The following is a 72,089-nucleotide window of genomic DNA, read 5'->3' as shown; positions in this document are numbered from 1 at the left end:
GAAGGAGCTGCGAAGCTCCACAGCGGAGATTGGAGTGTCTGTCCATAGGACCACTTTAAGCCATACACTCCACAGAGCTGTGCTTTACAGAAGAGTGGCCAGAAAAAAGCCATTGCTTAAAGAAAAAAATTAGCAAACATGTTTGATGTTCGCCAGAAGGCATATGGGAGATTCCCCAAACATATGGAAGAAGATACTCTGGTCAGATGAGACAAAATGTAGCTTTTTGGCCATCAAGGAAAATGCTATGTCTGGTGCAAACCCAACACCTCTCATCACCCCGAGAACCCCGAGAACAACAACAGCATCATGCTGTGGGGATGTTTTTTTATCGGCACTGGTCCTGGATAACTGGTCAGAATTGATGGAAGGATGGATGGCGCTAAATACAGGGAAATTCTTGAGGGAAACCTGTTTCGGTCATCCAGAGTTTTGAGACTGGGACGGAGGTTCACCTTCCAGCAGGACAATGGCCCTAAGCATACTGCTATAGCAACACTTGAGTGGTTTAACGGGAAACATTTAAATGTCTTGGAATGGCTTTGTCAAAGCCCAGACCTCAATCCAATTGAGAATCTGTGGTATGACTTAAAATTGCTGTACATCAGAGGAACCCATCCAACTTGAAGGAGCTGGAGCAGTTTTGCCTTGAAGAATTGGCAAGAATCCCAGTGGCTAGACCTGCCAAGCTTATAGAGACATACCCTAAGAGTCTTGCAGCTGTATTTGCTGCAAAAGGTGGCTGTACAAAGTATTGACTTTGGAGGGTGAATAGTTATGCACGTTCAAGTTTTCTGTTTTTTTTTGTCTTATTTCTGGTTTGTTTTTTTTGCATCTTGAAAGTGGTAGGCATGTTGTGTAAATCAAATGATACTAACCCCCCTAAAGTCTATTTTCATTCCAGGTTGTGAGGCAAACAAATGGTAAAAATGCCAAGGGGGGTGAATACTTTCGCTAGCCACTGTATATGGTTCCTGTGTGTCTGTTACAGAGGCTGACCATCCCCACCAGTTGTCCGCCTAGCTTTGCTGACCTGATGAAGAGATGCTGGCAGGTTGAACCAAAGGTGAGAGGGCAAAGGTCAGGGCTACCACTCAGATTGCCTGATTGGACAATGCAGCAGCTGGTACTGAACTTAGTAACCTGGGCTCTGAAGTCTGGCATACTATGAACTGTTACAGAAGAGTGAACTATTGATACAGTCCTAATGTGCGTAAATACTACAGTAATGTCCCCCAAAACACTACAGTAAACACTACAGTAAAGTCTGCAAAAACACTACAGTAAATATTGCAGTAAACACTACAGTAAATATTATAGTAAACACTACAGTAAATACTGCAGTAAAGTCTGCAAAAACACTACAGTAAATATTACAGTAAACCTAACCATTTATATTGCAGTAAACACTACAGTACATTTTACAGTAAATGCTACAGTAAATATTACAGGAAAAGTCTGCAAAAACATGACAGTGTATACTATAGTATTTTCTTCATGTGCAGACTAGATGTTTTTAGGCTTAGCTGAAAAATAAAAAAAGCTGCAGTTGCAGTGTTGACTTGATATTGTGTGTGTATATGTGTGTGTGTGTGTGGGGGGGGGGACTCTGGAGACCATATCTAATGACAGCAGACTACAAGACCAGTGTAACTCTTTTCCTACACAACAAGGACCAGTGGAGGTACACAGCGTGCATGCATGTGTGTGTGTAATACAGGTGGTACAGTAAGCAGAGACTGGATTGTTTAAACTCTACTACTTGCCCAAGCCTCCCCAGCTTCTCCTTCACCCAAATCCAGATGGCAGATGTTCTGAAAGAGCTGCAAAACCTGGACCCGTACAAATCAACTGGGCTAGACAATCTGGACCCTCTCTTTCTAAAATGATCCGCCGCCATTGTTGCAACCCCTATTACCAGTCTGTTCAACCTCTTTCGTATCGTCTGAGATCCCTAAAGATTGGAAAGCTGCCACGGTCATCCCCCCTCTTCAAAGGGGGTGACACTCTAGACCCAAACTGTTATAGACCTTTATCCATCCTTCTCTGCCTTTCTAAAGTCTTCGAAAGCCAGGTTAATAAACAGATCACCGACCATTTAGAATCCCACCGTACATTCTCCGCTGTGCAATCCAGTTTCCGAGCTTGTCATGAGTGCACCTCAGACACCCTAAAGGTCCTAAACGATGTCATAACTGCCATCGATAAAAGACAGTCAAATGACTGCCTCGCCTGGTTCACCAACTACTTCGCAGACAGAGTTCAGTGTGTCAAATCGGAGGGCCTGTTGTCCGGACCTCTGGCAGTCTCTATGGGGGTATCACAGGGTTCAATTCTCGGGACAACTCTTTTCTCTGTATATATCAATGATGTCGCTCTTGCTGTGGGTGATTCCCTGATCCACCTATACGCAAGCGACACCATTCTGTATACTTCTGCCCCTTCTTTGGACACTGTGTTAACAAACATCAAAACAAGCTTCAATGCCATACAACACTCCTTCCGTGGCCTCCAACTTCTCTTAAATGCTAGTATTACCAAATGCATGCTTTTCAACCATTCGCTACCCGCCCACCTGACTAGCATCACTACTCTGGACGGTTCTGACCTAGAATACGTGGACAACTACAAATACCTAGGTGTCTGGCTAGACTGTAAACTCTCCTTCCAGACTCATATCCTGTTTGGCGCAGGCGTGCCGCTAGCGACCCACCTCGACAACATACTGTGAAATTGCAGAGCGCCAAATTCAAATGACAGAAATAGCAATAATAAACATTCATGAAAATACAAGTGTTATACATCGGTTAAAAGATTAACTTCTTGGTACTGAACTGGTTAATCCAGCCGCTTTGTCAGTTTTCAAAAGGCTTTACGGCGAAAGCATAACATGCGTTTATGTAAAGACATCTATCTCAGCAGACAAAACATTACAAACAGCTAGCTAGCTGAGGACAGTGCCCTGCACACAAAAGCATACAAACATTTTCCAACCAAGCAGAGGAGTCACAAGTCAGAAATAGCAATAAAACAAATCACTTACCTTGGAAGATCTTCATCTGGTTGCAATCACAAGGGTCCCAGGAACACAATAAATGGTTGTTTTATTCGATAAAGTCCTTCTTTATATCCCAAAAACCCTGTTTTGTTGGTGCGTTTTGTTCAGTAATCCACTGGCTCAAATGCGGTCAAAACATGCAGACAAATGCATCCTAATAGTATCGGTAAAGTTCGTCAACATGTCAAACAATGTTTATCACTAATCCTCAGGGTGTCAATTATATAAAAAATAGATCATATTTCAACCGGACAATAGCGTATTCAATAGCATTACTGCATGCTTCCCCAGTCCCCTAACCAAAAGGTATTTTTCTTCGTCTTTTTTCAGAAAACAAGCCTGAAACCATGTCTAAAGACTATTGACATCTATTGGAAGCCTTAGGAACTGCAATCGGGTCCCTAACCAATTACATAGTCAATAGGCATTCAATGGAAAACCACTCACATCAAAAAAAAATCCCACTTCCTGGATGGATTTTACTCTGGTTTTTGCCTGCTATATCAGTTCTGTTATACTCACATACATAATTTTAACAGTTTTAGGAGCTTCAGAGTGCTTTCTATCCAATGCTATATGCATATCCTAGCTTCTGGGCCTGAGTGACATGCAGTTTACTTTGAGCACGTCATTCATCCGAATTTACGAATGCTCCCCCCTGTCACTAAAAAGATATCAAATGTCTCCAATCCAAAATCAAATCTAGATTTGGCTTTCTATTTCACAACAAAGCCTCTTTCACTTACGCCGCCAAATTTACCCTAGTAAAACTGACTATCCTACCGATCCTCGACTTCGGCGATGTCATCTACAAAATAGCTTCCAGTACTCTACTCAGCAAACTGGATGCAGTCTATCACAGTGCCATCTGTTTTGTTACCAAATCACCTTATACCACCCACCACTGTGAACTGTATGTTCTAGTCGGCTGGCCCTCGCTACATATTCATCGCCAGACCCACTGGCTCCAGGTCATCTATAAGTCTATGTTAGGTAAAGCTCCGCCTTATCTCAGCTCACTGGTCATAATAACTACACCCACCCGTAGCACGCGCTCCAGCAGGTAAATCTCACTGGTCATCCCCAAAGCCAAGACCTGCTTTGGCCGCCTTTCCTTCCAGTTCTCTGTTGCCATTGACTGGAACGAATTGCAAAACTCGCTGAAGCTGGAGACTTACATTTCCCTCACTAACTTTAAACATCAGATATCCGAGCAGCTAACCGATCGCTGCAGCTGTGCATAGTTCATCTGTAAATAGCCCACCCAATCTACGTACCTCATCCCATATTGTTTTTATTTACTTTTCTGCTCTTTTGCACACCAGTTTCACTGCTTGCACATCATCATCTGGTCATCTATCACTCCAGTGTTAATCTGCTAAATTGTAATTACTTTGCTACTATGGCCTATTTATTGCCTTACCTCCTCACGCCATTTGCACACACTGTATATAGACTTTCTTTTTTCTATTGTGTTATTGTTATGTACGCTTTTTTTATTCCATGGGGAACAGGAAGAAGAAAGAGTTCACATAAGAAGTATATAGGGGGCAGCTAGAAGTCAAGTATGGGAAAAAGAGGGAAGGGGGGCACTATTTAAAGAGGAAACAAAATGTAGAGGGTGAAAAATAAAACACTGAAGAGAGGAGAGAAGAGAGACAAGAGGGAGGAGGAAGAGGGTGACAGATTCTGTTCGTGTTTGACATGGCAAGATCATCAAGATCATCAATTATGAGAGAAGAATAGAGAATGAGTGGAGAGATCTGGGGAGAGGTTGGAGGAGGGAGAGGGTGGAGGGAGAGTTGGGGAGAGAGAAGTGGGGGAGTGGAGGGGAGATAAGGGGGAGAGTTGGGGGAGGAGGGAGAAGTGGGGGGGGAAAGGGGGAGAGTTGGGGGAGAGTTGAGAGGAGAGAGGGGGAGAGAGAGGGAGAGCGAGAGAGCGGGGGAGGTAGAGGGTGGGGGAGAATAAGGGTGGGGGAGAGCGAGGGAGAGAGGGGGGGAGGTAGAGAGCAGGGGAAGGGAGAGAGTGGAGGAGACAAATGGAAAGGGAGGTATTTTATCAAATTTTAAAAACATTACAATACATTCACAGACTTCACAACACACTTTGTGCACTTAGGCCCCTACTCCACCACTACCACATATCTGTAGTACTAACTATGTGTGTGTATAGTGCGTATGTTACCGTGTGTGTGTGCATGTGTCTGTGCCTATGTTTGTGTTGCTTCAAAGTCCCGGCTCTTCTATAAGGTGTATTTTTATCTGTTTAATTATTTTTTTAAATCTAATTTTACTGCTTACATCAGTTACTTGATAGTAACTGATGTAAGCATGTAGTAATGGCTCTATGTAGTACTGTGCGTCTGTTCTGGACTTGAGGACTGTGAAGAGACCTTTTGTGGCATTTGGTATTTTGGAATTTTATTAGGATCCCCATTAGCTGTTGCAAAAGCAGCAGCTACTCTTCCTGGGGTCCACACAAAACATAAAACATAATACAGAACATCATTAGACAAGAACAGCTCAAGGACAGAACTACACACATGTATTTATGGCATGTCTTGTGGGGTATGCATGGGTGTCTGAGCTGTGTGCCAATAGTTTAGACAGACAGCTCGGTGCATTCAACATGTCAATGCCTCTCATAAATATTAGTAGTGATGAAGTCAATCTCTCCTCCACTTTGAGCCAGGAGAGATTGATATGCATATCATTCATATTAGCTCTCTGTGTACATCCAAGGACCAGCCGTGCTGCCCTGTTTTGAGCCATTGCAATTTTCCTAAGTCCTTTTTTGTGGCACCTGACCATACGACTGAACAGTGGGAAGGGAGGGAGTGGGGAAGGGAGGGGGAAGAGAGAGTGAGATGGGGCGGTAGGGAGTGGGGGTAGAGGGGAGGGAGAGAGTGGGGAGACAAATGAGAAGGGAGATTGGAGTTGAGAGGGAGAGTTGAGAGGGAGAGTGGGGGAGAGAAGAGGAGGGAGAGAGTGGGAGGGAGAGCTGGTGGGAGAGATGAGAGAGGGGGTGAGAGAGGGGTTGAGAGAGGGTTGGAGTGGGGGGAGAGGGAGGGAGACATGGGAAGGAAGAGAGTGGGGAAGAGAGAGGGGGAAGGAGAGAGATTGAGAGAGAGGGGGAGAGAGAGGAGAAACGAGTGGGGGAGAGAGGAGAAAAGAATGGGGGGGAGAGTGGTAGGAGGAAAGTGGGAGAGAGGGGGAGAGAGTTGGGTGGAGGGAGGGAGAGGAAGAGGGGGAGAAGAGTTGGAGACAGTGGGAGGGAGAGCTAGTGGGGGTTGTCATTGGAGGAAGGTTTACAGAGGGGAAATGTTGTGAGGAGGGCTTTAAGTGGCGGAGAGAAGTTGGATTAGGAGGCGAGCAGTGCGATTGGGGTTTGGAGAGAGGGAGAAGTTTGAATTGAGGGAGAAGTTTGAAGAGGGGGAGAGTTGGAGGAGTTTAGGGAGAGGGGGAGGGAGATATATCCGTGCATCAGATGTCTGTATATTTAGATGTTGTGTGTGTGTTCCATTATATCATTTCATATCACAGACTAAACATTGCCCCATAGTGGAATAAATCGCCAGCACTAGACAGATAGCGACCTAATGCCAGAACCGGACAAGAACCTGACACCCTCAGCACACAGGGGGACAAACACCTGCCTGGGGGTGATAGCATTCTCTCTCCCACATGCCCCCCTAGGCACAACTATGACAACATAACCAACAAAAACGGGTCACAACTCCTGTAGCTCTGTCGCACGCTGGGTATGTACATAGTCAAAGGTAGGCTTCGAGGGGACTCCTATGGTAGGTACACCTATAGCTCATCTCTTGGCAGTAGTACTGTAGGCTACTTTATCACTGACTTCAACCCAGTCTCTGAGCGCTCACAGTCAGCCCACTGTCACCCCTGTCAGATCACAGCAAAATCACAGTCTACTTGAACAGAGCAATACTCAATCATGAGGCAACAAAGCCAAAGGAACTGAGTAATACAAACAAATGCTATAGATCAAATCAAATCATATTTTTTTTGTCACATACACATGGTTAGCAGATGTTAATGCGAGTGTAGTGAAATGCTTGTGCTTCTAGTTCCGACAATGCAGTAATAACCAACAAGTAATCTAGCTAACAATTCCAAAACTACTACCTTATAGACACAAGTGTAAGGGGATAAAGAATATGTACATAAAGATATATGAATGAGTGATGGTACAGAGCGGCATAGGCAAGATACTGCAGATGGTATTGAGTGCAGTATATACATATGAGATGAGTATGTAAACAAAGTGGCATAGTTAAAGTGGCTAGTGATACATGTATTACATAAAGATGCAGTAGATGATATAGAGTACAGTATATACATATACATATGAGATGAATAATGTAGGGTATGTAAACATTATATTAGGTAGCATTGTTTAAAGTGGCTGGTGATATATTTTACATAATTTCCCATCAATTCCCATTATTAAAGTGGCTGGAGTTGAGTCAGTGTGTTGGCAGCAGCCACTCAATGTTAGTGGTGGCTGTTTAACAGTCTGATGGCCTTGAGATAGAAGCTGTTTTTCAGTCTCTCGGTCCCAGCTTTGATGCACCTGTACTGACCTCGCCTTCTGGATGATAGCGGGGTGAACAGGCAGTGGCTCAGGTGGTTGTTGTCCTTGATGATCTTTATGGCCTTCCTGTGACATCGGGTGGTGTAGGTGTCCTGGAGGGCAGGTAGTTTGCCCCCGGTGATGCGTTGTGCAGACCTCACTACCCTCTGGAGAGCCTTACGGTTGTGGGCGGAGCAGTTGCCGTACCAGGCGGTGATACAGCCCGCCAGGATGCTCTCGATTGTGCATCTGTAGAAGTTTGTGAGTGCTTTTGGTGACAAGCCGAATTTCTTCAGCCTGCGCCTTCTTCACGATGCTGTCTGTGTGGGTGGACCAATTCAGTTTGTCTGTGATGTGTACGCCAAGGAACTTAAAACTTACTACCCTCTCCACTACTGTTCCATCGATGTGGATAGGGGGGTGTTCCCTCTGCTGTTTCCTGAAGTCCATAATCATCTCCTTAGTTTTGTTGACGTTGAGTGTGAGGTTATTTTCCTGACACCACACTCCGAGGGCCCTCACCTCCTCCCTGTAGGCCGTCTCGTCGTTGTTGGTTATCAAGCCTACCACTGTTGTGTCGTCCGCAAACTTGATTATTGAGTTGGAGGTGTGCGTGGCCACGCAGTCGTGGGTGAACAGGGAGTACAGGAGAGGGCTCAGAACGCACCCTTGTGGGGCCCCAGTGTTGAGGATCAGCGGGGTGGAAATGTTGTTGCCTACCCTCACCACCTGGGGGTGGCCCGTCAGGAAGTCCAGTACCCAGTTGCACAGGGCGGGGTCGAGACCCAGGGTCTCGAGCTTGATGACGAGCTTGGAGGGCACTATGGTGTTAAATGCCGAGCTGTAGTCGATGAACAGCATTCTCACATAGGTATTCCTCTTGTCCAGATGGGTAGGGGAGTGTGCAATGTGGTTGAGATTGCATCGTCTGTGGACCTATTTGGGTGGTAAGCAAATTGGAGTGGGTCTAGGGTTTCAGGTAGGGTGGAGGTGATATGGTCCTTGACTAGTCTCTCAAAGCACTTCATGATGACGGAAGTGAGTGCTACTTCTGGGAAAATTGGGAAACACTAAAGAAACAACAACACGTAGAGTTATCTATTCAAAATGGAGATGTATGGGTAAGCCACTTCTCCTATCTTTTTGTCTCTATACCAAAGACAAACAGCAAAAACGGTAGTCGTTTAGCTCAGTTACCTTAGCTTACTTGGAAAGAATGCAGTGTGGAAACCTTCCAAAAAACAATTACAAATTGTTGCAACAAACAAATTCAATCACCTTTAGACAACTTCCTGGACAAAACATACTACTGTAATAGTGAAGGTATAAACTTGGAAGTAGAAATATGAAAAGTATATATCTGACCTCTCAGCTTCCCTATCAATTCAAAAAAATTCAAACAGAAAACCAAAGAAAATTAACAACAATGACAAATGGTTTGATGAAGAATTGCAAAAACCTGAGAAGGAAATTGAGAAGCCTGTCCAGCCAAAAACATAGAGACCCAGAAAACCTGAGTCTATGCCTTGAATATGGTGAATCACTAAAACAATAGAGAAATACAATATGGGAAAAAGAAGGAACAGCGCGTCAGAAATCAGCTCAATGTAATTGAAGAATCCATAGACTAACCACTTCTGGGAAAATTGGAAAACACTAAAGAAACAACAACACGTAGAGTTATCTTATCTTTCGATCCAAGATGGCGTAGCAGTAAGTCGTCCTGTCTCGTCGTGTCCCTTGTATATATCGTATATTTTTCGTTTTTTACATATTTTTCTTCGCATATCTCTTCAAAAACATTTTGCTAAACCTAAGCTTCCAAATACTCTCCTGCAACCCGCCTCACCCAATGTAGCTATTTTTCCTAAAGTATTTATATTTACTTCGGAACCGGAACCCCTCAACTGAAGCTAGCCAGCTAACCACCAGCTATGCTAGCGGTCTTCAGCTAACTGCTCATCAGCTAAGCTAACCTTTAGCTCGGAAAGCTCTCGCCAGCTCGAACAACGCGACTCTAACCAGAGCATAACGGACCTATTTATTTTTCATCCCTGGATTCCCACCGCAAACGGAACATTTTTCAGCTGGATCTTCACAACTAGCTATCTAGCTAAACCGCAACCCCGGATGATTACTCCTGGCTAGCGCTTCCACCCACTTAGCGTGAAGCTAGCCCGGCCAGCGCACCTGTACTACCACGTAGCATACTCCTGGGCTACAATACCCGGGCCCACGACCGGTCTATCGATGTCACCGCATGAAGAGGAATAAACAGACTCACCCCATCGCGACGTCCCCCAAAGGCTAACTCTCTAGCCCTCGCTATCTCCCTGCTTGCTAATTCGGCCTGCTAACTGCTAGCTTGTCTAGCCCCGGTCCGCTAACTGCTACCTTGTTTAGCCCGGGCCTACGAACTGTTAGCTTGTTAGCACAGGCCTGCTAACCGTCTGAATCGCCGCGTCCCAAACACGCACCGGACCCATACTCACTTTCTATCTCTTTTTGATTTTTAATCTGTTTATACCTTTCCGGAAACCTGCCTCACCCAATGTGACACGGAATCGCTATTATTTTTAATTTTTAGAACACACTCAAGAACCTCCAGAAGCCAACCAGCTAACTAGCTACAAGCTATTTAGTCATTGTTAACTTTTTTTCAACCTGGATAACACTCGCCAGTCCAGCTCCCCTGCCCCATCCACCGCTGCCCCCTGGGCACTGATCTCTTGGCTACATAGCTGATGCACGCTGGTCTGTCCATTAATCACGGTACTCCATTCTGCTTGTTTATGTTTTATCTGTCGGCCCCGTTGCCTAGTCAACGCCATTTTACCTGCTGTTGTTGTGCTAGCTGATTAGCTGTTGTCTCACCTACTGTTTTAGCTAGCTTTCCCAATTCAACACCTGTGATTACTGTATGCCTCGCTGTATGTCTCTCTCAAATGTCAATATGCCTTGTATACTGTTGCTCAGGTTAGTTATCATTGTTTTAGTTCACAATGGAGCCCCTAGTTCTACTCTTCATACCCCTGATACCTCCTTTGTCCCACCTCCCACACATGCGGTGACCTCACCCATTACAACCAGCATGTCCAGAGATACAACCTCTCTCATCATCACCCAGTGCCTGGGCTTACCTCCGCTGTACCCGCAACCCACCATACCCCTGTCTGCGCATTATGCCCTGAATATATTCTACCATGCCCAGAAACCTGCTCCTCTTATTCTCTGTCCCCAACGCTCTAGGCGACCAGTTTTGATAGCCTTTAGCCGCACCCTCATACTACTCCTTCTCTGTTCCGCGGGTGATGTGGAGGTAAACCCAGGCCCTGCATGTCCCCAGGCACCCTCATTTGTTGATTTCTGTGATCGTAAAAGCCTTGGTTTCATGCATGTCAACATCAGAAGCCTCCTCCCTAAGTTTGTTTTACTCACTGCTCTAGCACACTCTGCTAACCCTGATGTCCTTGCTGTGTCTGAATCCTGGCTCAGGAAGGCCACCAAAAATTCAGAGATTTCCATACCCAACTATAACATCTTCCGTCAAGATAGATCTGCCAAAGGGGGAGGAGTTGCAGTCTACTGCAGAGATAGCCTGCAAAGTAATGTCATACTTTCCAGGTCCATACCCAAACAGTTCGAACTACTAATTTTGAAAATTACTCTCTCCAGAAATAAGTCTCTCACTGTTGCCGCCTGCTACCGACCCCCTCAGCTCCCAGCTGTGCCCTGGACACCATTTGTGAATTGATCGCCCCCATCTAGCCTCAGAGTTTGTTCTGTTAGGTGACCTAAACTGGGATATGCTTAACACCCCGCCAGTCCTACAATCTAAGCTAGATGCCCTCAATCTCACACAAATCATCAAGGAACCCACCAGGTACAACCCTAACTCTGTAAACAAGGGCACCCTCATAGACGTCATCCTGACCAACTGGCCCTCCAAATACACCTCCGCTGTCTTCAACCAGGATCTCAGCGATCACTGCCTCATTGCCTGTATCCGCTACGGAGCCGCAGTCAAACGACCACCCCTCATCACGGTCAAACGCTCCCTAAAACACTTCTGTGAGCAGGCCTTTCTAATCGACCTGGCCCGGGTATCCTGGAAGGACATTGACCTCATCCCGTCAGTTGAGGATGCCTGGTCATTCTTTAAAAGTAACTTCCTCACCATTTTAGATAAGCATGCTCCGTTCAAAAAATGCAGAACTAAGAACAGATACAGTCCTTGGTTCACCCCAGACCTGACTGCCCTCGACCAGCACAAAAACATCCTGTGGCGGACTGCAATAGCATCGAATAGTCCCCGTGATATGCAACTGTTCAGGGAAGTCCGGAACCAATACACGCAGTCAGTCAGGAAAGCTAAGGCCAGCTTCTTCAGGCAGAAGTTTGCATCCTGTAGCTCCAACTCCAAAAAGTTCTGGGACACTGTGAAGTCCATGGAGAACAAGAGCACCTCCTCCCAGCTGCCCACTGCACTGAGGCTAGGTAACACGGTCACCACCGATAAATCCATGATTATCGAAAACTTCAATAAGCATTTCTCAACGGCTGGCCATGCCTTCCGCCTGGCTACTCCAACCTCGGCCAACAGCTCCTCCCCCCCGGCAGCTCCTCACCCAAGCCTCTCCAAGTTCTCCTTTACCCAAATCCAGATAGCAGATGTTCTGAAAGAGCTGCAAAACCTGGACCCGTACAAATCAGCTGGGCTTGACAATCTGGACCCCCTATTTCTGAAACTATCCGCCGCCATTGTCGCAACCCCTATTACCAGCCTGTTCAACCTCTCTTTCATATCGTCTGAGATCCCCAAGGATTGGAAAGCTGCCCTCATTCTTCAAAGGGGGAGACACCCTGGACCCAAACTGTTACAGACCTATATCCATCCTGCCCTGCCTATCTAAGGTCTTCGAAAGCCAAGTCAACAAACAGGTCACTGACCATCTCGAATCCCACCGTACCTTCTCCGCTGTGCAATCCGGCTTCCGAGCTGGTCACGGGTGCACCTCAGCCACACTCAAGGTACTAAACGATATCATAACCGCCATCGATAAAAGACAGTACTGTGCAGCCGTCTTCTTCGACCTTGCCAAGGCTTTCGACTCTGTCAATCACCATATTCTCATCGGCAGACTCAGTAGCCTCGGTTTTTCGGATGACTGCCTTGCCTGGTTCACCAATTACTTTGCAGACAGAGTTCAGTGTGTCAAATCGGAGGGCATGCTGTCCGGTCCTCTGGCAGTCTCTATGGGGGTGCCACAGGGTTCAATTCTCGGGCCGACTCTTTTCTCTGTGTATATCAATGATGTTGCTCTTGCTGCGGGCGATTCCCTGATCCACCTCTACGCAGACGACACCATTCTATATACTTTCGGCCCGTCATTGGACACTGTGCTATCTAACCTCCAAACAAGCTTCAATGCCATATAACACTCCTTCCGTGGCCTCCAACTGCTCTTAAACGCTAGTAAAACCAAATGCATGCTTTTCAATCGATCGCTGCCTGCACCCGCATGCCCGACTAGCATCACCACCCTGGATGGTTCCGACCTTGAATATGTGGACATCTATAAGTACCCAGGTGTCTGGCTAGACTGCAAACTCTCCTTCCAGACACATATCAAACATCTCCAATCAAAAATCAAATCGAGTCGGCTTTCTATTCCGCAACAAAGCCTCCTTCACTCACGCCGCCAAGCTTACCCTAGTAAAACTGACTATCCTACCAATCCTCGACATCGGCGATGTCATCTACAAAATGGCTTCCAACACTCTACTCAGCAAACTGGATGCAGTATATCACAGTGCCATCCGTTTTGTCACTAAAGCACCTTATACCACCCACCACTGCGACTTGTATGCTCTAGTCGGCTGGCCCTCGCTACATATTCGTCGCCAGACCCACTGGCTCCAGGTCATCTACAAGTCCATGCTAGGTAAAGCTCCGCCTTATCTCAGTTCACTGGTCACGATGGCAACACCCATCCGTAGCACGCGCTCCAGCAGGTGTATCTCACTGATCATCCCTAAAGCCAACACCTCATTTGGCCGCCTTTCGTTCCAGTACTCTGCTGCCTGTGACTGGAACGAATTGCAAAAATCGCTGAAGTTGGAGACTTATCTCCCTCACCAACTTCAAACATCAGCTATCTGAGCAGCTAACCGATCGCTGCAGCTGTACATAGTCTATTAGTAAATAGCCCACCCATTTTCACCTACCTCATCCCCATACTGTTTTTATTTATTTACTTTTCTGCTCTTTTGCACACCAATATCTCTACCTGTACATGTCCGTCTGATCATTTATCACTCCAGTGTTAATCTGCTAAATTGTAACTATTCGTCTACCTCCTCATGCCTTTTGCACACATTTACTGTGTTATTGACTTGTTAATTGTTTATTCCATGTGTAACTCTGTGTTGTCTGCTCACACTGCTATGCTTTATCTTGGCCAGGTCACAGTTGTAAATGAGAACTTGTTCTCAACTAGCCTACCTGGTTAAATAAAGGTGAAATAAAAAAATAAAAAATAAAAAAATCTATTCAAAATGGAGATGTATGGGTAAGCCACTTCTCCTATCTTTTTGTCTCTATACCAAAGACAAACAGCAAAAACATATACATGATCAAATACAAATCTTAAAATAAACCGGTAAAGACTAACATAACACACTCCAATTACCTTGAATGAGTTACAGGACAAAATAAAAACACTTCAACCCAAAAAGGCCTGTGGTGTTGATGGTATCCTAAATTAAATTATCAAATATACAGACCACAAATTCCAATTAGCTATACTTAAACTCTTAAACATCATCCTTAGCTCTGGCATCTTCCCCAATATTTGGAACCAAGAACTGATCACCCCAATCCACAAAAGTTGAGACAAATTTGACCCCAATTACTACTGTTGGATATGCGTCAACAGCAACCTTGGGAAACTCCTCTGCATTATCATTAACAGCAGACTTGTACATTTCCTCAGTGAAAACAATGTACTGCTGCTAATGACAAATTGGCTTTTTACCAAATTACTGTACGACAGACCACATTTTCACCCTGCACACCTTAATTGACAAACAAACAAACCGAAACAAAGGCAAAGTCTTCTCATGTTTTGTTGATTTAAAAAAAAGCCTTTGACTGAATTTGTCATGAAGGTCTGCTATACAAATTGATGGAAAGTGGTGTTGGAGGAAAAACATACAACATTATAAAATCCATGTACACAAACAACAAGTCTGAGGTTAAAATTGGCAAAAAACACACACATTTCTTTCCACAGGGCCGTGGGAGGAAAAAGGGATAAAGTCAAATCAAATTCAAATCAAATCAAATTTTATTTGTCACATACACATGGTTAGCAGATGTTAATGCGAGTGTAGCGAAATGCTTGTGCTTCTAGTTCCGACAATGCAGTAATAACCAACAAGTAATCTAACTAACAATTCCAAAACTACTGTCTTATACACAGTGTAAGGGGATAAAGAATATGTCCATAAGGATATATGAATGAGTGATGGTACAGAGCAGCATAGGCAAGATACAGTAGCTGATATCGAGTACAGTATATACATATGAGATGAGTATGTAAACAAAGTGGCATAGTTAAAGTGGCTAGTGATACATGTATTACATAAGGATGCAGTCGATGATATAGAGTACAGTATATACGTATGCATATGAGATGAATAATGTAGGGTATGTAAACATTATATAAGGTAGCATTGTTTAAAGTGGCTAGTGATATATTTACATCATTTCCCATCAATTCCCATTATTAAAGTGGCTGGAGTTGAGTCAGTGTCAGTGTCAGTGTGTTGGCAGCAGCCACTCAATGTTAGTGGTGGCTGTTTAACAGTCTGATGGCCTTGAGATAGAAGCTGTTTTTCAGTCTCTCGGTCCCAGCTTTGATGCATCTGTACTGACCTCGCCTTCTGGATGATAGCGGGGTGAACAGGCAGTGGCTCGGGTGGTTGATGTCCTTGATGACCTTTATGGCCTTCCCTCTTCAACATCCACGTATATCAACAAATTGGCGAGGGCACTAGAACAGTCTGCAGAACCCGGCCTCACCCTACTAGAATCTGAAGTCAAATTTCTACTGTTTTCTGATGATCTCATGCTACTGTCACCAACCAAGGAGGGCCTACAGCAGCACCTCGATCTTCTGCACAGATTCTGTCAGACCTGAGCCCTGACAGTAAATCTCAGTAAGACAAAAATAATGGCGTTCCAAAAAAGGTCCAGGACCACAAATACAAATTCCATCTAGATACCGTTGCCCTAGAGCACACAAACAATTATACATACCTTGGCCTAAACATCAGCGCCACAGGTAACTTCCACAAAGCTGTGAATGATCTGAGAGACACGGCAAGAAGGACATTCTATGCCATCAAAAGGAACATCAAATTTGACATACTGATTAGGTACTTGAATCAGTTATAGAACCCATTGCCCTCTATGGTTGTGAGGTCTGTGGTCCGCTCACCAACCATGAATTTACAAAATGTGACAAACACCAGATTGAGACACTGCATGCAGAATTCTTCAAAAATATGCCCTGTGTACAACCTAGAACACAAAATAATGCATGCAGAGCAGAATTAGGCCGATAGCCACGAAAAGCTAAAAGGAAGCGTATTCCAAACCTTCCATAACAAAGCCATCACATACAGAGAGATGAACCTCGAGAAGGGTCCCCTAAGCAATCTGTTCCTGGAGCTCTGTTCACAAACAGACCCCACAGAGCTCCAGGACATCATCACAATTAGACCCAACCAAATCATGAGAAAACAAAAAGATAATTACTTGACACGTTGGAAAGAATTCACAAAAAAACAGAGCAAACTAGAATGCTATTTGGCCCCAAACAGAGAGTACACATTGGCAGCATACCTGATCACTGTGATTGACCCAAACTTAAGGAAAGCTTTGACTATGTACAGACTCAGTGAGCATAGCCTTGCTATTGAGAAAGGCCGCCGTAGGCAGACCTGGCTCTCAAGAGAAGACAGGCTATGTGCACACTGCCCACAAAATGAGGTGGAAACTGAGCTGCACTTCCTAACCTTCTGCACAATGTATGACCATATTAGAGGTACATATTTCCCTCAGAATACACAGACCCTCAAAGAATTTGAAGACAAACCCAATTTTGATCAACTCCAATATCTATTGATTGAAATACTACAGTGTGCCATCACAGCAGCAATATTTGTGACCTGTTGCCACAAGAAAAGGGCAACCAGTGAAGAACAAACACCATTGTAAATACAACCCATATTTATGTTTATTTATTTTTCCTTTTGTACCCTAACTATTTGCACGTTGTTACAACACTGTAAATATACAGTTGAAGTCGGAAGTTTACATACACCTTAGCCAAATACATTTAAACTCAGTTTATCACAATTCATGACATTTAATCCTAGTAAAAATTCCCTGTTTTAGGTCACTTAGGATCACCACTTTATTTTAAGAATGTGAAATGTCAGAATAATAGCAGAGAGAGTGATTTATTTCAGCTTTTATTTCTTCCATCACATTCCCAGTGGGTCAGAAGTTTACATACACTCAATTAGTATTTGTTAGCATTGCCTTTAAAATGTTTAACTTGGGTCAAATGTTTTTGGGTAGCCTTCCACAAGCTTCCCACAATAAGTTGGGTGAATTTTGGTCATTCCTCCTGACAGAGCTGGTGTAACTGAGTCAGGTTTGTAGGCCTCCTTGATCACACACGCTTTTTCAGTTCTGCCCACAAATTCATCCCTGATTGAGGTCAGGGCTTTGTGATGGCCAGTCCAATACCTTGACTTTGCTGTCCTTAAGCCATTTTGCTACAACTATGGGAGTATGCTTGGGGTCATTGTCCATTTGGAAGACCCATTTACCACCAAGCTTTAACTTCCTTACTGATGTCTTGAGATGTTGCTTCAATATATCCACATCATTTTCCTCCCTCATGATTATATCTATTTTGTGAATTGCAACAGTCACTTCTGCAGCAAATCACCCCCTCAACATGATGCTGTCACCTCCGTGCTTCACGGTTGGGATGGTGTTCTTTGGCTTGCAAGTGTCCCCCTTTTTCCTCCAAACATAACGATGGTCATTATGGCCGAACAGTTCTATTTTTGTTTCATCAGACCAAAGGACATTTCTTAAAAAGTACCATCTTTGTCCCAATGTGCAGTTGCAAACCGTAGTCTGGCTTTTTTACGACGGTTTTGGAGCAGTGGCATCTTCCTTGCGAGCGGTTGATATAAGACTTGTTATATGTTGATATAGGACTTGTTTTACTGTGTATATAGACACTTTTATACCTGTTTCCTCCAGCATCTTCACAAGGTAATTTGCTGTTGTTCTGGGATTCATTTTCACTTTCGCACCAAAGTACGTTCATCTCTAGGAGACAGAACGTGTCTCCTTCCTGAGCGGTATGACGGCTGCGTGGTCCCATGGTGTTTATACTTGCGTACTATAGTTTGTACAGATGAACGTGGTACGTTCAGGCTTTTGGAAATTGCTCCCAAGGAGGAACCAGACCTGTGGAGGTCTACAATTATTTTCCTGATGTCTTGTCAAGCAAAGAAGCACTGAGTTTGGAGGTCGGCCTTGAAATACGTCATAAGGTCAGGAGTGAGTTAGGGGTCAGAGGTCAGGGGGTGAGGTCGGGAGTACAGATGAGCATGTGGACAACGTCCAATCAGAACTCTTCTAAGATTTGCAACGTGCAACAGGGAACCAAAATCAATATGGTCGCCACCGTTGTGGCGTTAGACATGAACGTGATGGAGCTGAGCTGGTCTGACCACGACAGTGACTAGGAGAACACACAAACACACAGGGATACTGGGAAGGTACACACACACACAGACACACAATTTTGTTTTTGTTACGTCATTATTATTTTTTTTCATTGAAGCCAAATTTATCCACCCCGTGTTGTGAGGACTTTAGGGGATAATAGTGAAGAATTGTCAGCAGTGTGGATTTCCTCCTGAAAACTATCATGTTGTTCTGGTGTATTGAAGCCTTTAAAGTGGTATGCAACTGATGTGCCATATTAACACGTGTTATATAGATCAGAGAGCAGTTTGTGGAGGCTAGGACAAGTCAGGGTACCATCCAATGTTCTATGCTTTTAGACCATTGATACAGTTCATTCGTTCAAAAACAAAACTTTGAATTCAATTAATGGATTCTTACTGTGATCAAATGGATCCTTACTGTGATCAAATGGATCCTTACTGTGATCAAATGGATCCTTACTGTGATCAAATGGATCCTTACTGTGATCAAATGGATCCTTACTGTGATCAAATGGATCCTTACTGTGATCATATGGATCCTTACTGTGATCAAATGGATCCTTACTGTGATCAAATGGATCCTTACTGTGATCAAATGGATCCTTACTGTGATCAAATGGATCCTTACTGTGATCAAATGGATCCTTACTGTGATCAAATGGATCCTTACTGTGATCAAATGGATCCTTACTGTGATCAAATGGATTCTTACTGTGATCAAATGGATCCTTACTGTGATCAAATGTGTAAAACTATTTTGCAGCTCCCTTCTCTTTATAAATTGTATTGTTTTTCAATAAATTCAGATAAATACTGATATTTTCATTTAAGTCACATGAAAAACATTTTTTTCTTATAGCTTTCAGGTGCTAAAACAATACCATACAAATGTCTTTATACTGTATGTCAAAAGCAGCATCAAACCTGGTTTGAGAGATGATGTAGTAACACTTTTTACCTAAAGTAACTTCTCTCACACTGAGCAACATAATGAGGAAAAGACACAGCACACGAACAACTAACGAAATAACTATCTCACTCCGTTCCAACCCCTCCAAAAATCCCTTAAACCAACAGAGGAGCAGGTCCTTCATCCTTCTTCACCTCATTTCTCCTGCCTACCCTGACAGCTGACTCACACAGTGAGCAGCATTGCTACCCCAGCTAGTACCAATTTGGCTTGTCTCTCTGCTGATCTCCCTCCCTCCTCACCCCCTAACCCCTAACCCCTACCTCTACACACTGACCAGCAGTGCCACCCTGGCCAGTACCAATTTAGCTGGTCTCTCTCTGGTCTTGAGGCGGAAGGTCCAGCCATAAGTGGTTCCTCTCAGCTTGGTCTTGTACAGAGGAAACTCATAGATATTATGCATTGTCTGTTGTTTGGTACAGCTTGTACTGAGATTACTGGCATAGAGGGGGTTAACTCCTTCAGATGGGCCTCAGTGATCACCCCACCCTGAGTGTGTAATCTCTCACCTGGGTGAGAAAGAGGGGAGGGAAAGGAGGGTGAAGTTAATTAAGATAAATGAACTAGGAAGTATGTGTTCATGAGAAGGGGAGAGAATGGCGTGTATACTGTACCTTCCATGTATGGTCTGTATTTATGCTCCCTCTCTGGCTGGATGGTTGAACTCCTTAAACTTCTTAGTCACATTCACAGTCAAGTTCATCTTATCCAACGCGTTCTTCGTTTGAGCCAGAGACTGCATTACCGCTGGAGGGAGAGGGGGTAGTCGAGGAGATCATTCCACTGAACAGAGAATACCAAGAGACAGTTACAACATAAGTTGGTGATGTAATTAGAAGTGGATTGTCATGTTGTTTATAAGTGTGTGTGTGTGTGTTTTACCTGTGAGGACAGCCAGACCACACTGAGCAGAGCCAGGTCCTGAGTCTCGCTGTCCAGCTCTCTACCGCCTAGCAACACAGAATTACACACACAGCGCATAGCAACACCGATAAACTGTTACACATGTCTCACAGACAGCACAACAGCGCATCACTATACCTGGTAAACACACACACAGAGCATAGCAAACATTTTAAGGCCCAGTGCAGTCAAAAACATGATTGTCATGGGTTTTATATACACTGAACAAAAATATAAATACAACATGTAAAGTTTTGGTCCCATATTTCATGAGCTGAAATCTCACAAATGTTCCATATGTACAAACAGCTTATTTCTCTTAAATGTTGTGCACAAATTTGTTTACATCCTTGTTAGTGAGCATTTCTCCTTTGCCAAGGTAATCCATACCCTTGACAGATGTGGCATATCAAGAAGATGATTAAACATCATGATCATTACACAGGTGAACCTTGTGATGGGGAAGGTAAAAGTCTACTCTAAAATGTGTCACCAACAAAATGGTTTGCTTATGTCAATGTTGTGAATAGAGTGCCCCATGGTGGGGCTATTATTTATGTAACCTTTATTTAACCAGGCAAGTCAGGGAAGAACAAATTCTTATTTACAATGACGGCCTAGGAACAGTGGGTTAACTGCCTTTATCAGGGGCAGAATGACAGATTTTTACCTTGTCAGCTCAGTGATTCGATCTAGCAACCTTTCAGTTACTGGCCCAAAGATCTAACCACTAGGCTATCTGCAGCCCCAGGATTATGGCATGGGCAGGCATAAGCTACGAACACAATTGCATTTTATTAATGGCAATTTGAATGCACAGAGATGCCGTCACGTGATCCTGAGGTCCATTGTCGTGCCAGTCATCCGACGTGATGCATATCTGTGTTCCCAGTCATGTGAAATCCATAGATTAGGGCCTTATGAATTTCTTTCAACTGACTGATTTCCTTATATGAACTGTACCTGAGCAAAATCTTTAAAATTGTCGCATGTTGCGTTTATATTTTTGTTCACTATAGATTTCCACACTGAGGTGTGAGTAATACTGTGAAATTTGATAAAGATGATGCCGTTTTAGAGGTGTAAGAGCTGTTGCCTTCTCTGGCCTGCCTTGATGACATCACCAGTATGGTAAATGAGTTAATAGACCATTAAGAAGGAAAGTTCCAAACATCTCTGCCAATCACAGTTGTCCCACTCAGACAACTCCCGACAGTACTAGAAAAGTGCTGTACAGAAACCCAGCCTAAAACCCCAAACAGCAAGCAATGCAGGTGTAGAAGCACGGTGGCTAGGAAAAACTCCCTAGAAAGGCCAAAACCTAGGAAGAAACCTAGAGAGGAACCAGGCTATGTGGGGTGGCCAGTCCTCTTCTGGCTGTGCCGCGTGGAGATTATAACAGAACATGGCCAAGATGTTCAAATGTTCATAAATGATCAGCATGTTCGAATAATAAGAAGGCAGAACAGTTGAAACTGGAGCAGCAGCACGGCCAGGTGGACTGGGGACAGCAAGGAGTCATCATGTCAGGTAATCCTGGGGCATGGTCCTAGGGCTCAGGTCCTCCGAGAGAGAGGAGAGAATTAGAGAACGCACACTTAGATTCACACAGGACACCGAATGGGACAGGAGAAGTACTCCAGATATAACAAACTGACCCTAGCCCCCCGACACATAAACTACTGCAGCATAAATACTGGAGGCTGAGACAGGAGGGGTCAGGAGACACTGTGGCCCCATCCGAGGACACCCCCGGACAGGGCCAAACAGGAAGGATATAACCCCACCCACTTTGCCAAAGCACAGCCCCCACACCACTAGAGGGATATCTTCAACCACCAACTTACCATCCTGAGACAGGGCCGAGTATAGCCCAACCCAAGGGGGGGGCCGAGTATAGCACAACCCAAGGGGGGGGGCGCCAACCCAGACAGGATGACCACATCAGTGAATCAACCCACTCAGGTGACGCACCCCTTCCAGGGACGGCATGAGAGAGCCCCAGTAAGCCAGTGACTCAGCCCCTGTAATAGGGTTAGAGGCGGAGAATCCCAGTGGAAAGAGGGGAACCGGCCAGGCAGAGACAGCAAGGGCGGTTCGTTGCTCCAGAGCCTTTCCGTTCACCTTCCCACTCCTGGGCCAGACTGCACTCAATCATATGACCCACTGAAGAGATGAGTCTTCAGTAAAGACTTAAAAGTTGAGACCGAGTTTGCGTCTCTGACATGGGTAGGCAGACCGTTCCATAAAAATTGAGCTCTATAGGAGAAAGCCCTTGATTGTTACCCAGAAATGATTTGATATTGCGAAAAAAACGGCTGCCTTGGACCTATAAGCTCTGCTTGGTTGAGCGCAAAGTATATGGCAGTGTTCTGTACCTACGAAGCTGAACGGTAAGGCGAAGGTAAATAAAATCTTCAAGACAAGACCTAGCGGAGTTCCACCATTTGAGAAACACAGCTATAGAGATGCACAATAGGAACCTCTCAAAGCTAAATACACTGCTCAAAAAAATAAAGGGAACACTTAAACAACACATTGTAACTCCAAGTCAATCACACTTCTGTGAAATCAAACTGTCCACTTAGGAAGCAACACTGATTGACAATAAATGCCACATGCTGTTGTGCAAATGGAATAGACAACAGGTGGAAATGATAGGCAATTAGCAAGACACCGCCAATAAAGGAGTGGTTCTACAGGTGAACCACAGACCACTTCTCAGTTCCTATGCTTCCTGGCTGATGTTTTGGTCACTTTTGAATGCTGGCGGTGCTTTCACTCTAGTAGTAGCATGAGACGGAGTCTACGACCCACACAAGTGGCTCAGGTAGTGCAGCTCATCCAGGATGGCACATCAATGCGAGCTGTGGCAAGAAGGTTTGCTGTGTCTGTCAGCGTAGTGTCCAGAGCATGGAGGCGCTACCAGGAGACAGGCCAGTACATCAGGAGACGTGGAGGAGGCCGTAGGAGGGCAACAACCCAGCAGCAGGACCGCTACCTCCGCCTTTGTGCAAGGAGGAGCAGGAGGAGCACTGCCAGAGCTCTGCAAAATGACCTCCAGCAGGCCACAAATGTGCATGTGTCTGCTCAAACGGTCAGAAACAGACTCCATGAGGGTGGTATGAGGGCCCGACATCCACAGGTGGGGGTTGTGCATACAGCCCAACACCGTGCAGGACGTTTGGCATTTGCCAGAGACCACCAAGATTGGCAAATTCGCCACTGGCGCCCTGTGCTCTTCACAGATGAAAGCAGGTTCACACTGAGCACGTGACAGACATGACAGAGTCTGGAGACGCCGCGGAGAATGTTCTGCTGCCTGCAACATCCTCCAGCATGACCGGTTTGGCGGTGGGTCAGTCATGGTGTGGGGTGGCATTTCTTTGGGGGGCCGCACAGCCCTCCATGTGCTCGCCAGAGGTAGCCTGACAGCCATTAGGTACCGAGATGAGATACTCAGACCCCTTGTGAGACCATATGCTGGTGTGGTTGGCCCTGGGTTCCTCCTAATGCAAGACAATGCTACACATGTGGCTGGAGTGTGTCAGCAGTTCCTGCAAGAGGAACGCATTGATGCTATGGACTGGCCCGCCCGTTTCCCAGACCTGAATCCAACTGAGCACATCTAGGACATCATGTCTCGCTCCATCCGCCAACGCCATGTTGCACCACAGACTGTCCAGGAGTTGGCAGATGCTTTAGTCCAGGTCTGGGAGGAGATCCCTCAGGAGACCATCCGCCACCTCATCAGGAGCATGCCCAGGCGTTGTAGGGAGGTCATACAGGCACATGGAGGCCACACACACACTACTGAGCCTCATTTTGACTTGTTTTAAGGACATTACATCACAGTTGGATCAGCCTGTAGTGTGGTTTTCCACTCTAATTTTGAGTGTGACTCTAAATCCAGACCTCCATGGGTTGATACATTTGATTTCCATTTATATTTTTTGTGTGATTTTGTTGTCAGCACATTCAACTATGTAAAGAAAAAAGTATTTAATAAGAATATTTCATTCATTCAGATCTAGGATGTTATTTTAGTGTTCCCTTTATTTTTTTGAGCAGTGTATATACTGTTTCTGTCTATGTAGACCTAGAATGCTGTAGCCGATATAAGGACAGGCGAGGAGGACAGGTGAGGAGGAGAGCTGACACCACACCTAGAGACAGTTACCTGACACCATGTCAACAGAAGGGGACAGATCTCAAAACATTGTCCACCTGTCACAGCCAGGTCATGTGAAAGATGAGCCTTCAGGTCCTGATAGTGACACCTACAACCACTAACAGATCCCCTCTCTCCCCACATGAGGGCAGTGTGGGATAGCATTTGGTAGAATGGACTTCAGCTCTAATCCAAAGTGATCCGAACCATGACATCCTATTAGACATGATACAGCATTTATGTATAAACATGGACAAATTTGACATTTTTATAACTGTGTTACATAAAATACCACATTTCTGATTAACCTTTTAAAGAATCCACATTTTGCCTCTAACTGTAATGCATAGTTGTAATAATGCCATATGAGATGGGAGGACTGGGGATGATGATGCTTTCAGTGATCATTGGCATTTTAGTCTAAATTGACCCTCTTCTTCTTATACACTACAGATAAATGTAGCTTATTGGTCCCACAGTAATGCTACACCAAATGACCAAAAGTATGCTCGTCAAATATCTCATTCCAAAATCATGGGCATTAATATGTAGTTGGTCCCCCTCTTGTTGCTATAACTCCACTTTTCTGGGAAGGCTTTCCACTAGATGTCGGAACATTGCTGCGGGGACTTGCTTCCATTCAGCCACAGGAGTATTAGTGAGGTCGGGCACTGATGTTGGGCGATTAGGCCTGGCTCGCAGTCGACATTCCAATTCATCCCAAAGGTGTTCGATGGAGTTGAGGTCAGGGCTCTGTGCAGGCCAGTCAAGTTCTTCCACACCAATCTCTACAAACTATATTTGTATGGACCTGGTTTGTGCATGGGGGCAATGACATGCTGAAACAGGAAAGGGCCTTGCCCAAACTGTTGTCACAAAGTTTGAAACACATAATTGTCTGTAGTGTTAAGATTTCCCTTCACTGGAACTAAGGGGCATAACCTAAACTATGATAAACAGTCCCAGACTATTATTCCTCCACCTAATTTTACGGTTGGCCCTATGCATTGGGGCAGGTACCCTGCTCCTGGCATCTGCCAAACCCATATTTGTCTGTCGGACTGCAGGATATGAAGCGTGATTCATCACTCCAAAGAACGAGTTTCCACTGCTCCAGAGTCCAATGGTGGCAAGCTTTACACCACGCCAGCCGATGCTTGGCATTGTGCATGGTGATCTTAGGCTTGTGTGCGGCAGCTCGGCCATGGAAACCCATTTCATGACGCTCCCAACTAACAGTTATTGTGCTGATGTTGCTTCCAGAGGTAGTTTGGAACTCTGTAGTGAGTGTTACAACCAAGGACATTTTTTTATTTGAACTCTCGCCGGTCCCGTTTTGTGAGCTTGTGTGGCCTACCACTTTGCGGCTGAGCTGTTTTTGCTCCTAGACGTTTCCACTTAACAGCACTTACAGTTGACCGGGGCAGCTCTATCAGGGCAGAAATCTGATGAACTGGCTTGTTGTAAAGGTGGCATCCTATGACTGTGCCACGTTGAAAGTGAGCTCTTCAGTAAGGTCGTTCTACTGCCAATGTGTGTCTATGGAGATTGGATGACTGTGTGCTCGATTTTATACACCTGTCAGCAACAGGTGTGGCTGAAATAGTGTCCAGATACAAAGTATGTTGGAGCCACTTCCGGTTCACCTCAGAAACACAGTATTTCTGGGTAAGTGGGAAATCATTTCTTTGGTGTACCTTGTTTGAACTCCCCTTCTAATGTGGAATGACCACGTTCTACTGGACCAGCTTAGTCTCTCAGTAATTCAGGTTAGGACAAACAAAAAGCATTTTGTGGTGGCCATATTTGATAAACCGTTTGAAATGTCCATTCATTGATGCTTTTGACATCAGAACCATGCACTTTTCTCTGGTAGCTGTGTTTAGTGCATTAACTTCATCCATTGTTGGTGTGCTAACCCAGAATCCTGGACTGAAAGACTTTGTGTGTTAAATTAAAATGATCTGTGTCTCTCTCTGTCTGGCAGTGTCTGTCCCCTGAGCTGTACTGTAGCTAAAGCCATTTCATAGAGCTGAGAGACAGACCACTGCTGCCCATCTCTCTGACCTCACACCCAATGTCACAGCCTGTCCGCCGGGAATACTGGAGAGAGGGAGAGGGGGGGGGGTAGCTAGCTATCTCTCAGCATACAGATGAGACAGGGTCCAGAGAAAGAGAGAGCAGGGAGATGGAGTGAGAGAGCTGAGAGAGGGGGAGCAGAGATGTCGACAGAGGGAGGAGAGAGATGGAGAGAGAGCAGAGAGATTTAAAGAGAGGGAGCAGGGGAGAGATATATGGAGCAGAAAAATCCAGAGAGAGGGAACCGAGAAACTCCAGAGGAGGGAAATGAAGGAACATAGAACTAGACAACTTTTTCTCTCAACAATTGTGACCATTGGTGTCAATATAGGAACTGCTAGCCCCATACATCACAAGTCCCTCAATGAATCATCATCATCATTAGCACCTCAAACACTCACACTATAGCACCACAATAGCCCTAATAACTCCTACAAAACCAGGACAGTGAGGCTGATGTTGACTGAGACCAAAATCAGTAGTTAGCTACTAGTCTGAGTACGGCAGACTAGTGGAGCCAAGCAACACATCATTTCTATGCAGATGTTAGTGTTAGCCTGTAACCTCGTTCTCTCCTCTTCTCTCCTCTTCTCTCTAACCCTCTCCAAGCTTTCTCTCCTCTCTTCTCTCCTCTTCTCTCCACCCCTCTCCAAGCTTGCTCTCTTCTTCTCTCTACCCCTCTCCATGCTTTCTCTCTCCTCCCCTCTTCTCTTCAACCCTCTCCAAGATTTTTCTTGGTAGTCGTGAGCGAACTGCTCCTATTTAGCCCTGGTCCCCCTCACACTCCCTGGCCTCACTCACACTCCCTGGCCTCCCTCACACTCCCTGGCCTCCCTCACTCTCCCTGGGCTCCCTCACTCTCCTCTCCTTCCCTCCTCTGCTCTTCAATCCTCCTCTCCTCCTTAAGGAGGAAATTATATGGAGATTGAGTTTTGGAGTTCTCACTCTGTCCCTTCACTCTGTTCCTTTACTCTGTCCCTTCACTCTGTCCCTTTATCCTGTCCCTTTATCCTGTCCCTTTATCCTGTCCCTTCATCCTGTCCCTTTACTCTGTTCCTTTACTCTGTTCCTTCACTCTGTTCCTTTATCCTGTTCCTTCACTCTGTCCCTTTACTCTGTTCCTTTACTCTGTTCCTTCACTCTGTCCCTTTACTCTGTCCCTTTCCTGTCCCTTCATCCTGTCCCTTTATCCTGTTCCTTTACTCTGTTCCTTTACTCTGTTCCTTCACTCTGTTCCTTTACTCTGTTCCTTCACTCTGTCCCTTTACTCTGTCCCTTCACTCTGTCCCTTCACTCTGTCCCTTTACTCTGTCCCTTCACTCTGTCCCTTTACTCTGTCCCTTTACTCTGTCCCTTTACTCTGTCCCTTCACTCTGTCCCTTTATCCTGTTCCTTTACTCTGTCCCTTTATCCTGTTTCTTTTTTTCTGTTCCTTCACTCTGTCCCTTTATCCTGTTTCTTTTTTTCTGTTCCTTCACTCTGTTCATTTATCCTGTTCCTTTACTCTGTCCCTTTACTCTGTCCCTTTACTCTGTCCCTTCACTCTGTTCCTTCACTCTGTCCCTTTACTCTGTCCCTTCACTCTGTCCCTTCACTCTGTCCCTTTACTCTGTCCCTTTACTCTGTCCCTTCACTCTGTTCCTTCACTCTGTCCCTTTACTCTGTCCCTTTACTCTGTCCCTTCACTCTGTCCCTTCATCCTGTCCCTTTACTCTGTTCCTTTACTCTGTTCCTTCACTCTGTTCCTTTATCCTGTTCCTTCACTCTGTCCCTTTACCCTGTTCCTTTACTCTGTCCCTTCACTCTGTCCCTTCACTCTGTCCCTTTACTCTGTCCCTTTACTCTGTCCCTTTACTCTGTTCCTTCACTCTGTCCCTTTACTCTGTCCCTTCACTCTGTCCCTTCATCCTGTCCCTTTACTCTGTTCCTTTACTCTGTTCCTTTACTCTGTTCCTTCACTCTGTTCCTTTATCCTGTTCCTTCACTCTGTCCCTTTACTCTGTCCCTTTACTCTGTCCCTTCACTCTGTCCCTTTATCCTGTTCCTTTACTCTGTCCCTTTATCCTGTTTCTTTTTTTCTGTTCCTTCACTCTGTTCATTTATCCTGTTCCTTTACTCTGTCCCTTTACTCTGTCCCTTTACTCTGTCCCTTTACTCTGTCCCTTCACTCTGTTCCTTCACTCTGTCCCTTTACTCTGTCCCTTCACTCTGTCCCTTCACTCTGTCCCTTTACTCTGTCCCTTTACTCTGTCCCTTTACTCTGTCCCTTCACTCTGTCCCTTCACTCTGTCCCTTCATCCTGTCCCTTTACTCTGTTCCTTTACTCTGTTCCTTCACTCTGTTCCTTTATCCTGTTCCTTCACTCTGTCCCTTTACTCTGTTCCTTTACTCTGTTCCTTCACTCTGTCCCTTTACTCTGTCCCTTTACTCTGTCCCTTCACTCTGTCCCTTTATCCTGTTCCTTTACTCTGTCCCTTTACTCTGTTCCTTTACTCTGTTCCTTTACTCTGTTCCTTCACTCTGTCCCTTTACTCTGTCCCTTTACTCTGTTCCTTTACTCTGTTCCTTCACTCTGTCCCTTCACTCTGTCCCTTTATCCTGTTTCTTTACTCTGTTCCTTCACTCTGTCCCTTCACTCTGTTCCTTTATCCTGTTCCTTTACTCTGTTCCTTTACTCTGTTCCTTCACTCTGTCCCTTTACTCTGTCCCTTCACTCTGTCCCTTCACTCTGTCCCTTTATCCTGTTTCTTTTTTTCTGTTCCTTCACTCTGTTCATTTATCCTGTTCCTTTACTCTGTCCCTTTACTCTGTCCCTTCACTCTGTCCCTTTATCCTGTTTCTTTTTTTCTGTTCCTTTACTCTGTCCCTTTACTCTGTCCCTTTACTCTGTTCCTTTACTCTGTTCCTTTACTCTGTCCCTTTACTCTGTTCCTTTACTCTGTTCCTTTACTCTGTTCCTTTACTCTGTTCCTTTACTCTGTTCCTTTACTCTGTTCCTTTACTCTGTCCCTTTACTCTGTTCCTTTACTCTGTTCCTTTACTCTGTTCCTTTACTCTGTCCCTTTACTCTGTCCCTTTACTCTGTCCCTTTATCCTGTTTCTTTTTTTCTGTTCCTTCACTCTGTCCCTTTACTCTGTTCCTTCACTCTGTCCCTTTACTCTGTTCCTTTACTCTGTCCCTTTACTCTGTCCCTTTACTCTGTCCCTTTACTCTGTTCCTTTACTCTGTTCCTTTACTCTGTTCCTTTACTCTGTCCTTTACTCTGTTCCTTTACTCTGTTCCTTTACTCTGTCCCTTTACTCTGTCCCTTTATCCTGTTTCTTTTTTCTGTTCCTTCACTCTGTCCCTTTACTCTGTTCCTTCACTCTGTCCCTTTACTCTGTCCCTTCACTCTGTCCCTTTATCCTGTTTCTTTTTTCTGTTCCTTCACTCTGTTCCTTTACTCTGTTCCTTTACTCTGTCCCTTTACTCTGTCCCTTCACTCTGTCCCTTCACTCTGTCCCTTCACTCTGTCCCTTCACTCTGTCCCTTCACTCTGTCCCTTTACTCTGTTCCTTCACTCTGTCCCTTTACTCTGTCCCTTCACTCTGTCCCTTTATCCTGTTTCTTTTTTTCTGTTCCTTCACTCTGTTCCTTTACTCTGTTCCTTTACTCTGTCCCTTTACTCTGTCCCTTGTCCTTCACCTGTCCCTTCACTCTGTCCCTTCACTCTGTCCCTTCACTCTGTTCCTTTACTCTGTTCCTTCACTCTGTCCCTTTACTCTGTCCCTTCACTCTGTCCCTTTATCCTGTTTCTTTTTTTCTGTCCCTTTACTCTGTTCCTTTACTCTGTTCCTTTACTCTGTCCCTTCACTCTGTCCCTTCACTCTGTCCCTTCACTCTGTCCCTTCATCCTGTTCCTTTATCCTGTTCCTTTACTCTGTTCCTTCACTCTGTCCACTCTGTCCCTTCACTCTGTTCCTTTACTCTGTTCCTTTACTCTGTCCCTTTACTCTGTTCCTTTACTCTGTTCCTTTACTCTGTTCCTTTACTCTGTCCCTTTACTCTGTCCCTTTACTCTGTCCCTTTATCCTGTTTCTTTTTTTCTGTTCCTTCACTCTGTCCCTTTACTCTGTTCCTTCACTCTGTCCCTTTACTCTGTTCCTTTACTCTGTCCCTTTACTCTGTCCCTTTACTCTGTCCCTTTACTCTGTTCCTTTACTCTGTTCCTTTACTCTGTTCCTTTACTCTGTCCCTTTACTCTGTTCCTTTACTCTGTTCCTTTACTCTGTCCCTTTACTCTGTCCCTTTATCCTGTTTCTTTTTTTCTGTTCCTTCACTCTGTCCCTTTACTCTGTTCCTTCACTCTGTCCCTTTACTCTGTCCCTTCACTCTGTCCCTTTATCCTGTTTCTTTTTTTCTGTTCCTTCACTCTGTTCCTTTACTCTGTTCCTTTACTCTGTCCCTTTACTCTGTCCCTTCACTCTGTTCCTTCACTCTGTCCCTTCACTCTGTCCCTTCACTCTGTCCCTTCACTCTGTCCCTTCACTCTGTCCCTTTACTCTGTTCCTTCACTCTGTCCCTTTACTCTGTCCCTTCACTCTGTCCCTTTATCCTGTTTCTTTTTTTCTGTTCCTTCACTCTGTTCCTTTACTCTGTTCCTTTACTCTGTCCTTTACTCTGTCCTTCACTCTGTCCCTTCACTCTGTCCCTTCACTCTGTCCCTTCACTCTGTCCTTCACTCTGTCCTTTACTCTGTTCCTTCACTTCTGTCCCTTTACTCTGTCCCTTCACTCTGTCCCTTTATCCTGTTTCTTTTTTTCTGTCCCTTTACTCTGTTCCTTTACTCTGTTCCTTTACTCTGTCCCTTCACTCTGTCCCTTCACTCTGTCCCTTCACTCTGTCCCTTCATCCTGTTCCTTTATCCTGTTCCTTTACTCTGTTCCTTCACTCTGTCCACTCTGTCCCTTCACTCTGTCCCTTTATCCTGTGCCTTTACTCTGTTCCTTTACTCTGTTCCTTTACTCTGTCCCTTCACTCTGTCCCTTCACTCTGTCCCTTCACTCTGTCCCTTCACTCTGTTCCTTCACTCTGTCCCTTCACTCTGTCCCTTCACTCTGTCCTAAACTCTGTCCCTTCACCCTGTCCCTTTACTCTGTCCCTTCACTCTATCCCTTCACTCTGTCCCTTTACTCTGTCCCTTCACTCTGTCCCTTTACTCTGTCCCTTTATCCTGTCCCTTCACTCTGTTCCTTCACTCTGTCCCTTCACTCTGTCCCTTCACTCTGTCCCTTCACTCTGTTCCTTTATCCTGTTCCTTTACTCTGTTCCTTCACTCTGTTCTTTTATCCTGTTCTTTTACTCTGTCCCTTCACTCTGTCCCTTCACCCTGTCCCTTCACTCTGTTCCTTTATCCTGTTCCTTTACTCTGTCCCTTTATCCTGTTCCTTCACTCTGTCCTTCACTACAGGGCCATATTTATCGCGGCTCCTTCGCACTCCAGGGAAAACTGTTACATTGGAGACGGAATAGGGAGAAAGTGCAAAATCACAATAATTGTGATGTGTTATACTCTGCTAGCCAGCACCTCTGCTAAACAGGTGTTCTACTCTGCTAGCCAGCACCTCTGCTAAACAGGTGTTCTACTCTGCTAGCCAGCACCTATCCTAAACAGGTGTTATACTCTGCTAGCCAGCACCTCTGCTAAACAGGTGTTATACTCTGCTAGCCAGCACCTCTGCTAAACAGGTGTTATACTCCGCTAGCCAGCACCTCTGCTAAACAGGTGTTATACTCTGCTAGCCAGCACCTCTCGTAAACAGGTGTTATACTCTGCTAGCCAGCACCTCTGCTAAACAGGTGTTCTACCCTGCTAGCCAGCACCTCTGCTAAACAGGTGTTCTACCCTGCTAGCCAGCACCTCTGCTAAACAGGTGTTCTACTCTGCTAGCCAGCACCTCTGCTAAACAGGTGTTCTACTCTGCTAGCCAGCACCTCTGCTAAACAGGTGTTCTACTCTGCTAGCCAGCACCTCTGATAAACAGGTGTTCTACTCTGCTAGCCAGCACCTCTGCTAAACAGGTGTTCTACTCTGCTAGCCAGCACTTATCCTAAACAGGTGTTCTACTCTGCTAGCCAGCACCTCTGCTAAACAGGTGTTCTACTCTGCTAGCCAGCACCTCTCCTAAACAGGTGTTCTACTCTGCTAGCCAGCACCTCTCCTAAACAGGTGTTATACTCTGCTAGCCAGCACCTCTCCTAAACAGGTGTTCTACTCTGCTAGCCAGCACCTCTCCTAAACAGGTGTTCTACTCTGCTAGCCAGCACCTCTGCTAAACAGGTGTTCTACTCTGCTAGCCAGCACCTCTCCTAAACAGGTGTTCTACTCTGCTAGCCAGCACCTCTCCTAAACAGGTGTTCTACTCTGCTAGCCAGCACCTCTCCTAAACAGGTGTTCTACTCTGCTAGCCAGCACCTCTCCTAAACAGGTGTGCTTTCCTCTTGAGGTGCCATGGTTTGGCTGGCCAGTTGCCTATCCGCAGATGGTTGGTTTGGAAAGTGTGTGTGAGAGTGTGTACATGTGTTTTACTGTTTGTGCGTGTGTGTGTGAGAGAGCGAGAGTTTGTTTGTGTGTTTGTCAAGATGGCGTTGACCAGCCGTCCTCACTGAGTGAACAGAGTAACCGGCGCCATTACAGTTATAACCGACACACACATCTGTCCCCATGCCACCTCATCATGCTTTTATGCATTCACACCCCAGTGCAATGTCCTCAGCTACAGCCAACCCCTCCATACGGGCATCGACAGGCCGGAGCCGTTTCCAGCCTTTTCAACTACTGTCACGGCTACTGGCACTCCATTGACCTTACACCACAGGGATGGTGCGGAGTGTAAATGTACACCACATCGTCTATGCATGTTTACATTTATCACCTATAGTGCTGAATTAATGTTGTTAGCGTTAATGTGTATTCTGTCATCTTGATACGATTCTTCCTATGAGTCACTTCCAGTGATAGACTTCCAGTTTAGTCATTGCAGGTTCAATCAGTTTAGGAAGCTGTCGGCAGCATTCTCTGTCTCTGTCTCCGTGTGCCTGTCTGTCTCTCCCCTTTGCTCTCTCATCCACTTTCTCTTTCTTCCCTTCCACCTCCTTATCAAACCAGTGCTTTGTGCCTGAAAAGATCTCCCTCCTGTATGGAGCCTAACTACAGGCAGATGTTAGAGAGCAGGGGCGATTGAACGGTGCGTGAGTGTGTGAGTGAGAGACTCGCCAGGATTGTGTCGAGATTCGCTCACCCGAGTTGCTGAGTTCCTGCTGACAACTTCCTGGATGTAGTTCTGCAAAGCAACAGGATCACGCTGCACCTTTTCCACTGACAAAGGTGCCATTAAACCAAATACTGATGTGAAAGGATGGTAACAGCTCCAGCTTGCCCTCTGGAATGCGTAAACCTTTCAAATCCTTTCAGATGTACGCAGCTGCCTATGGGCTGCAGGCTAGAGGTTGATTTGGAATTGGACTCGACACCACTTTGTCTGCTGGTGCTGGGAATACAATTCCACCACATTTTAGACATTGATTATAACAATGACTCCTGCACAATGGTCTACCCATTAGACAAATAGTTTTTCTGTGTCAGTGGTGTAATGTAAACACTAGAGTCATCTGTATCAGTGGTGTAATGTAAATGCTAGAGTCATCTGTATCAGTGGTGTAATGTAAACACTAGAGTCATCTGTATCAGTGGTGTAATGTAAACACTAGAGTCATCTGTATCAGTGGTGTAATGTCAACACTAGAGTCATCTGTATCAGTGGTGTAATGTAAACACTAGAGTCATCTGTATCAGTGGTGTAATGTAAACACTAGAGTCATCTGTATCAGTGGTGTAATGTCAACACTAGAGTCATCTGTATCAGTGGTGTAATGTAAACACGAGTCATCTGTATCAGTGGTGTAATGTAAACACTAGAGTCATCTGTATCAGTGGTGTAATGTAGAGTCATCTGTATCAGTGGTGTAATGTAAACACTAGAGTCATCTGTATCAGTGGTGTAATGTCAACACTAGAGTCATCTGTATCAGTGGTGTAATGTAAATGCTAGAGTCATCTGTATCAGTGGTGTAATGTAAACACTAGAGTCATCTGTATCAGTGGTGTAATGTAAACACTAGAGTCATCTGTATCAGTGGTGTAATGTAAACACTAGAGTCATCTGTATCAGTGGTGTAATGTAAACACTAGAGTCATCTGTATCAGTGGTGTAATGTAAACACTAGAGTCATCTGTATCAGTGGTGTAATGTCAACACTAGAGTCATCTGTATCAGTGGTGTAATGTAAACACTAGAGTCATCTGTATCAGTGGTGTAATGTAAACACTAGAGTCATCTGTATCAGTGGTGTAATGTCAACACTAGAGTCATCTGTATCAGTGGTGTAATGTAAATGCTAGAGTCATCTGTATCAGTGGTGTAATGTAAACACTAGAGTCATCTGTATCAGTGGTGTAATGTAAACACTAGAGTCATCTGTATCAGTGGTGTAATGTCAACACTAGAGTCATCTGTATCAGTGGTGTAATGTAAACACGAGTCATCTGTATCAGTGGTGTAATGTAAACACTAGAGTCATCTGTATCAGTGGTGTAATGTAAACACTAGAGTCATCTGTATCAGTGGTGTAATGTCAACACTAGAGTCATCTGTATCAGTGGTGTAATGTCAACACTAGAGTCATCTGTATCAGTGGTGTAATGTCAACACTAGAGTCATCGGTATCAGTGGTGTAATGTCAACACTAGAGTCATCTGTATCAGTGGTGTAATGTCAACACTAGAGTCATCTGTATCAGTGGTGTAATGTAAACACTAGAGTCATCTGTATCAGTGGTGTAATGTCAACACTAGAGTCATCTGTATCAGTGGTGTATTTGAGGAACCTGCAGTGGTATTACAGCAATAAAGCACCGTAGGCTGTGCTAGGGGAATAGAGCGTTGTGAGGAGTTTAATAAAGACACAGCTTGGGGCGAGGTGCCTGTGCTGGAAGTGACAGGTTGTGCTGACTCTATCACACTCTCACTTTTCTCTCCTGCAATGCTCATCCTAGGAGTCTTCAGCAGACTCAAGACAACACAGTCAAACAAAAGGTTGACATTTCATTTAGTACATATTTTAGTTGTAACCCTGGACAAACACACCTGATTCAACTCATTGAGGGCTTGATGATTAACTGATAAGTTGAATCAGGTGTGTTTGTCCAGGGTTACAACTAAAATGTGTACTGTTGGTGGTACTGGAGGACTAGAGTTGAGAAACTATATTACGTGATAAGTAACTACTCTGAACCCTGTAGTCTCTATGTTTCCTCATAAAAGTATCTAAAGATAACCTCTCATAGCTGTGGGAAGTCGAGGTGCTGAGGGTGCTGCAGCACCTGCTGATAAATCACAATAAAAATGATAATACAAAATATGGAAAAGGCCTGGACTGAAAGGCCTTTATTACCCCTGTATGAGTGGAGAGAAATACACCTCAGCAGAGCCAGCGGAGCCATGTGACTTTAAGAAATGGAACACTAGTCACTTTAATATTTTACGTGACTCATCTCATAACTGTATACTGTATTCTATTCTACTGTATCTTATTCTTTGCCGCTCTGACATTGCTCATCCATATGTTTATATATTCTTAATTCCAGTCCTTTACTTACGTTTGTGTGTATTGTGTGTATTTTTGTGAAATTGTTAGATATTACTTGTTAGATATCACTGCACTGTTGAAGCTAGAGAAACAAGCATTTTGCAACACCCACAATAACATCTGCTAAGCACGTGTATGTCACCAACAGAATTTGATTTGATTTGATTACGTGTTGCCCAGCCACAGGGGTCAGGCCTAATGACAAGCACACAACCACCCAAACAACAAACCTAGATGAAATATAGATTTTTCTCATGCCTTTGTCTCTAGTCTACCCTATACTGATTGGTGTGTGTGTGTGGGGGGGCAGAGGTAGTAATCTTGTTCTGTGTGATTGGTTGGTAAACAGTATGAATGGGGGAATGAAACAGGGAGATTGGATGGCTGGTTACTCTGCTTACTGTTAGACACATTATCCCTGGAGAAATGTGTGTGTGTGAAGGTTGTAAATGCAGAGAGGACATCTAATCACTTCTCTATTCAGCTCCATAATGGGCTGTTTTGTCCCATCCCCTCTACAATGTCTCAATTTCCCCCTTGTGTGTGTATGTGTCTGTGTGTCTGTGTGTGTTTGTGTTTGAGCGTCTGGAGGTAAGTGGCTGTCTGGTTTTGGCATCGCTGATTGCCTTTTTTTTTTGGGGGGGGTCCTCTTCGCAAGCACATACACATATATAATTTTTCTGTGCTAATGAACGGCATCAGCTTTCCTAACAGGCTATTAAAGGTGGATGATGGATGGATGGATGGATGGATGGATGGATGGATGGAGAGGGGGAGGATAAAGGGAGGAGAGAGGTGTCAATAAGCATATAAGCCTGAACACTTTCAGACTGCAGGGTGAGCTTCTGATAATTCAAACACACACACACACACACACATGAATCTTCAGTTGGAGCATAAAGCAACCCTCAGGAGACAGTACTCGGGGAGACAGATTGTAGGAGATGTCTCCACCTTGACCATTGCTTTGATGAAGTGTTTTTGTGTGTGGACTTGCACAGGGGCATTTTGTGTGGGAGAGTATATGTGTGTGTTTGTGTGTGTGTCAGTGGAGGCTGCTGAGGGGTGGATGGCTCATAATAATGGCCGGAATTTGATACCATTCCACTGATTGCACTCCAGTTATTACCATGAGCCCGTCCTCCCCAATTAAGGTGCCACCAACCTCCTGTGTGTGTGTGTGTGTGTGTGTGTGTGTGTGTGTGTGTGTGTGTGTGTGTGTGTGTGTGTGTGTGTGTGTGTGTGTGTGTGTGTGAGACCGTATCATGAAAAGTTATGTAAAAATATTTTTAATTGGCATTTTGGTTAGCCAGGTCACCCATGGTGCGAGTCAGTCTTCGACGTCCATCCATGTCTGGCCACTAAGGGTAACAGTGAGCGCTTTTACGTTCAAGTCGGTTTCAGCTTCATTAGGGCATTGTGGATGGTGGATTCGGTGTAAGCCTCTGCCTTCGGAATAAAAAGTTACATGTCGCAAATCCAGTGATAGAGAGTTGTTTTTACGACTTTTGTTTTGAAGCCTCTCCCATACCTTAATCCTTACCTTAACCTGAACCATTCAGAGTTAATGCCTAATCTTAAACACTTGGAGATAATGCCTAAGCTTAACCTTAAAATCCCGTTAACGGACAACATCCGGTGAAATGGCAGAGCGCCAAATTCAAATTAAATTACTGTAAATATTAAACTTTCATAAAATCACACATGCAATACACCAAATTAAAGCTACACTTGTTGTTAATCCAGCCAATGTGTCAGATTTGAAAAAGGCTTTAGAGCCAAAGCAAACCATGATATTATCTGAGGACAGCACCCCACCAAACAAACACAGACAATCATAATTCAACCCGCCAGGCTCGACACCAAACTCAGAAATAACAATATAATTCATGCCTTACCTTTGACGTGCTTCTTCTGTTGGCACTCCAATATGTCCCGTAAACATCACCAATGGTCCTTTGGTTCGATTAATTTCGTCGTTATATATCCAAAATGTCAATTTATTTGGCGCGTTTGATCCAGAAGAACACCGGTTCCAACTCGCGCAACATGACTACAAGATATCTAATAAGTTACCTCTAATCTTTGTCCAAACATTTCAAACAACTTTCCTAATACAACTTTAGGTATTTTTTTTACATAAATAATCGATAAAATTTAAGTCGGGATAAACTGCGCTCAATAGCGGATAAAAACAAAGTGGAGCGAGCTTTCAGGTCGCGCACCCCCTAACAAGCAGTACACTAGACTCGACCCTCGTTCTGAACAGCCCTACTTCTTCATTACACAAAGGAAAAACATCAACCAATTTCTAAAGACTGTTGACATCCAGTGGAATCGATAGGAACTGCAAGCAAGTGCCTTAGAAATCTAGATCCCCATAGAAAACTAATTGAAAAGAGAGCGACCTCAAAATGTTTTTTTCCTGGATGGTTTGTCCTCGGGGTTTCACCTGCCAAATAAGTTCTGTTATACTCACAGACATCATTCAAATAGTTTTAGAAACTTCAGAGTGTTTCTATCCATATCTACATATAATAAACATATCCTAGCTTCTGAGCCTGAGTAGCAGGCAGTTTACTTTGGGCACGCTTTTCATCCGGACGTGAAAATACCACCCCCTAGCCTATAGAGGTTAAACTCTTTGAAATTTGACATTTGAGAAACATGGATGATCGTTTAAGACTGTGAGTTCTAGTTGAATTTTGTAAATGCCAGAAAGAGTTGTACTGTATATATTTTTCAGTTTTAAGTTCAAAGGTATGACAGGTATGTCAACCCTCTATACTTAGGGTTGAGGCTCAATGGTCTACACTACATTTTTTTTCTCTCTCTCTCTCTCTCTCTCTCTCTCTCTCTCTCTCCCTCTCTCCTTTCTCTCTCTCTCTCTCCCTTTCTCTCTCTCTCTCTCCCTTTCTCTCTCTCCCTCTCTTTCTATCTATCTCTCTCCCTCTCTCTCCCTCTCTTTCTATCTATCTATCTCTCTCCCTCTCTCTCCCTCTCTTTCTATCTCGTTCTCTCCCTCCTATTACCTCTCTCTGCCCCTCTCTCTCCCTCTCTCTGTCTTCTATGTCAGTCAGTCTGAAACTCTTCTAGTTCCCAGGGCTCAAACTCTGCAGAGTCATTAGAAGATAATAATTTGTTTCCCATTTACATTTCTGTAATTAGTGAGGAAGGTAAACCATTAGAATATTATCAATAATTCATTGTTGACTCTCGTTCATTAGTTAGAGATGCTGCTTGATGAATGATGCTGCTTGATGAATGTTTCATAAGTTTGTGTGTGTGTGTGTGTGTGTGTGTGTGTGTGTGTGTGTGTGTGTGTGTGTGTGTGTGTGTGTGTGTGTGTGTGTGTGTGTGTGTGTGTGTGTGTGTGTGATTGATTGGGGCCGGACAGAAGGCAGGCAGGCGAGTGGTCCGGCCCAGGGGAGACGGGATAGTGTTGAGAGAGCAATACTTCAGTGTGTGTGTGTGTTTTATCTGTAACTTGGAGGGGAGTCAGGCTCCGATGGTTCGTTTGGGAATAATGAAACTCCCCAGCAGGATGTTTGTGGAAGAATTAGTGATGCAACTAGTCAACCTGAAAAGTATCTCTGTGTGTTTATGTGTGTGTGTCAAATTGGTTTACCACAAACTGATTGGTTTATATTATTTAATCAGTGTGTACGTGTTTGCTTCTGCATGAATGCCCCCTTATGTATGTGTGAATGTGTGTGCCAGTCCGTGTGTGTCCAAGTGTGTACATGGGACTGTGTTTGTGAGTGTGTATATGTGAATGTGTGTGTCTGAGTGTGTATATGGGACTGTGTGTGTGAGTGTGTATATGTGAATGTGTGTGTCTGTGTGTGTATATGGGACTGTGTGTGTATTTGTGAATGTGTGTGTCTGAGTGTGTATATGGGACTGTGTGTGTGAGTGTGTATATGGGACTATGTGTGTGAGGGTGTATATGTGAATGTGTGTGTCTGAGTGTGTAAATGGGACTGTGTGTGTGAGTGTGTATCTGTTCTTAGTTCTTAATTTTTTGAAAGGGGAATGCTTATTTAAGATTGTGTGGAAAGCACTTTTAAAGAATAACCAGGCATCCTCTACTGACGGGATGAGGTCAATATCCTTCCAGGATACACGGAACAGGTCGATTAGAAAGGCCTGCTCGCAGAAGTGTTTTAGGGAGCATTTGACAGTGATGAGGGGTGATTGTTTGACCGCGGACCCATAACAGAAGCAGGCAATGAGGCAGTGATTGCTGAGATGCTGGTTGAAAACAACAGAGGTATATTTAGAGGGCATGTTGGTCAGGATGATATCTATGATGGTGTCCATGTTTATGGATTTGGGGTTATACCTGGTAGGTTCTTTGATAATTTGTGTGAGATTGAGGGCATCTAGCTTAGATTGTAGGACGTCCGGGGTGTTAAGCATATCCCAATTTAGGTCACCTAGCAGTACAAACTCTGACGATAGATGGGGGGGCAATCAATTCACATATGGTGTTCAGGGCACAGCTGGGAGCTGAGGGGGGTCTATAACAAGCGGCAACAGTGAGGGACTTATTTCTGGAGAGATGGATCTTGAATTAAAAGTAGAAGCTCAAACTGAGCATAGACCTGGATAGTGTAACAGAACTCTGCAGGCTATCTCTACAGTAGATTGCAATTCCGCTCCATTTAGCAGTTCTGTCTTGAAGGAAAATGTTGTAATTGGGGATGGAAATTTCAGAAATTTTGGTGGCCTTCCTAAACCAGCATTCAGACAATGCAAGGACATCAGGGTTGGAGGAGTGTGCTAAAACAGTGAATAAAGCAAACTTAGGGAGGAGGCTTCTGATGTTAACATGAATGAACCCAAGGCTTTTACTGTTGCAGAAGTCAACAAATGAGAGTGCCTGGGGACACACAGGGCCTGGATTAACCTCTACATCACCAGAGGAACAGAGGGCTAGTAGGATGAGGGTACGGCTAAAGGCTAAAATAACTGGTTGTGTAGTGCTTTGGGAACAGAGAATAAAAGGAGCAGATTTCTGGGTGCGGTAGGTGTTACAGGAATTAAATTCCTCTGTTTTAATAACCAATTAAAATTAATCACTCTGTCAATTCATAAGAGGTTGTAAGACCCTTATTGGTATAAAATGGACAGAGACCAGCCTTTGAAATCAACCAGCTGCGTTTATTCTCGTGAGTACTGAACATGATACATTTTATCACAGTTTATAAACTGAAAATGACGTCAGCGTTTTCTAAATGTTCTGTCTCTTCTTGACACTGGTAGAAAGGCTCTATAGTTCTCAAGCCTTCCCACCTCGCCTAGAGTCAAGGTCAGCCTGTGTAGATAAACATTCTAGCCAGTCTGGCGATATAGTTCATTCATTTCTACCAAGGAACAGACAGTCATTGTTCTAATTCTTGATTATATTTACACACATTATATTCAGTACTAGGATTAAAAAGAAAATTCATACATATACAGTAACATAATAGTATTCTGATTAGTACATATACAGTAACATAATATTATTCTAATTAGTCAGTCCTGATTGAAATGTATACATAATTAGTCATTATTGATAAAAATTCCCTTAACAGTAGGATAGATTCAGGACATAGTGTACAGACAAGGGTATGGTAGGGTGCGAGTACAGTGGGGGTAAACCTAGGCATTGAGTGACGATGAGAGAGGTTGCATCTCTGGAGGCGCCAGTTAAGCTTGAGGCATGTTAAGCAGGACTAGGAGCTCTGGAGTAAAATAAAGCAATAAGAGCTGCCCTAAACAACAGTATACAGGGCATATTGACATTAAAGAGAGGCATAAAGCAATCACAGGTGTTGATTGGGAGAGCTAAGACAACGGGCAAGACAACAACTGGTAAATGCCGATAAATGGGCAGAGAGGGTCAGTTAGCTACACACAGGGCCTCAGTTCAAGGCTGAGGCCGACAGATAAACAAAATGAAGTACCGTGTTAATGAACAGTCCAGCAGGCATCAGCTGTGTAGATGGTTGAAATAGATGAAACAGGGAGCCGTTCGGTAGTCGATTACTACGCTAGGTGAGCGGGAGACACAGAGTCCAGGAAGCTAGCGGGCCGAGGCTAGCAGATGGATCTTCACCACATCCACGACGCAGAGGCTGGTTGAGAGCACATTGGCCGAATTACGTCAGCAGATCAGCAGACCAGTCGTGATGGATCGGCGGGGCTCCGTGTTGACAAAGGGTGCAGACAAAATTGGCAAGAGAGGTATTGTAGTTGTAGTCGTTTTCTAGCCGAGAGATGGGCCTAGCTCGAGGCTAACTGGTGCATGCTTCTGGGAGCGTGTATGTGTGTGTATATGTGTCTGAGTGTGTTTATGGGACTGTGTATATGGGAGTGTGTGTGTGTCACTACAAGTAAAGTGTGTGTTTATGCTCTCCTCTCCTCCAGTGAGTGAATAAGACAGCTGTTATCAGTTCCTCACAGAGTCCTCCCATCAATACACCCCTCCTACTGCCAATCACTCTGCATTGTGTCCTAGACCTCATTTAAATATCAAATTCTCCTGTGTGTGTGTGTGTGTGTGTGTGTGTGTGTGTGTTTGAGAGGGAAGTACACCTGGATGCATCCTACCCCCCAGAGTATTGCGGAGACTTGGGGCTGGGTGAAGAGTCAATCAATCAATACAATTTATTTATAAAGCCCTTTTTACATCAGCAGATGTCACAAAGTGCTTATACAGAAACCTAGCCTAAAACCCCAAAGAGCAAGCAATGCAGATGTAGAAGCACAGTGGCTACTGTACGATGATGTCCTCCTCTCCTCTCCTGGCCTCCAATTTCATAGAAAACCCAATTCCCCCACTTTTTTCAATAAAAGACTGCACTGCTTGCTACCAGGGTTGGGGAGTAATCTGTTTTAAACAAATGTAATGAGTTAAGTTACCAGCTAAAATATTGTAATCAGATTACAGATGCTTTTGAAAAAGTGGATGATTACTGCTAAGATTATAAATTAAAATCAGATGTTTGCGGAAAAAGGACATTACTTTGAAAAAACGCCCAAGTTTCAGTTGTTCCACCTCCGTCTGACCACAAGTCAGAGACCACTAAGACGACAAATCAAATGTGTTTGATGGATCCTTTTTGTCTTCTTCTAATGCTCCATAAGGGGGAAGTAGCTGAAAGTAATCAGATTATGTTACTGTGTTTGGGTAATCCAAAAGCTACGTTACTGATTACAATTTTGGACAGGTAACTAGAAACTGTAACGGATTACATGTACAAAGTAACTTACCCAACCCTGCTTGCTTCTACTAAGCAACAAATAACAATATACAGTGCCTTGCGAAAGTATTCGGCCCCCTTGAACTTTGCGACCTTTTGCCACATTTCAGGCTTCAAACATAAAGATATAAAACTGTATTTTTTGTGAAGAATCAACAACAAGTGGGACACAATCATGAAGTGGAATGACATTTATTGGATATTTCAAACTTTTTTAACAAATCAAAAACTGAAAAATTGGGCGTGCAAAATTATTCAGCCCCCTTAAGTTAATACTTTGTAGCGCCACCTTTTGCTGCGATTACAGCTGTAAGTCGCTTGGGGTATGTCTCTATCAGTTTTGCACATCGAGAGACTGAAATGTTTTCCCATTCCTCCTTGCAAAACAGCTCGAGCTCAGTGAGGTTGGATGGAGAGCATTTGTGAACAGCAGTTTTCAGTTCTTTCCACAGATTCTCGATTGGATTCAGGTCTGGACTTTGACTTGGCCATTCTAACACCTGGATATGTTTATTTTTGAACCATTCCATTGTAGATTTTGCTTTATGTTTTGGATCATTGTCTTGTTGGAAGACAAATCTCCGTCCCAGTCTCAGGTCTTTTGCAGACTCCATCAGGTTTTCTTCCAGAATGGTCCTGTATTTGGCTCCATCCATCTTCCCATCAATTTTAACCATCTTCCCTGTCCCTGCTGAAGAAAAGCAGGCCCAAACCATGATGCTGCCACCACCATGTTTGACAGTGGGGATGGTGTGTTCAGGGTGATGAGCTGTGTTGCTTTTATGCCAAACATAACGTTTTGCATTGTTGCCAAAAAGTTCAATTTTGGTTTCATCTGACCAGAGCACCTTCTTCCACATGTTTGGTGTATCTCCCAGGTGGCTTGTGGCAAACTTTAAACAACACTTTTTATGGATATCTTTAAGAAATGGCTTTCTTCTTGCCACTCTTCCATAAAGGCCAGATTTGTGCAATATACGACTGATTGTTGTCCTATGGACAGAGTCTCCCACCTCAGCTGTAGATCTCTGCAGTTCATCCAGAGTGATCATGGGCCTCTTGGCTGCATCTCTGATCAGTCTTCTCCTTGTATGGGCTGAAAGTTTAGAGGGACGGCCAGGTCTTGGTAGATTTGCAGTGGTCTGATACTCCTTCCATTTCAATATTATCGCTTGCACAGTGCTCCTTGGGATGTTTAAAGCTTGGGAAATATTTTTGTATCCAAATCCGGCTTTAAACTTCTTCACAACAGTATCTCGGACCTGCCTGGTGTGTTCCTTGTTCTTCATGATGCTCTCTGCGCTTTTAACGGACCTCTGAGACTATCACAGTGCAGGTGCATTTATACGGAGACTTGATTACACACAGGTGGATTGTATTTATCATCATTAGTCATTTAGGTCAACATTGGATCATTCAGAGATCCTCACTGAACTTCTGGAGAGAGTTTGCTGCACTGAAAGTAAAGGGGCTGAATAATTTTGCACGCCCAATTTTTCAGTTTTTGATTTGTTAAAAAGTTTGAAATATCCAATAAATGTCGTTCCACTTCATGATTGTGTCCCACTTGTTGTTGATTCTTCACAAAAAAATACAGTTTTATATCTTTATGTTTGAAGCCTGAAATGTGGCAAAAGGTCGCAAAGTTCAAGGGGGCCGAATACTTTCGCAAGGCACTGTAAGGACTCCTGTAACACCTTAATAAAGACGTCCCTCCCAGAAAATGGTTATATGATTCAGCAGGAAGCTGGTCAATTCCTGGCACACGGGCTAGAGAGTGAATAAGCCCCAGAGTATTGTCCAGCCCTGTAAGTTACACTACCAGGCTGTGTGTGAAGAAACAATAGCCATGAATAACATCCTAATGAGGAGCCAATGTTTCCTCCATTAGTGCTTTATTAGACACTGTGGAGTAGAGGGGCTGTAGCTCAGTGTGTGGGGTCACTGAGACACCCAGTAAAACACAATGAGACTAATTTGGCGTACACAGCAAGTAAGTGGAGGATAGAAAGAGAGGGAGAGAGAGAGAGAGTAATAGAGAGAAAGAGAGAAACAGAGAGAGAGAAAGATAATGAAAGAGAGGGATAGTCTAGAAGTCTGGACTCGCTTGCTGCAATGATGTTATCCCTACCAAGGATATCTTAAACAGATACATCCCTTTTAACAATAGCCATTTCAACATACTACCTGATACCCATTTAATCACTCTCACCAGCAGGCTTTTATATGCAAACCACACGCTGGCCAGCATATACATGACTGCAGTAAGTGAGTGGCCACCTCTGCCTCTCTTCTCTTCTCTTTAGAGAGGAATAATAAATGTGTGGAGCAAGACAACAGACAGCTCTTATATCACACTAGGCAGGGAAAGGGACTCAGCATGTCTGAAGGGGTAGAGGAGAGGAGAGGAGAGGAGAGGAGAGGAGAGGAGAGGAGAGGAGAGGAGAGGAGAGGAGAGGAGAGGAGAGGAGAGGAGAGGAGAGGAGAGGAGAGGAGAGGAGAGGAGAGGGAGATGGATGGAAGACATGATGAATGGGGAGTGTTGCAGGCTTATAGGTAAGAGAAGGGGATTTGTGATAGCCTTCAGAACCATCAATCCTTTTTGTCTTCTGCTCACACACACACACACACACACACACACACACACACACACACACACACACACACACACACACACACACACACACACACACACACACACACACACACACACACACTGGCGTGAGGATAGTTGTTCAGACATAGGGTGTGTTTGTAAATTCACTTTGGAGTGCCAGAGTGCGCTCTGGGCGTTCATAAATTCAGAGTATTGTCAGAGTGTTTCGCTTTTGGAGCGTTTGGAGTGCACACTGGACTCTCTGGCCGAGAGTAGAGTTGATCCGAGCGTTCTGACCACACAACGGCAGTCAAGCACCCAAGCTAACTGGCTAGCTACTTCCAGAAACAAATGAGAGAACACCTCACTCTCACCATTTTATGGCACTAGCAGAGCTGGTTAGGCTGTTTTCATATTATCCAGAGCGGTGGTGACTGTAACTGCTACTGGCAACAATTTAATTACGTTTTTTGCCAATGATTACTGACACCGGCCATATTTAGCGGGTGTTGAGCATTTGTAAATTCATTAGTTATTCTGCCCTCTGGCACACTCAGAAGAGAATGCTCTGAAATCAGAGTAGATAGCCAGAGCGAAATTATGAACACATCCATAATTTACGCTGTTGTTGCTCTTTCTCTCCAGAACTGTGTTTGTGTTGTGGATTTAACAACATTTGTGGATTATTTCCACTAAGTCATCCCTTCTCTCTTTCTCTATCTCTCTCCCTATCTTTCTCTATCTCTTTCTCTCTCCCTCTTTCTCTCTCTTTCTCTATCTCTTTCTCTCTCCCTATCTTTCTCTATCTCTTTCTCTCTCCCTATCTTTCTCTATCTCTATCTCTCTCCCTATCTTTCTCTATCTCTTTCTCTCTCCCTATCTTTCTCTATCTCTTTCTCTCTCCCTATCTCTTTCTCTCTCCCTATCTTTCTCTATCTCTTTCTCTCTCCCTATCTTTCTCTATCTCTTTCTCTCTCCCTCTCTTTCTCTATCTCTTTCTCTCTCCCTATCTTTCTCTATCTCTTTCTCTCTCCCTATCTTTCTCTATCTCTTTCTCTCTCCCTATCTATCTCTATCTCTCTCCCTATCTTTCTCTATCTCTTTCACTCTCCCTATCTTTCTCTATCTTTCTCTATCTCTTTCTCTATCTCTTTCTCTCTCCCTATCTTTCTCTGTCTCTTTCTCTATCTCTTTCTCTCTCCCCATCTTTCTCTATCTCTTTCTCTCTCCCTATCTTTCTCTCTCTTTCTCTCTCCCTATCTTTCTCTATCTCTTTCTCTCTCCCTATCTTTCTCTATCTCTTTCTCTCTCCCTATCTTTCTCTATCTCTATCTCTCTCCCTATCTCTTTCTCTCTCCCTATCTTTCTCTATCTCTTTCTCTCTCCCTATCTTTCTCTATCTCTTTCTCTCTCCCTATCTTTCTCTCTCTTTTTCTATCTCTTTCTCTCTCCCTATCTTTCTCTATCTCTTTCTCTCTCCCTATCTTTCTCTATCTCTTTCTCTCTCCCTATCTTTCTCTATCTCTTTCTCTCTCCCTATCTTTCTCTATCTCTCTCTCTCTCCCTCTCTCTCTCTATCTCTTTCTCTCTCCCTATCTTTCTCTATCTCTTTCTCTCTCCCTATCTTTCTCTATCTCTTTCTCTCTCTCTTTCTCTCTCCCTATCTTTCTCTATCTCTTTCTCTCTCCCTATCTTTCTCTATCTCTTTCTCTATCTCTTTCTCTCTCCCCATCTTTCTCTATCTCTTTCTCTCTCCCTATCTTTCTCTATCTCTATCTCTTTCTCTCTCCCTATCTTTCTCTCTCTTTCTCTATCTCTTTCTCTCTCCCTATCTTTCTCTATCTCTTTCTCTCTCCCTATCTCTTTCTCTCTCCCTATCTTTCTCTATCTCTTTCTCTCTCCCTCTCTTTCTCTATCTCTTTCTCTCTCCCTATCTTTCTCTATCTCTTTCTCTCTCCCTATCTTTCTCTATCACTTTCTCTCTCCCTATCTTTCTCTATCTCTTTCTCTCTCCCTATCTTTCTCTATCTCTTTCTCTCTCCCTATCTTTCTCTATCTCTTTCTCTCTCCCTATCTTTCTCTATCTCTTTCTCTCTCACTTTCTCTCTCCCTATCTTTCTCTATCTCTTTCTCTCTCCCTATCTTTCTCTATCTCTTTCTCTCTCCCTCTCTCTCTCTATCTCTTTCTCTCTCCCTATCTTTCTCTATCTCTTTCTCTCTCCCTATCTTTCTCTATCTCTTTCTCTCTCTCTTTCTCTCTCCCTATCTTTCTCTATCTCTTTCTCTCTCCTATCTTTCTCTATCTCTTTCTCTATCTCTTTCTCTCTCCCCATCTTTCTCTATCTCTTTCTCTCTCCCTATCTTTCTCTATCTCTTTCTCTCTCCCTATCTTTCTCTCTCTTTCTCTATCTCTTTCTCTCTCCCTATCTTTCTCTATCTCTTTCTCTCTCCCTATCTCTTTCTCTCTCCCTATCTTTCTCTATCTCTTTCTCTCTCCCTCTCTTTCTCTATCTCTTTCTCTCTCCCTATCTTTCTCTATCTCTTTCTCTCTCCCTATCTTTCTCTATCACTTTCTCTCTCCCTATCTTTCTCTATCTCTTTCTCTCTCCCTATCTTTCTCTATCTCTCTCTCTCTCCCTATCTTTCTCTATCTCTTTCTCTCTCCCTCTCTTTCTCTATCTCTTTCTCTCTCCCTATCTTTCTCTATCTCTTTCTCTCTCTCTTTCTCTCTCCCTATCTTTCTCTATCTCTTTCTCTCTCCCTATCTTTCTCTATCTCTTTCCCTCTCCCTATCTTTCTCTATCTCTATCTCTTTCTCTCTCCCTATCTTTCTCTATCTCTTTCTCTATCTCTTTCTCTCTCCCCATCTTTCTCTATCTCTTTCTCTCTCCCTATCTTTCTCTATCTCTTTCTCTATCTCTTTCTCTCTCCCTATCTTTCTCTCTCTTTCTCTATCTCTTTCTCTCTCCCTATCTTTCTCTTTCTCTATCTCTTTCTCTCTCCCTATCTTTCTCTATCTCTATCTATCTCTCTCCCTATCTTTCTCTATCTCTTTCTCTCTCCCTATCTCTTTCTCTCTCCCTATCTTTCTCTATCTCTCTCCCTATCTTTCTCTCTCTTTCTCTCTCCCTATCTTTCTCTATCTCTTTCTCTCTCCCTATCTTTCTCTATCTCTTTCTCTCTCCCTATCTCTTTCTCTCTCCCTATCTTTCTCTATCTCTTTCTCTCTCTCTTTCTCTCTCCCTATCTTTCTCTATCTCTTTCTCTCTCCCTATCTTTCTCTACCTCTTTCCCTCTCCCTATCTTTCTCTACCTCTTTCTTTCTCTATCTCTTTCTCTATCTCTTTCTCTCTCCCCATCTTTCTCTATCTCTTTCTCTCTCCCTATCTTTCTCTATCTCTTTCTCTATCTCTTTCTCTCTCCCTATCTTTCTCTCTCTTTCTCTATCTCTTTCTCTCTCCCTATCTTTCTCTTTCTCTATCTCTTTCTCTCTCCCTATCTTTCTCTCTCTCTCTCTCTCCCTATCTTTCTCTATCTCTTTCTCTCTCCCTATCTCTTTTCTCTCCCTATCTTTCTCTATCTCTATCTCTCTCCCTATCTTTCTCTCTCTTTCTCTCTCCCTATCTTTCTCTATCTCTTTCTCTCTCCCTATCTTTCTCTATCTCTTTCTCTCTCCCTATCTCTTTCTCTCTCCCTATCTTTCTCTATCTCTATCTCTCTCCCTATCTTTCTCTATCTCTTTCTCTCTCCCTATCTTTCTCTATCTTTCTCTATCTCTTTCTCTCTCCCTATCTTTCTCTCTCTTTTTCTATCTCTTTCTCTCTCCCTATCTTTCTCTATCTCTTTCTCTCTCCCTATCTTTCTCTATTCTTTCTCTCTCCCTATCTCTTTCTCTCTCCCTATCTCTATCTCTCTCCCTATCTTTCTCTATCTCTTTCTCTCTCCCTATCTTTCTCTATCTCTTTCTCTCTCCCTATCTTTCTCTATCTCTCTCTATCGCTTTCTCTCTCCCTATCTCTTTCTCTCATGCCAAAAGGCATGACCAGATATTCGTTGTGGCCGCTGGCCATGATGAAGGCTGTCTTCCACTCGTTCCCCTCTCGTATCCACACCAGGTGGTAGGCGTTCCGTAGATCCAGCTTGGAAAACACAGTGGCCCCCTGGAGTGGCTCGAAGGCAGAGGAAATGAGAGGTAGTGGGTAACGGTTCTTAACGGTAATGTCATTGAGTCTCCTGTAGTCAATGCACGGGCGCAGGGTCTTATCCTTTTTCTCCACTAAGAAGAACACTGCGCCGGTGGGAGAGAAAGAGGGATGGATAAATCCTGTTGTTAGGGAGTCCCCAATGTAGGTCTCCATAGCCTTGGTCTCTGGTCTCGACAGAGAGTACACCCGCGGGGATTGCATAGAGGTCCGGAGCACCTTCCGAACCCCCAGGAAGACGTCCTGGGGCAGGTTGAGCTGACTTCAGACAATGATTGTGGCAAAACGATGGCACCCATAGACTAGTTGATGATGGCATTGTGTCGCCAGAGCCAGGAGAATCCCAAATGAGTGACCAGGCCTATAGAGCGACTGTCCAGCACTCTAACATGAGTGGGGATGTTCAGCTTAGAAGCCAGGGTAGCGTCCAAAAAGCTCTCATTGGCCCCAGAGTCAATGAGGACCTGGAGAGGTTTAGACTGGTTTCCCCACAGCAGAATGAAATGAAAAGGGGTGCGAGCAAGGGAAGCAGAAAGGTTATCCATATGGCCCACCAGATTACTCGCTCCTACCGGTGAACTTGTTTTTTTTAAAGGACAAGAGGACACCAAATGACCAAGAGTCCCGCAATACAGACATTTCTTTGTGTTGAGCCTGTATTGCCGTTCCTCTTGCGAGCGCCCAGCTCTGCCTGGTTGCATAGGCTCGGGAACGGTGACTCGGCCATCTTTGGCGACTCGCGGGGGAGGACAGGAAGCCTCGGGTTCTCTCGGCAATGGGACCGTCGGGGACTTCCTGGTTGACTCGGAGGCCAGGTGGAATCCCTGGATGTGCGACCGAAATAGAATTTCCTCTCCATCCGTCGTTCCCGTAATTGCCATTCGATGCGGATGGTCAACGCGATCAGGGAATCGACATCTGTATGTAACTCCCGAATAGCAAGCTCGTCCTTAACCTCCAAGACGCCATGCAGGAACATATCGAACAGCGCTTCCTGGTTCCAAGCACTCTCCGCTGCCAAAGTACGGAAATCCACCCCATAGTCTGCCACACTGCGCGACTCCTACCGAAGCTGGATTAGCTTCCGGGCAGCTTCTCTCCCGGAGAATGGGGCATCAAAAACCTTCTTCACCCACGAACCCTTTCAAACTAATGCATATGGCCGGCTGTTTCCATACAGCAGTAGCCCAGGTGAGAGCCCTCCCGGACATCAGCGTGATGAGGTAGGCTATCTATGAGCAATCTGAGGGGAAGGAGGATGGCTGAAGCTCAAAGATGAGGGCACACTGAGTTAGAAATGCCCAACAGGTACTCAGCTCTCCATTGAAGCGTTCCGGGTGAGGTAAGCGAGGCTCCTGAGAAGGTGGAGTGACCGATGAGACGGCGCTGCTAGCAGCTGAGTTACTGAGGGGCGGTGGGGTTACCACTGTGGTAGGCTGCCTCCCAGACAACCCGTGGAATTGCTCCTGCCAAATGTCCAAAACCCGGTCATGGCTTTCAGCCAATGTTTGGACCCCCTTCATAAGGCCACGAAGCAATTCCTCGTGCCTAATAATGGTGGCTCCTTGGGAGGAGATGGCGTTGGGCAGCTAGCCCGGGTCTGCTTGGTCAGTCATGGCCAGTTCTTACTATCACGTTTCAAGGTAAGACCCAGATGCAGACAATGTTGAATTAACAACAGTTCAACTTCTTGAGGGCCGGTGGCAGTATTTAGTATTTCGGATGACTGACGTGCCCAAAGTAAACTACCTGTTACTCAGGCCCAGAAGCTAGGATATGCATATAATTGATAGAATTCAACAGAAAACACTCTAGTTTCCAAAACTGTTAAAATTATGTCTGTGAGTATAACAGAACGGATAGAGCCCGAGGAGAATCTGAGGAGAATAATAAACCCGAGGAGAATCCATCTGGAAATGTTTGCTTAGGCTGGAGAGAGGGGAGAGGTCAAGCGTGTATATCTTGACTCCACAATGTCTGTGTGCCAGTCAGTGTGTCTCTGTGATCTTGTCAAGATAGGATGGATGCGTGCGATTAATACCATGCATGCGATTAATACCATTTGATTTGATTTCTAATTATCAATATACACTGAACAAAAATGTAAACTCAACATGCAACAATTTCTAAGATTTTACTGAGTTACAGTTCGTATAAAGATAGCCAATATAAATTAATTAATTAGGCCTTTATCTATGGATTTCACATGACTGGGAATACAGATATGCATCTATTGGTCACAGATATCTTTAAAAAAAAGGTAGGGGCGTGGATCAGAAGACCAGTCACTATCTTGTGTGTCCACCACTTGCCTTATGCAGCGCCAAACTTCTCCTTTGCATAGAGTTGATTAGGCTGTTGATTGTGGCATGTGGAATGTTGTCCCACATGTTTGGCCATGGAAGAACAGGGAAATGTTCAGCTTCCAGGAATTGTGTACAGATCCTTGCGACATGGGGCCGCAAACATGAGGTGATGGTGGAGGATGATTGGCACGATAATGGGCCTCAGGATCTTGTCACGGTATCTCTGTGCATTCAAATTGCCGTCGATAAAATGCAATTGTGTTCATTGTCCTTAGCTTATGTCTACCCATACCATAAACCCACCGCACTCTGTTCCCAACGTTGACATGAGCAAACCGTTCGTCCCCACGACGCCGCCATCCGTTCGTCCCCACGACATCCCCATCCGTGTAGAGCACACTTCTCCAGCGTGCCAGTGGCTATCAAAGATGAGCGTTTGCCAACTGAAGTCGGTTATGATGCCGATATGCCGTCAGGTTTCCTGAGACAGTTTCTTACAGTTTATGGAAAAATTATTTGGTTGTGCAAACCCACAGTTTCATCAGCTGTCCGGGTGGCTGATCTCAGAAGATCCTGCAGGTGAAGAAGCCGGATGTGGAGGTCCTGGGCTGGCGTGGTTACATGTGGTCTGGGGTTGTGAGGCTGGTTGGACATTTTGCCAAAATTCACTAAAACGACGTTGGACGCGGCTCTGGAGGACATTCTTGCAGTCAGCATGCCAATTGAACACTCCCTCAGAAGTTGAGACATCTGTGGCACTGCACATCTTAGAGTGCCTTTTTATTGTCCCCAGCACAAGGTGCACCTGTTTAATTATTATGCTGTTTAATCAGCTTGTTTATATGCTACACCTATCAGGTGGATGGAATATCTTGGCAAAGGAGAAATACTCACTGACAGGGATGTAACCAAATTTGCGCACAACATATGAGAGAAATAAGCTTTTTGTGCCTATGGAACAATTATGGGATCTTTTATTTCAGCTCTTGAAAAATGGGCCTTTACATGTTGCGTTTACATATATATATATATATATTTTTTTTTTCTTCTAAATAAATAGCCTCTAATATATATGTAAACAGACCATAAATGTTATTTTTTTTAATTTTCTTGGAAAACTGTAATTATTGCTATTACATGATACAATATCAGTACTTGTTGCATTTAACTTGTCTAAGTCGTATCATCAATTGATTTCAGTGAGTGTGGATTGACTGCATTGTTTGAATGGAAAGGTGGCATGTACTCCTGAGTCTGTATTCATGTCATAAGAAGGAATTTCCCTCAAACACGATTATCTTTTCATTTACCCCCATTGTAAAAGAGCCAACATCATTATCTATTTTTTTGTTATTAAACAGAAACAACAAAACATGCCGAAAGGCTGCTGTTGTTCAATGTATATGTAATCAGGTCAAAAATCCCAAACTACAGTTTGCAATGCTCCCAAATAGGGAAATAGAGCCTGCGAGAAAAGTCCTGTTGCTTCAGACTATTTGGTGTGAAATTGGCCCAGTAGGCAACAGATAGCTACACAGAGTTTACAAAACATTAGTAACACCTTTCTAATATTGAGTTGTATCCCCTTTTGCCCTCAGAACAACCTCAATTCGTGACGAATTGATAGATTTAACAGGTGACATCAATAAGGCATCATAGCTTCACTTGGATTCACCTGGTCAGTCTATGTCATGGAAAGAGCAGGTGTTCCTAAAGTTTTGTACACTCAGTGAGAAGTGTTTTCGGAAAGTATTCAGACCCCTTGACTTTTTCTACGTTTTTATTTTTCAGCCTTATTCTAAAATGTATTATATTTGTTTTTTTCCCTCATCAATCTACACACAATACCACATAATGACAAAGAATAGACAGTTTTTTAAAAACATTTTTGTAAATGTATTAAAAATAAAAACAATATTATATTGACATAAGTATTCAGAACCTTTAATCAGTAATTTGTTGAAGCACCTTTGTTAGCGATTATAGCCTCAAGTCTTCTTGGGTATGACACTACAAGCTTAGCACACCTATATTCGGGAAGATTCTCCCATTCTTCTCTGCAGATCCTCTCAAGTTGTGTCAGGTTAGATGGGGAGTGTCACTGCACAGCTATTTTCAAGTCTCTCAAGAGATGTTAGATCAGGCCCAGGCTCTGGCTGGGCCACTCAAGGACGTTCAGAGACTTGTCCTGAAGCCACTCCTGCTTTGTCTTGGCTGTGTGCTTAGGGTTGTTGGAAGTTGGAAGGTGAACCTTCGCCCCAGTCTGAGGTCCTGAATGCTCTAGTCTCCCATTCCATGTCGCTGAAAAACATCCTCACAGCATGATGCTACCACCACCGTGCTTCACCATAGGGACAGTGCCAGGTTTCCTCCAGACGTGATGATTGGCAATCAGGCCAAAGAGTTCAATCTTGGTTTCATCAGACCAGAGAATCTTGTTTCTCATGGTCTAAGAGTCCTTTAGGTGCCTTTTGGCAAACTCCAAGCTGGCTGTCATACCTATGTAAATAAGGTATTTGTGTTTTTAATAGTTTTTGTAAATAAGGTATTTTGTGTTAATAAATTTGCAAAAATGTCAACCTGTTTTTTTGCTTTGTCATTATGGGCTATTGGATGTAGATTGATGATGAAACATTTTTCTTTAATCAATTTTATAATAAGGCTGTAACATAACAAAACTTGGAAAAGGAAGGGGTCTGAATACTTTCCCAATGCACTGTATATGAATCTATATTTCGTTTCCTGACTCTGACATTGCTCATTCTGGTGTTTCTTAATTTCTTTGTTTTTATTTTTGGGATTTGTGTGTATTGTTTTATATTCTTAGGTACACATTACTGTTGGAGAAACATAAGCATTACCTGCAATAACATATGCAAAGTAAGTATATGCAATCAATACAATTGAATTTGATTTGACCAACTCCCTGACCAAACTTGCTGACCTTTATCCCATCATAAGGTTCATAGGCCCAGCGTCGTCTGGGTTTTGCCGGAGTAGGCTGTCATTGTGAAGAATCATTTGTTCTTAACTGACTTGCCTCGTTAAAATAAGGTTAAATGAAATAAATGCATCAGTTTACATTGTGTTTGCGCTGTTGGTACATAACATCCAAAATGTACACACTGTATGCTGTTTCTATGCAATGCTTAAAGAAGCAGTCCAGACACACCACAGCTAGTTTATGGAAAATATCTGGTTGCTACTGGAACTCTTATTTTCTCAACGGACTTGTAAAGACACTATAGCGTTACACATACTGGTAAAGTAATAATGGGAGGCTTACAGAGATCTCAACATGCTTCCGTCCTCGTCCTCGTCCTCAAGTGACAGATTCACAATGCCTATCTCGACCTCTGTCACACACACACATTTAAACACACAGTTTATGATACCTCTGTAAGTGACAGATAGACTCATTTTCACAGTTGCTCTGATGACCATTCCTGTCAATGGTCAAACTATCAGTTGGATTTAGAGGAGAACTGCTGAAAAAAAGGAGAGAAAGAGAGAGAGAGAGAAGAGAGATGGAGAGAGAGAGAGGGGGACAGAGAGAGAGGGAGAGGGGGACAGAGAGAGAGAGGGGGGGACACAGAGAGAGGGGGACAGAGAGAGAGAGGGGGATAGAGAGAGAGAGGGGGGCACAGAGAGAGAGGGAGAGGGGGACAGAGACGGAGAGGGTCACAGGAGGTTGGTGGTACCTTAATTGGGGAGGACGGGCTCATGGAAATGGCTGGAGTGGAATGAGTGGAATGGTATCAAATACATCAAACACATGGTGCCATTCCATTTGCTTTCTTCCAGCCATTATTATGAGCTGTCTTCCAATCAGCAGCCTACACTGGAGAAGGGAGAGGGAAAGAGATGGACAGGGAGAGACAGGGAGAGAGGGGGAGAGGGAGAGACAGGGAGAGGGAGAGACAGGGAGAGGGAGAGACAGAGAGAGGGAGAGACAGGGAGAGAGGGGGAGAGGGAGAGACGGAGAGAGAGAGTCCTTCCACTACTTTCCAGTGTACCATTAAATGGCTCTGTCTATCCAATATGATACTGTGACCTAGTGAGTGTGTGTGTGTGTGTGTTTGTGTGTGTGTGTGACATTATCTAAGCAGATGAAAGTGTGTTTGAAAGGGTTAATTTGCAGTACAATGCTGTCTACACATGGTGCATTACTATTATTATTCATTTCCTTGGTTGGATCGGGAAGCAGACATCCTTATTTTAGCTGTCTAGACAAGAGAAAGCAGAAAAGCTCCGAAATAAAGACATTATAGATATTTGTCTGCACCGAGCCAGATCCAGGGAGACACATTGACATTATTAAAGCCGGGTTGCGATAGAGCCATCTATGCCACAGATCTATTAAACCCAGTTAAACTAGTGGGTGTGTGTGTGTGTGTCAGATACCTAGCCCTACTCCTCGCTGCAGAAGAAACACCACAATATGACTCCTGTGTCCTTGGGGATCTTATATTGTCTTCAGGCAGAGAATGGTTTTAGTGTACATGTCCAGGGACATGACTGACCAACCCATTATAGAGAGAATGAAGGAGACAGAGCAGCTACTTGCATTCGTTATAAACTGCGTATGCTAAACCATGATATTGACACATGCAGGCTTTTATGGTTGTTCAGGGTGAAAAGTGTAATGTCGTTTCTGGTGATCTCATATTGATCAAGAGCTCTCTGCACTTTGGTGGGAAGGAGGGAAGACTGAGGAGAAGGAGGGTGAGGATTGGTGGTTACATCCATCCTTTCAGGGAAAAGAGTGGTTAAACGGCAGTGAAAGTGATGAGTGTTTATGCCTTGAGTTGAGTTTATCACTGACAGACGGGCTTTCAGCATCTTCCCATCTTTCTCCTCCCTCCATCTCATTGCGCTCTCCTGCCTCTTCTCTGTCATCATCTTGTTTGGTCTGGAAGTCCAGAGACAGCCTCTGCCCCTAGATACTCCCCCTAGGCCCTACCCCTCAGGACGTCCCCTATCGTCTTCCCTTACTCCTTGCCCTGCTTCAAAACTGGCCTGCCTCCCTGCACTCCATTGAATTAGCACTAACATGCTTTCTTTGAAGGGAAAAGGAGACATTGATCGGAACACCAGGGAGTGAGATTGAAAAAGAGAGAGAAAGACAAATGATAGAGAGAGACAGAGCGAGATAAAGTACTCCTGAAGGAAAGCATTGACTTTCTGACACCCATCAAAGCTCCGCTCATGAAACTAACTGAAACTTCCGTCCCACCCTCCCTCTCTCCCGCAGGTTAGCGTTTTTCATGATGAATCTTGTTCCGAAGGTAGCTCTACAGAGTGGTCACTACAGTGGTTCCTCCTTTAAAAGTTGCATCATACTGCAGCACACATTGCGGGCTGCTGCAGCATTCTATGGCACATTATTTAATTGTCAGCCATTTTTCTGTTAATGCAAGTTAGGTCTAGTTTGACCACCAGAGGGCAACTTTGAGAAGCATTTGATAGTCTCCCATATTTGGTATTTTATTAGGATTCCATTAGCTGTTGCAAACGCAGCAGCTACTATTCATGGGGTCCACACAAAACATGAAACATAATACAGAATGACATAAGACAGAACATCATTAGACAAGAACAGCTCAAAGACAGAACTACGTACATATTTAAAAAGGTACACGTAGCCTACATATCAGTGCAAACACACAAAACCAACTAGGTGTTGGTTTATCTGTTTTTTGAAACCAGGATTTCTGTTTATTTGAGCAATATGAGATGGAAGAAAGTTTCAATAATACTGTACGTTTTCTTGAATTTGTTCTGGATTTGGGGACTATGAAAAGACCCCTGGTGGCATGTCTGGTGGGATACGTGTGTGTGTCAGAGCTGTGTGTAAGTTTACTACGCAAGCAATTTGGGATTTTTAACACATTAATGTTTCTTATAAAAAGAACTGATGCAGTCAGTCTCTCTTCAACCCTATAGCCAAGCAAAACTGGCATGCATAGTATTTACAGGGTTTCGCCTGCAATATCAGTTCTGTTATACTCAGAGACAATATTTATATCCAATACTAATAATAATATACATATATTAGCAACTGAGAATGAGGAGCTGGCCATTTACAATGGGCACCTTTTCATCCAAGCTACTTACAGTAATACTGCCCCTGCAGCCATATGAAGTTAAAGGCACAGTCAACTTAGTGTATGTACACTTCTGACCCACTGGAATTGTGATACATTGAATTGTAAGTGAAATAATCTGTCTGTAAACAATTTTTGGAAAAATGACTGGTGTCATGCACAAAGTAGATGTCCTAACCGACTTGGCAAAAATATAGTTTGTTAACAAGAAATATGTGGAGTGGTTGAAAAATGTGTTTTAATGACTGTTTATCAGCCCTCTGATTACAATTAAGAGCTAAATGTGCCACTCTGTTCTGGGCCAGCCGCAGCTTAAAGAAAACCCTTTGATTTCTATTAGATAGATAGCTCTGAATCCACATATGTCAGAGGTTGAAAAGCCATAGCGCTTATGTTTTTTCAACCACAGGTAATGGTCAATAATGTCAAAGGCTGCACTGAAATCTAACAGTACAGCTCCCACAACCTTCTTATTATCAATTTCTTTCAACCAATTTTCAGTCATTTGTGTCAATGCAGGACATGTAGAGTGCCCTTCTCTATAAGCACGCTGAAAGTCTGTTGTTAATTTGTTTACAGAGAAATAGCTTTGTATTTGGTCAAACATGTTTTTTCAGTTTGCTAAGAGCTGGCAGCAAGCTTGTAGGTCTACTGTTAGAACCAGTAAAGGCCACTTTACCACTCTTGGGTAGCAGAATTATTTTGGCTTCCCTCCTGGCCTGAGGACAAATACTTTCCTCTAGGGTCAGATTAAAAATGTGACAGATAGGAGTGGCTATTGAGTCAGCCACCATCTTCAGTAGCTTTCCATCTAAGTTGTCAATGCCGGGAGGTTTGTCATTATTGATCCACCTCTCCCACACTAAATTTACAAAATTCAAACTTGCACTGCTTTCCTTTCATTATTTGTTTTTTTATGCATGAATATAATTGCTCACTGTTTGTCATGGGCATTTCCTGCCTAAGTTTGCACACTTTGCCAACGAAATATTCATTAAAATAATTGCCAACATCAAATGGTTTTGTGATGAATGAGCCATCTGATTCGATGAAATATGGAGGTGAATGTGCCTTTCTGCCCATCATTTCATTTAACTTCTTGGTGACAGGGGGAAGTATTGAGTAGCTTGGATGAATAAGGTGCCCAGAGTAAACTGCCTGCTACTCTGTTCCACATGCTAATATATGCATATTATTAGTATTATTGGATAGAAAACACTCTGAAGTTTCTAAAACTGTTTGAATGATGTCTGTGAGTATAACAGAACTCATATGGCAGGCGAAAACCTGAGACAAATCCAACCAGGAAGTGGGAAATCTGAGGTTTGTAGTTTCATTTAAGTGATTGCCTATCCAGTATTCTATTATTATTCCACCATTATTCTATTATATTCTATTATTATTCTATTATTGTGTCTATGGGGCCAGATTGCACTTCCCAAGGCTTCCAGCAGATGTCAACAGTCTTTAGAAAGTTGTTTGAGGCTTCTATTGTGGAAGGGTTTCGAATAAGAGCTGTTTCAACAAGTGGACTAGGCTGAGGCCAACAGTTGTTTACTACACGGTCACGCAGGCACGCCGTTCCCTCTTTTTCCTCTGTAATGAATACGCTATTGTCCGGTTGGAATATTATTGAAGATTTATTATAAAAAAGCCTAAGGATTGATTGTAAACATCGTTTGACATGTTTCTACAAACTGTAATGGAACTCTGTTGACTTTTCATCTGGATTTTGCGCTCGCTCATTGTGCCTTTGGAATAGTGAACTAAACGCGCAAACAAAACGTAGGTATTTGGACGTAGGTATTTGGACTTAAATATGGACTTGTGGAAGTGGGAGTCCTGGGAGTGCATTCCGACGAGGTATGAGATCGGCAAGGTAAGTGAAGATGTATAATGCTATTTATTACTTTTGTTGACTCCACAATTTGTCGGGTAACTGTATGGTTTGCTTTTGTGGCTGAAGGCTGTTCTCAGATTATTGAATATTGTGCTTTTGCCGTAAAGGTTTTTTGAAATCTGACACAGCGGTTGCATTAAGAACAAGTTTATCTTTAATTATATGTAAAACATGTATTTTTCATCAAGGTTTATGATGAGTATTTGTGTTATTTGATGTGGACTCTGCAATTTCTCCGGATGTTTTGGAGGCATTTCTGAACATGGCGCCAATGGAAACTGAGGAAACTTTTCGGATATAAATATGAACTTGATCGAACAAAACATACATGTATTGTGTAACATTGAGTCCTGGGAGTGTCATCGGATGAAGATCGTCAAAGGTTAGTGATTAATTGTATCTATATTTCTGCTTTTTGTGACACCTCTCTTTGGTTGGAAAATGGCTGAATGCTTTCTGTGGCTAGTGTTCTATATGTTCTGCTTTCGCCGAAAAGCCTTTTTGAAATCGGACACTGTGGTTGGATTAACGAGAAGTGTATCTTTAAAATAGTGTAAAATACTTGTATGGTTGAGGAATTTTAATGATGAGATTTCTGTTGTTTTGAATTTGGTGCCCTGCAATTTCCCTGGCTGTTGGCGAGGTGGGATGCTAGCGCCCTGAACGATCCCAGAGAGGTTAAGAAACTGACTGTTGGAACTGTTAAGCCTCCATGGATTGATCAGGAATTGAAAAACTGTACTGTTGAAAGAGATGGGGCAAAAGGAGTGGCTAATAAGTCTGGCTGCACATCTGGCTTTACTGCACATTAAGAAATGATGTGACTAAACTCAACAAAAAGAAGAAGAAACTGTATTATGAAGCTAAAGTTTTAAAAAGTACTTTAATTAACTTGTTATGGCTGCAATCCCGATATCGGGAAAAGTGTCATCAACAACCGCTGAATAGCATAGCGCTACATACAATAAATATTACTATAAATATTTATATTCATGAAATCACAAGTGCAAGATAGAAAAACACAGCTTAGCCTTTTGTTAATCCACCTGTCATGTCAGATTTTGAAATTATGCTTTACAGCGAAAGCAATCCAAGCATTTGTGTAAGTTTATCGATCGCACGATAAAACATTAAGTACACTTAGAATCAGGTAGCTCAGTCACGAAAATCAGAAAAGCAATCAAATTAATCATTTACCTTTGATGATCTTCGGATGTTTTCACTCACGAGACTCCCAGTTACACAACAAATGTTTATTTTGTTCCATAAAGATTATCTTTAGATCCAAATACCTCTGTTTGTTTGTCGCGTTATCTTCAGAAATCCACAGGAAAGAGCGGTCACGACAACGCAGACAAATTCCAAATAGTTTCCACAATGTCCACAGAAACATGTCAAACATTTTTTATAATGAATCCTCAGGTTGTTTTTAAAATATATAATCGATAATATATCAACCACAAATGTCTTTCACACTAGGAGAGGGAAAAGCAATACCTATCCAAACTCTGTTGCGCGAGCAAAACTCATGTGACCACTTGACGTGATGTTATCGTTCTGGCTCATTTTTCAAAATAAAAGCCTGAAACTATGTCTGAAGACTGTTGACACCTTGAGGAAGCGATAGGAAAAGGATTCTGGTTCATATCCCTTTAAATCCAGCAAAGGGAGGCTATGGAACATGGAGTTTTCAAAATAGAAGCCACTTCCTGTTTGGATTTTCCTCGCCTGCAATATCAGTTCTGCTATACTCACAGACAATATTTTGACAGTTTTGGAAACTTTAGGGTGTTTTCTATCCAATACTAATAATAATATGCATATATTAGCAACTGACACTGATGAGCTGGCCATTTACAATGGGCACATTTTCTTCCAAGCTACTCAATTCTGCCCCTGCAGCCATAAAAAGTTAAGGGATGGGTAAGCGTCAAGAAGTTAACAGGTGCATGTTTATCAATTATTAGAAGAACCAATTTCATAAATTCATCAAGTGCAGCGTCTGGATGCTCCTCATTAATCATATCAGACCAACAAATATTTTTTACATCATCCACATAAGAGTCACAGCAAAATCTTTTGTATGATCTCTTATACACTATTTTAGGCCTCGTTGTTGTAACTTTGGCTTTCCTGGATATAGCCACTATATTGTGATCACTGCATCCAATGGGTACGGATATAGCTTTAGAACAAAGTTCTACAGCATTAGTAAAGATGTGATCGGTACATGTGGGTGATCTTGTTCCTGTAGTGTTTGTAAATACCCTGGTAGGTTGATTAATAACCTGAACCAGATTATTGGCAGTTCTAGAGAATTTAAAAACTTTTTTTTGGAATAGCATAGTACATGGGATTGATTTAAAAATGTGGCTTAGTTAATTATATAAATATTATGGTGTTTCTATTCCGAGGAAAATGAAAAACTAAACTCTCAGGGTTTCCATTAGGATGGAATGGAAAATATTGCGCTGTAAAACGTGAGCGTCTGGAGTACAGCATAAGAGGACTGGAAGATTCTAAATTAATATCTAAGGGGCATAACATTTACACACCCTAATTGTAGTGTAACCAATACTCATTTCACCTATGTTAGGCCTACAGTATCTCTAAAAATATTATGTGACACTGCACCAATAATTACATTTAGAGGATTCTAAAGGGGCATTTTCCATTAGGATCTGAGGGTTTTTTATATAACTTCTTACGGATCATTGGGACGCTAGCTTCCCACCTGGACAACATTGCAGAGTGCGAAATTAAAATGACAAAAATCGTAATATTAAACATTCATGAAAATAGAAGTGTCATACATAATTTAAAAGCTTAAATTCTTGTTAACCTTTCTAGGGCAGGTTTTCCGCTAGCGGAACACCTCCACAACATTCCGCTGGAAAGGCAGTGTGCAAAATTCAAAAATATTTTTTTGAAATATGTAACTTTCACGCATTAACCTGTGAGTGAGCGAGAAAAAGTAAATTCTTGAACATGGGGTGAGACATTCTCACTAATTTGTAAATAAAGTTAGTTTTTTGTTTGGAATGATTTATTTCTGGAGAAACCTGACTTGATTATTTAGCAGACATCACATGCTTATATTCAGTCAACACATATATCTTAAGAATATCATGGAATATAATTGAACATTTTTGTTTCTCCATGCTTATCTCAGAGCAGCGCGAAACAGTGCTGAAATAGACGTCTACAGCTTGAAAGCTATATGTAAGGACATTTTGGAGATTATAAAAAAACAACAACAACAGTAAGCAATTGTAATCTGAATAAAGGGCAACATAATATTTATAAAGGCCAAAATATAGCCCTGCTAATAGCCATAATGACGCTGTACAATGTGACCATGTATGTTTGAAAGAGTATTTTCCAGTAAGCAACAATTTGTTTGCCTTCATTAGACAACTTTGTTCCAATATTTCTGTAATTCAGTGATATTTATTACCATAGTAGTTCGTTACGGATCCATAACTAAATCAACATCTGCATGTTGAATGAGTATTTTTTTTATAATTATTTTAATTATTAACAAAAGCATAAAGATGCCGATGAAGAAATACAGTACTGCTGTTTTGAGTTAGAAACGTAACATTTAAGAGTACTTAAGCCTCGAATACATTGCAGATAGGGGGATGTTCACATCCACAGTAGCCGGGCTATAAAGAGTCTATTGTCCTGATAATTGGGCTACAAGTGTTTGAAAAACTGTTTTCAAAATGCCACCAGCTGTCCATCACTACTGTAAATAAAAACACAGCATCTTGTTTACATTCTTTATTGTAACCACTATGTCACAAATCATTTCTATTTACCTTTCATATTACTTTTAGAGTTTGGGATTAATTTGATTAATATTATGGTGTTTTTATTACAAAGAAGGAAGGATGTAAGGATGGAACGGAAAATATTGCGTTGTACAACGTGATGGTGGAGAATACAGTACTGGGCTATTAAATTAAAGAATCCAGTGTCCTGTGGGAGACCGGGATTCAATTCCCCGATGGGGAGGAAGGAGTAGGGTAGGCTTTCCTTGTAAATCAGAATTTGTTCTTAACTGGCTTGCCGAGTTAAATATAGGTTACACTAAAAGCATACCATTTCTACACCCTCATTTTCAAATTCTAGTCTAACCAATACCCAAACGGTGATTCAGTGAATTATAAAAAATCTCATTAATTTATCAAGACCAGTCCCCATGCTTGTCTCAGAGCAGCGCGAAATGGTGCTAAAATAGTTTTAGGCTATTGCTTCTAACTTTAATATGCTCTTTAACGTCACTAGCGTCCCACCTGGACAACATCCAGTGAGATTGCAGAGCGCCAAATTCAAATACAGAAATACTCATTATAAAAATTCAGAAAACCAAACATATTTGACATAGGTTTAACGATGAACTTCTTGTGAATCCAACCACGGTGTCAGATTTTTTAAATGCTTTACGTCGAAAGCATACCTTACGATTATTTGAGAACATTGTCCATCAGGCAAATCATTACAAACAGTAACCAGCCAGGTGGAAGAGTTACACAAGTCAGAAATAGAGATAAAATGAATTACTTACCTTTGATGATCTTCATATGGTTGCACTCAGAAGACATTCATTTATTCAATAAATGTTCCTTTTCTTCAATAAAGTCTCCCTTTACATCCAAAAACCTTTTTGTTTGCACGTTTTCTTCAGTAATCCACAGGCTCAAACAGAGTCAGAACAGTCAGACAAAAAAATCCAAATTGTATCCGTAAAGTTCATAGAAACATGTCAAACGATGTTTATATTCAATCCTCAGGTTGTTTTTAGCCTACATAGTCGATAATATTTCAACCGGACAATAACGTCGTCAATATAAAAGGTAAACAAGAAAGGCACTCTCTCGGTCGTGCGCATGAAAAAGCTCTGTGACACGGCAGGGTCCACTCATTCAGACTGCTCTTACTCCCTCATTTTTCAGAATACAAACCTGAAACAATTTCTAAAGACTGTTGACATCTAGTGGAAGGCATAGGAACTGCAATTTGTGTCCTAAGTCAATGGATATTGCAATGGCATTGAATAGAAAACTACAAAACCCTCCAAAAAACTACTTTCTGAATGTATTTTTCTCAGGTTTTCATCTGCCAAATCAGTTCTGTTATACTCACAGACACTATTTTAAGAATCTCTGCCAATAATTACATGCAGAGGATTGGAGGATATTTCTGTAATTCAGTGATATTCATTCCCATAGTAATTCGTTATGTATCCATAACTAAATAAACATTTTGAAAGAGTATTTTTATCATTATTTTATTATTGAAAACAGAAAGATGCCATTATTATTTATGTTTTAGTTTGAACGTGCAGACTGGCACAAAGAACAGAACAGCAGGAACGTTTCTCTAGTCAGCACCATTATTAGTTATGTTTTAGTTTGAACGTGCAGTGGCACAAAGAACAGAACAGCAGACTGGCACAAAGAACAGAACAGCAGGAACGTTTCTCTAGTCAGCACCATTATTAGTTATGTTTTAGTTTGAACGTGCAGACTGGCACAAAGAACAGAACAGCAGGAACGTTTCTCTAGTCAGCACCATTATTATTTATGTTTTAGTTTGAACGTGCAGACTGGCACAAAGAACAGAACAGCAGGAACATTTCTCTAGTCAGCACCATTATTAGTTATGTTTTAGTTTGAACGTGCAGACTGGCACAAAGAACAGAACAGCAGGAACGTTTCTCTAGTCAGCACCATTATTAGTTATGTTTTAGTTTGAACGTGCAGACTGGCACAAAGAACAGAACAGCAGGAACGTTTCTCTAGTCAGCACCATTATTAGTTATGTTTTAGTTTGAACGTGCAGACTGGCACAAAGAACAGAACAGCAGGAACGTTTCTCTAGTCAGCACCATTATTAGTTATGTTTTAGTTTGAACGTGCAGACTGGCACAAAACAGAACAGCAGGAACGTTTCTCTAGTCAGCACCATTATTAGTTATGTTTTAGTTTGAACGTGCAGACTGGCACAAAGAACAGAACAGCAGGAACGTTTCTCTAGTCAGCACCATTATTAGTTATGTTTTAGTTTGAACGTGCAGACTGGCACAAAGAACAGAACAGCAGGAACGTTTCTCTAGTCAGCACCATTATTAGTTATGTTTTAGTTTGAACGTGCAGACTGGCACAAAGAACAGAACAGCAGGAACGTTTCTCTAGTCAGCGCCATTATTAGTGCACTGCCCTTAAATATTTTGTCGATTATTTTGTTTTCAAATAACGTAAAATGAGCGAGAAAAAGGCCATTCTTTAACATTGGGTGAGACATTGTAACTAATTTGTAAATAAATCCAGTTTGTTATTTAGAATGATTTATTTCTGTTTTTAGAGGGAGAAAAAACAAAAACCTTACATCATCTCACTGTTCTCCCAGTCGAGGCCTGCACAGGTATTGAACCAGCATCTGTAGCAACACAGCTTGCACTGCTATGCAGTGTCTTAGACCATTGCACCACTCAGGGGCTGTACAATGTTACCGGTCAGGAGTGGGCTACAGTACTACAGTAAGAGCAAAATAATCCTAACAAAATAAAATATTAAAAACCTTAGTGTAACAACAGTTTTAGTAAATAATACTGAAGCCCTCCACAATTATGAGTTTCTATTTCGGTTTATGTTGCCCATTCATTGTCAGTTAGAGACACAGTAGGACCCAAAAGCATATTCAGTGCTCTAACTCCCCCTTGCGCTGGTCTGGAGCAATGAAGTAGTGACGCAGGGTACCATTGGTGGATGGTTGTTCTTCTGGAAGGTTCTCCCATCTCCACAGAGGAACTCTGGAGCTCTGTCAGAGTGACCATTGGGTTCTTGGTCACCTCCCTGACCAAGGCTCTTCTCCCCCGATTGCTCAATTTGGCTGGGCGGCTAGCTCTAGGAAGAGTCTTTGTGATTCCAAACTTCTTCCATTTAAGAATGATGGAGGCCACTGTGTTCTTGGGGACCTTCAACACTGCAGAAATGTTTTGGTAGTCTTCCCCCAGATCTGTGCCTCGACACAATCCTGTCTCAGAGCTTTACAGACAATTCCTTCAACCTCATTGCTTGGTTTTTGCTCTGACATGTACTGTCAACTGTTTGACTCATATAGACAGTTTTGTGCCTTTCCAAATCATGTCCAATCAATTGGATTTACCACAGGTGGACTCCAATCAAGTTGTAGAAACATCTCAAGGATTATCAATGGAAACAGGTTGCACCTGAGCTCAATTTCGAATCTCATTGCAAAGGGTCTGAATACTTATGTAAATAAGGTGTTTCAGTTTTTTCGCTTTGTCATTATGGGGTATTTTGTGTAGATTGATGAGGGAAAAAAACGTTTTAAGAATGAGGCTGTAACGTAACAATATGTAGAAAATGTCAAAGGTTCTGAATACTTTCCAAATGCACTGTACATACAGGGCCTCATTGCCAAAATCCCAAAGTATCCCTTTTAAATGAAAACCAAAATTCAGATTTTGGTTTTCATTCCTTTTTACAATATAGAAAATGTTGACTTTGCAGCTGGCTTTTCTAAGGGGATATTGCTCATTCCTGCTCCAGGACAATACTCATGACAATAAAGGTCAACCTGCCTCCCTCCCTCCCTCTTTCCTCCAATCAGCGGTCTGAGTGTTTGTGTGTGTGTGTCTAGATTTATCACTGTGTATGAGCGAACCTCTTAGTCGGCTGTACTTTCGGGTAACTGATGCCTGCTCTTTATAGGGTTACGCGTGTGTCACATTAAAATCCTTCCCCAGGCTCGACAGGAAACACTATATTCACTTTGCATATTGATTCATTTGCAGATCCATACACAGAGATTGTCTGCTACTGTTGTTTATGGCTGAATGTAATGAGTGTGCTGTTTCCTTTATGACTCTGTCAGACGCTAAGTGCTGCGGAGTGTGTGTGTGTGTTTGACTCCATCAGATGCGAGGTACTGCAGAGTCTATCATTCTCGGTTGTTGCACTTGCTCAGAACAACAGCAACAACTTGTTTAAGATCCCTCACCATTTTCCTGCCACTATGTCAGTGTTACAACCACTGTAACTACTTCCTGTGAGGTTTTTTTAGAGCGTTTGTGTGTGTGTGTTCCACACTCCTGGCTCAGGTTTCTCCCCATTTCCTGGGAGATTAACTTTTGAACATCTTGAAGAACTATCTGGCCTTAATGGCCATGTTCTCTAATAATCTCCCCCTGGCACAGCCAGAAGCAGAGTGGCCTTTCTAGGGAGTTTTTCATAAGCACTGTTTCATAAGCACTTCTACATCTGCATTGCTTGCTGTTTGCGTTTTTAGGCTGGGTTTCTGTATAGCACTTTGTGACATCTGCAGATGTAAAAAGGGCTTTACAAATACATTTGATTTGATTTAGTGTGTCAGTGTAGTGTGTCAGTGTAGTGTGTATGTGTCTTCACTTAGATCATGTACATGTCTTGCTCTGCCAACACCTCCCAAGGTGCCTGTGAAGCTACAAAGGTCAGTGTGTATGTGAGTGTTTGTTTGTGTGCTTGTGTGTGTTTTGGGTTTGCGTATGTGTGAGTGTGTGTGTGTCTGTGTGTGTGAGTGAGTGAATGCATGCTTATGCGGGAGAGAATGAGTGTGTGTGTGTGTGTGTGTGTGTGTGAGAGAGAGTGTGTTTGTGTGTGTGTCTGTGAGAATAAAATACAGTATAGGTGAGGGAGAGAAAGTGTGTGTGTCTTGGAAGTGAGGGGTTGAAAGTGAATATGGCTCCACCCCTCATCTCCCGTTAGTCACTACAATCATTGTACTATAGTGGGTCTTCAAAAGAATGAGCACTTTGACCTTTTTCACATCTCAGAGATCAGGCATAGGAGGGAGAGTATACTTTGCCAATATACACATGCACTCACACACACACACACACGCACGCGCACGCACGCACGCCACACACACACACACACACACACACACACACACACACACACACACACACACACACACACACACACACACACACACACACACACACACACACACACACACACACACACACACACACACACACACACACACACACACACAGGAAAAAGCAGCATGTCTAATGTGGAGGTTATTAAAACTATTCATCTCCCGGAGGGAGACAGCAATAATAGTGTTGAGAGATAATAGTGTGGAGAAATAATACACATTTACACACTTCTTTAGACTCACCTTATTCAGCATATGATGGCAAAGATATGAGACAGCGTCCCTCGCTCTACTTTATTTCCCTAGCTATTTCCCTTTGTTCTCTTGCCTCTTTGGCCTCCTTTTTCAATTTCTCCTTATATCCCTTTCTCCCTCTTTCTTTCTCCCTCTTCTCCCCCTTTACTCCTCCCCTTCTTTCTACCCATCTACCATCTATCTCTCCCTCTTCTCCCCCTTTTACTCCTCTCTTCTTTCTACCTCCCTACCATCTCTCTCCCTCTCCTCCTCCCCTTTACTCCTCTCTTCTTTCTACCTCTCTACCATCTCTCTCCCTCTCCTCCCCTTTACTCCTCCCCTTCTTTCTACCTCTCTACCATCTATCTCTCCCTCTTCTCCCCCTTTTACTCCTCCCCTTCTTTCTACCTCTCTACCATCTATCTCTCCATCTCCTCCCCCTTTTTACTCCTCTCTTCTTTTTACCTCTCTACCATCTATCTCTCCCTCTCCTCCCCTTTTTACTCCTCTCTTCTTTTTACCTCTCTACCCATCTCTCTCTCTCTCTTCTCCCAGACCTTCCATCTCCTCTCTGATCATAGAGAGGCAGGCTTTCATTCTGTAAGGATCCCAGAAACCATGGATAATTCATCATCTCCTCAGACAGAGTCAACTCCTTAATCACTTGTAATTGGATGTACATATGCCCCGGGATTATCATCTCATTATCATCTCATTATCGGTAATGGAGTATGTGCGCGTGTGTGCATGTGCCTGTGTGTGCGTGTGTGTGTCTCTCTCGGGTGAAGTACTGCCCTCTCAGCACTGTCCCGTGTCCCCCTGGGCTGGACCACATGCCTGCCTTCCTGCCTCCTGTCCAGCCCCAATCAATTACACACACCACACACACACACACAAACACACACACTTTAATTATTCAATCTCCTCAGTAGCCATGCTTCAGCGTGTGTGTGGGCCCTTCTTGACATGTCTCTGGTCAGGTTGAAGTGTTTAGGAAGGTGAAGCAGTCAGGTTGAATGGTTTAAGAAGGTGAAGCAGTCAGGTTGAATGGTTTAGGAAGGTGAAGCAGTCAGGTTGAAGGGTTTAGGAAGGTGAAGCAGTCAGGTTGAAGTGTTTAGGAAGGTGAAGCAGTCAGGTTGAATGGTTTAGGAAGGTGAAGCAGTCAGGTTGAAGGGTTTAGGAAGGTGAAGCAGTCAGATTGAATGGTTTAGGAAGGTGAAGCAGTCAGGTTGAAGGGTTTAGGAAGGTGAAGCAGTCAGGTTGAAGTGTTTAGGAAGGTGAAGCAGTCAGGTTGAAGGGTTTAGGAAGGTGAAGCAGATCAGAGATTGGCCCATCAATACCCATAACCATCAACCAGCAGCCTTGGTGTCTGCACTTTACAGTGTATTTGTGAGCGAGTGGAAGGGAGTATGTGTTGTGCTGTGTGAAGTGTGTGTGAGTGTTGGTTAGGATGTGTGTGTCGGAGGAGGAGTAACAGCTGTAGCATCTGGTGAATAACATCCTGGTTACCACACTGATTTCCTGCCTTGTCACGCAGTGATCTCAGTGCCCTCCCCTGTTCATCACACACTGCCAGCATGTGTGTGTTTGTGTGCTCGCGTGCATGTATACGTGTGTGTGTGTGTGTGTGTGTGTGTGTGTGTGTGTGGTGTGTGTGTGCGGGGTCCATCATCTCAATCAGCCCAATCATGCTCTGTTTCAGAAAAATTGGCTAACCTACCAGCAGCTCATTGTCTCTGAGTGAAGTAGAGACTGATGAGAGAGATGGAAAACTCTACGTCTCCTTCCATATTTTTCTCCAGGGGCGAGAGGGAGACTGAGAATGAAAGGGATCCATCCCACTGGGGGAAATTGTTGAGGGTGAATTGTAATAACGAAAGGAGGGTATTGGGTTGCAGTATTGATGACTGTGTATGATGCCAAACACAGTAAATATGCTGTTTAGCGGATGTGTGTATCTCTGTAAATGTGATGTGTGTATGTTTGTAGTAGGCAGGCACCTGGCGCTGAAAACCCCCGAGCAATCTCCTACTCTGTCTCTCAATCTGGGATGCAGAACCCTGTTGGAGATGTGTAATCAGGGAGGAAGTGGCTTCTATAGGTCTTATATCTGACTTATTTTTAGTCACTCTGGTGTTGACTTGAGTATGCTTGATTCTGTGTTAGAGAGAGAGAGATGTGCTGCATCATTCTGATTGCAATTGGGCCATGCCAGTCTGGTCATGCATAAAACACATTTGACATC

This window comes from Oncorhynchus tshawytscha, linkage group LG10 (assembly GCF_018296145.1).
Source record: "Oncorhynchus tshawytscha isolate Ot180627B linkage group LG10, Otsh_v2.0, whole genome shotgun sequence".
In the NCBI taxonomy this organism is placed as follows: Eukaryota; Metazoa; Chordata; class Actinopteri; order Salmoniformes; family Salmonidae; genus Oncorhynchus; species Oncorhynchus tshawytscha.
This window is presented reverse-complemented; position numbering follows the sequence as displayed.